Genomic DNA, 71,100 nt, shown 5'->3' on the forward strand with positions numbered 1-71,100 from the left:
GTGGAGCCAAGCTGGATAGTTGCGCTACAAGTTTTATGGCTTGTGGATTGAGAACCTTTTACTGCCATATTGACTGGTATGGGCTGATAAAGGTCTCGAGTTGGGAGTCCATGGACAGAGACAAAGGCATTGCTGATCATGTCTCTTCTAATCGCACCAGTATTGAATAAGACTCGAGCCTTCTTGTCATTGATTAAAATAGTACCTTCCAGGACAGTGTATGCTTTAAATGTAGCAGGAGGTCGGACACTGTTGCATTCCACATCGATATATCCGATATGGATTTCCTCATAATTCGCTGATTGGGGCATTATCATAATCAGTCTCAGTCTTGTGGGCCGATGCCTCTTACTTAATCACTTTTCCTTTTCCTTTCTTCGTAGGGCAGTTCTTTGCCATGTGTCACATTTTTCCACATTCAAAGCATTCTCCTTTCCTATCCTCTTAATTCTTTGCAGGATTTTGTTTTCTTCTGAGAGCCCGTGGGGTATCTTCTTCAGAGTTGTTGGAGGGCTTGTATCGTGGTTGCCTATTACTGCTAGAGGATGTCTGTATCTTGTATGCCTTGGTTGCATGGAGGATGGCGCCTTTTTGTTCTGCCCTTGCAATTATTGCTGGCATACTATTGTCATCTTCTTTGTATGGCTCTACCTCTCGCAGGAGAGTAGGATGCATGGCATCATAGAATCTCCACTTAAGAATGTAACTGGAGATACTTCCTTTCTTCATTCGGTCCTTGTACATTATCAGATCTGAGGCAATGTCTGTCATTCTTTTGACATGTGTTCCATTGACTTGCTGGAGCTGATTAAATTTGTTGTATAAGAGGTTGTTTGTAATAGAGGATTGGAATTAGCTTTTCAGGTAATCGAGAACAGTAGATCCTCTTAATCTTACATTTCAACCGTATTCCTTATAGCATTGGTGGTATGCATCTGTTGCTTCTCCTTCGCAGAATGATCCAATTTATTATCCGGTTGTAGGATCTTCCACATCTTTTTCTTGCAGGAGAAGGTAGTGTGTGAGTTCAGTCACCCATCAATTAAAAGCTTGAGGTTTGAGGTCCTTTCCTTCTCCTATAAACTTTGCTGGGAGGTGGAGTTTGAACTTAGGGGATTCAAATGCTTCGGATACTTCTTTTCTTCAGGCCAAGCCTGAGACTTTCTTCCTTCTGAAGGACCTCCTCCTGTACTAGCCATATCTGATTGACTACTGGAGTGGGGGTCGATTGGAGGTTCAAAGGAAGACTTCTTCACTGGAGTGGAACGGAATTCTCCTGAAGGTTGTGTGACTTCCGTGTTTGAGGGTTTTCCGGGCTCCTTAGCAGAGCACAAGGTTGTTTCTTTCTTGTAAGATCTTGCCATGGAATTTTCTTCCCACTGCTGGTCATCAATAACTCTGTGTTAGTTTTGAGATGAAGCCGAATATGTCATGATTCTGCCACTTCTCTCCACTAGAGATCTGAGATAGATGTCAATCGGTTGATCAGGCCTAAATCCGGAGCCAGGTTCTTAACCACTTGCTGAGGATAAAAAAAGGTATCTTGTTTGCAAGGTGCTAGTCACGTTATTGGTAAAGATACGATAGTTGGCAGGTAGCTTGCTCTACCAGAGAGGAGGTGAGAGCTGAGAACAAAAGGAGATTTCGAAAGTGTACTGAGAAACAAAAAAGTAACTGTTCAATGAAGTACATTGAAATACTATCTGTCGAAGTCTGCCTTTTCCATCATAGAATCAGGCAGTCTTTAAATATACAAATCTGTTCATGTTTAGCATGAACAGAACTAATCAAAGGTATTAATCAATACACTTCAGTAAAACTAATTAAGTATCAAGGCGATACTTAAAACAAAATATAAAACCAAACCAAGTATCAAACGATACTTAAAACAAAATATAAAACAAAACCAATAACAGAGTAACCATACCGGTTACACTACTTTATTGGAAGGGCTGTTGAAAGGTTGAAAGGAAAAGAAGAAGAAAAGATACTATGTGTACCTGGAGGTGAGAGAAGGAATTGCAGCTATTGTGCAAAGAGAGGGAAAACAAGCAACAACCACGCGATTGTAAAATGTCGAAGTCTACAAAGAGAAAACAAGAGAAAAGCAAAAGGAAAACAAACTCAAACAGTGATGATAATCGATGTGAACATTACAGTATTGATGCCTGGAAATATGCCATTAAATTCGAAGACAGTAGAGGGTAAAATCTCTATAAATTAGTTTTGTGACACAGGTTCTACAAATCACCTTTCACCAAACTCAGGTGATTTCCTCAATTCTACCCCTTCCTTTAAAACTATAGTAACCACCAACAGAAGAATTCATCAGGCAACTGCTACTGGAGCTGTAAGTATCAATGTGCTCCTGTTGAATAGACATCAACACACAGTCATCCTTAAACAGACACTGTATGTTTCCTCCTTTCGATACTCATTGGTATCAAAATCTCGTATGGATAATGTTGGAGTAAGAATAGTCAAAGAACAGGGGAAGAGATTGTTTGAAAAGGAAAAGAAAATATTTATAGTAGCGGATAAGAAAGAAGAACTATAGTATATAAGAATGAAAAAAGAAAGCATTATAATTTCCTCCTATAAAGAAAGGCATCAGGCTCTTAGATATCCGAAAGTGGTTAAGGATTGTTACATGGATACCTTCCACATCAACACTCCTCAATACTTCAATTGCAACACCTGCGATAAGTATAAATCAACTCATAGCATACCAAAGACTTTCGAAATAAGCACGAAATCCCAGTTTAAAAATGTGGATTCCGATTTGAATGGTCATATATCAGTACTTACTATTGGCAAGAACAAGTACTATATGATATTTGTTGACAATTACACTAAGTAATGTTAGGTATACTTACTGAAGTATAAGGATACGGTAGCTACAGCAATACAGATCTTTTTGGGAACAAATAAATACCCAATTCGGTAAAAGGATCAAGTAACTATACAGTGACTAAAGTACCAAATATGTCAACCAAAACCTTACCCAATTCTTCGAATCAAAAGGAGTCATTCATACAACCCTTCCCACTTATATCCCTGAATTAAATGGAGTTTGTAACCATCCCCCCTCGGATGGTTAGTTCTTGGCGATGGGGAATGATACTTCTCTTCTCTTTCTTCTTCTTCCTTCGTCTTACGATAGTGCTAGGCCTCTGCCTATGTTACCGATAGTACAAGACCTTTGTCTTCTATCGGAAATGCCTATCGTAAGTTTTCTCTAACTCTTCTTCGTAAAGAGCCCTCCTTGGCATAACAATAATATTGCAATAAAGATAAAGATCGTAAATTTGTTTCATATTTGTTAACGTAACAAGTAGGAAAAGTACTTAGAATTCAATCTAATTTTATTTATACTAGTACTGCCGACACTGGCATACGACCAGTCTCCCCCACTCCCCATAAAAACAAACTATCTAAAATACACTACCGCAGACCGTTCCGCCCCGCAACCACTCCTCCCAAACATAAATCCAAAAAATCACTACCTAAGTGGGCTCACGGGCGCTCGTAGCAACTAGTACTGCCCCAGATTAACACGTCTTCCCACCTCGCTACCCAGCCACCGTCTCATACCCTCACCCCTATCTGTTTCCAACACAATCTGTCCCACGTACTCTAGAAAGGAAACATACAGTCTATCCCAACATCCCTCCATTCTTTTATAATGTAGTCCCAGGTCCAAGTACCCTTCGGCCAGAACCACCCCACAAAAAGAACAACGCTCTTCTTTTAACAACCCCTTTGTCTTAGCCCACCGCAAAACCACCGACGTTCAAGTCGCGAGGTCTAGCTCATCCCATTGCTGGTGCTGAGAATGCCAAAATCGATCATAACACGTCTGTAAACAGTGGGGCTTTTTCTCAAAGTGTTCGGTGAAGGTGACTCGCTTCTGGGTGGCCATTGCTGAAATCGCGGTCCCACAACAGGGACAGTCACAACGTTGCTAGTTGGGCAAGAAAAACCATTTCTTCGGCATGGTAACCAATCCAGGTAGAACGCATCCACTGCCATCGTGTCTTTTCTCGCACCAGGTGCAGGTCGTGGGATCCCCCACCATCGCCAACCGACTACTTCTTTCCTCCATCAGTGTGCCGTTAAAGGGGTTACCTGCCACTACCAACTCCCCATCCACTGTTTCAACATGCCGGGGAATCCCTAGGCCTAACCACCTGTGACTCACCTCCTAGGACCTCTACGGCAATATCGCTGAATCCTTGTATAAGTCCTCGTCAGCGGGGCATCTCATAGCATAGCGGGGGCACTCAGTCCAGTAGTATCTGTCATCCCTTCCTTCACAGCTGTCATGCCCAACCAAGCCCATCCCGCTGCGAATTCTCAGTAAAACGTAGGAATCCATGCGGGTAAGACCACGAAGATGCCGAGGTGCCCTAGGTTCACGAGCATAATACTCATGTCCCTCCCTATCATGCCAGGAACCCCACTGTTCTTTACGCAACTCAGGGCCAAGGCCACATGCCCGATCCCAAAACTAACCCCTTCCCAATGTAGAGGGCACAATGGACGACCCACGTAGGCCTTAGATCTCTGGTCTACCATCTCGTTGCAGTTGATGCCCATGTGTCCCGGAACCCAGCTAATGCTGACATGGCTAAACGCATTAAGTAGTGGTGTCATAACTTCCCACAGTTCAGCTGAATCTCCTTCCGAAAACATACCGTCCACCAGGGTGAGGGCAGGAATGCTGTCCAGAAACACATGGACCCGGCGCCTCTTGGCCATCCCTTGGGTATACCAAAGTGTACAGACAACCGCAAACAGCTCGCACTCAACAATGCTCCAAGACAGGGGAACCGAGCACCCCTCGACACAGGTCAGGGCCCCTTTCTCAAATACTGCCCATGCCACACCAGCCCCTTCAGAGGACTTGGACCTGTCCGTGTATATGACCACGTCCGAGGACTTGCACAGATTTGTGTACAGTGAACGGTGGCGTGCAGCCATTACCCCCTTGCCTTTCCCGATCATAATCGTGGAATGGCAGGTGAGTTCCTTGTCTGAGTTCTGCCGATGTGCCACCATCCCCTCCTGCTTCCAACCAAGCCGTATCTCACTGAACCACGGGTGTCGATCACAGTATCAGTAGTTAATAAATCGGCTATAGCACCTCCTCTGCAGATACCTCCCTTGGATGGCAACAGGTGGTGTTCCAAACTCAGCTAGCAGTATATTGTTTGCCAGCTTCATAGGAGTCCGGAAGACTGATCGGAGGCAGTGGTTGACGTGGACCTGAATTTGTTTCACATATGATCCATGGTCAGTTACAAATTCAAGCCCCTAATACACAGTCGGAAGGTAGGCTGCCTGCACCAAACGGTAAGTCTCCCATGCCCCTAGCCCACCAATACTCCCAAACTTCCTCCCCAACGCCGAAATCCTTCTCCTAACACCTAACCCCCTTTCCAACCGGTATTTTACATGAGAAGAAAAGTTAAGAAATACATTAAACCTATACCCAAGAACCCGCAAATCCTCAGAAGGCAAAACCATTTCTCCCACAACTCAATTCCTTCCCACGCCCTGTCCCCAAATCCAATCCACTGGGTCATGAGGGCGCTGAACCCCATCTCCCTAGCCCTTGCTATACGATCGCAGTCTGCAAAAATCTCTCCTGCATGGTATTTGGCAGCGTTATAAGAATCTGCCGCCACCATGATGACCCCGTCATCGACATATGCGATCACCAACAGTCGGACCCCGGGGGAGTAAAGCATTCGCAGTGTGAATATATCCGCTACATAGGCCCCGAAGAGAAAAGGAGAGAGGGGCGAGCCTTGAGGCACCCCTTTGCTGACATAGTAGGCCTTAGAGACACATCCATTAAAACTGAAGCGAACCGACCAACAGGAAGTCCATCTTCGTACCCACTGACACAGGTTCGACAGACACCCATGGGCAACCAGGAAGTCTGGCAGGAGGTCAACATCAATGTTATCGAATCCTCCTTCAATGTCCATGGACAAAATCAGCCGTTTATAGCCCTCCTTATGCTATAGGAATTTAAAGACCACTGCCATGGCATTGTGAACCCCCCTCTTCCGGTGAGAGCCAAACTGTGTCTCCTCCAGGTCAAGACACATGGCCAGTCTCAGTAGGACCACGCATTCTGTAACCTTTGCAGGTGTTGGGAGGAGGTGTATCATTCTCTACGACTTGACGACATCGTATCTGGGTTTGTCAATCTTCGGTATGAGCACTACCTCTGCCCAATGCAAATCCGGAATATTGTGGCGTAACCCGTAGTCGACCAGACGTCTCAAAGTGGTTGTATCCCTCCGCTTCCAGAACCGTATGAAAGGATACCCGATATCATCCTTTCCTGGACCCGTGTTCGTAGGGGACCTAGCCAGGGCGATCTCCATTTCCTGAGCCCTGTCCATATCAATCATGGAGTCTTTCCAAGGAGCAGGATCACCAGGGGACAGCTGTTGCGCAATCAGGTCACTGATGTCTGAATGCATCATAGCATAGGACCCATCTGGTCGGGCCATGGAGGGAAGTATTCATTTGGTTTCCAACTTTCGTGCCAGCCAAAAAATGTCCGGGTCCTGACTTTCAGCTATCTTGGTCCTAATGTGTTCGAACCTGGCCCTTAACAGGCAAGCCCGGTAAACACTCCTGACCAGTTTGTGGTCCTCTGTCCACTCCACCTTGCGCTTAGAGTACCGTCGTAGTCGAGCTACATCTAACCTCATCGTTTCCAACTCTGATATCCACCACTTGCACTGACCTCTGCCAATAGAGGCCAACAGGAGCGCGTCCACTACACGCCTCACCCCTTCCCACAACTTCTCGTCTCCCACCTCTTTAAGGGCATCCAGCTGCTTCCCAACCTTTTCCCAGACTGCTTTTTTCCAGGCTGGCCTTCTTCGCATAATGTTGTCAGGAAGGTCCACCTTCAGCTTAAGGGCTTGAGCACTATGCTCACAGCCAGCAGCGTCCATGTATCGGTGTCGGACATAAGGCGCCTTGTGCAGGCGAAGATCAATTCTGGAAATATCTCGAAAGGTTGGCACTGTCGGCGGTACAATATTCATATCACGAGCTGGGGCCGTGAACCACTGTTTCAGCCACCGTCCTCCTGTATTGTTATGGTCTGCATTGGGGTCCCAGTCTTGATGTCTGGCGTTGAAGTCCCCAAATGCAATGTCAGGTTCCCCTATCTCATCCAACCATCGGATAAACTGGTCCTTGGTATAGCCAGGTCGAAAGTAAACTCCAGCGACTACCTTCTTTGCCCCTTTCTCGCAATACCCAATCCAAGCACTGCCTTCCCCATGCCCCACCACCTCAAACAGCCCACAAATGTGGGACCGAACAAATACCTCAACACCTGACCCTTTAACAAAAGAAAACAAATCCCACCCATCAACATCTACTGGTACATGTTGTCCCTCCCGATCCACAGGAGGTTCAATAATAAACAACAAATCAACAAAGGAAAACAAATCAAATGCGAGTGCCTGATTCCGACTACTGCTCCCTACGTTTAATGCCAAGGTCATAATAAGCATTAAAAGAGGGCCTCGACTGATCCACTCGGGCAGCAAGGGCCACAGGCATAGGCGGAGCCGGCATCCGGATCCCAGGCAACCCAACATATTTTCTCATCCCCGGGATTGGTGGCGGCGCTGGCCTTGATTTTCAAAATTCCCATGCCGGGGAGGGGGAAGGCCATTCTTGTTCCTTACCCTTGGCCTTTTCCAACTTACAGCGGGGAGCCTGCTCTTCCTCATCACTGCTGATCTCGACCAGCCTGGGTGTCGGGGACCTTCCACGGCTGCGGCTTCTTCTCCTCCTATTCCCTTCTACCCTCTTACCCTGTTGTTCCGGATTTTTGACATGTTCCTTCGCGGGTCTTGTTGGTGTGGCCATCTCTTGTCCAGCAGGCGAGGAAGGTGGAGTCGAAGACGACGATTTGATACCTGGGCATCGCTCATATCCTGTGAAGTGGTCCATCTGGTCGCACAACTAGCACTGTCTCCTGGTATGTCCACAGGCCTGACCCACCCCTCCAGGACAAGCCAGCTTGCTGCACATGTACTCTCAAGAGAAATGTTCTCCGAAGCAGAATCGGCACCGAGGGGGGCGACCACATGTCGCTTCGAAGTGGCCAGTTTCCAGGCACCTACCACATACCTTAACGGGGCGATGCTCTTCGAAAACTTTGACATTGCCGGCTCCTCCTCGCAACCAAATCTTTCCCTCTGCCAGTCTTTCCTTGATAGCCTCATTATTCTCCACCACGAAGCGGATGCCACAACTTGTAGCATTGGCCTGCCTCATGTTGTGTATGGACCGTATAATATCGGGCCGGGAAACAGTGACTACACCAGTATTGGATTGCTCCAGATCAGTGCAAAGGCCATCAAAAGCTGCACTTCCAGTCCATTCTTCCACTCTCCAAATCGATCCCCGTCCTGTATCAGCAAGCGGAACACCAGAAACGAAAATCTTCACCTTTTCCAGGTTCCTCTGGAATTCAAATTCTGGGAGTGACAATTCCCTAAGCAGATCGAGCCTGGCCTTGTCCAACCTGTTGCCTAGCTCTGTCATGGAGTGTGCTGCCAAAGTCAAGAAGATGCATCCAATTTCCGGCCAGACATGCCCTGCGCGAATATAAGGAGCATTTCCCCGAATCTTTCCATGATTGGAAAAGGTCATGTTAATCCGATTTCGGATTGCCTCAATATCGACACCCTCTGGCAGGGCAACCTTCTTCCAAGTGGCGAAGCGCATGGTGATGTGCCTCCCTCTAGCATTCGGGGTTGGCGATGAGCGCGGTGGTGGTGGTACCGAGTTCAGTGGGTCTGGGGGTCCCATTGGTACCGATCGGTATTCTGGTCGTGTCTGAGCCGCACCTATTTTGACGCTGGCCAGGGCTGCTGGCCCGGACTGAGCCACCGTAGTAACAGGAACCTTCAGAGCCGATTCCTGTTTATCTGCCTTCCCCTGAGTCTTGGCTGGGGTCACCGCCTCCCTTTCTTCACCAGATCCTCTGGCAGCCTTTCTCCTCCTTCTAGCATCACCACTCAGGCATTTGCCACACTTCCTTCATTCTTTCCTTTTTTCCTCTTCCTCCTCCTCCTCCTCCTCTTCCCAGTGAACAGACTTGCCTTCACCTCTACAGGCTACTCGCAAGACTGCCCCCCCTTCACTGGAGGATATGACACTGCTGCTAGACTGGTGGGATGAGGCCACAGATGTGGGCCGGGCAGGACGTACCTGTTCCTGTGGGCCAGCAGGAGGCTTGGACACGTATGCCATTCGTTTTACTACCTCTGTAAAAGAGGCTTTAGTAGTAGCAGCCTCCGTAGAGGCCCCCTTTCTCTTAGGGGTAGGGGATGGCAGGGTTGGCTCTGAAGAGACAGCAGAGGTGCTGTGAGGTACAGCAGGGGGGGGTGGCGGCGAGGGGACAACTTTATCTGAAGGGCTTCAATTTCCTCCCCTTGCCTGCCAACAATATCAGTCAGTGCCTTAACTGCCCATTCCAAGACATGAACTCGACTCCAGTAGTTTATCTCGTTCCTCGGACCTTCATTGTCAAAGGTGGGGCCATTGTTCATCCAAGTTCATACGTCCTGTACTGTGTCATCTTCAATCGACCCGGACTCTGAGGAGAGGAGAGGCTGAGTATTGCCAGACCGGATCTCTTCCAGGTCTTTCAACATGGACCCGATTACACTACCTGAGCGGGGTCCAGGAGAGGGAGTCCTACCAGCATCCAGCATCTCACAGACACCCACCATGATCGAGTCCGCCTGAGCTACCACAGCGTCAGCATCCTCTGGTTGGGTCTGTGGGAGCTGAACTTCCAATGGAGTTGAATCGCTACTGGGAGTTTCTGAGGGATCCTCCAGTTGGCCTCCAGGAGGTGACACCCATCGTCCAGTAATAGGCGAAGGTGATGAATCCATAGTTGGTGAAGGGGTGTGTAAGCTGTCACCCAAACCAGTCGCTTCTGAGTTACGCCCATCGCCTCGACCCATAGGGGTGTCTCTAGCCATCACCCCAGAGGTGGGCAGGACATCCTCAGTCATCAGTGGGGATGGAGAAGTGGATGTGGCCTCGATTGTCGATAGGAGCACCACAGGCGGAGGGATGGCTAGGCGCCCCTGGTGAACACTTAGGGGTAGGCCAGGAAGAGCGGGGACAATCTGTTTTTTCCATCCCTCATCAACGTTGATAGCCCTCAAAAATTGGGGAGCAAGGAGAGGAGCAGCAGATCGCTTAGTGGGAGACGCCGACCATGTCCGACGGCGTGTTCCAGAGGTAGGAGGGTTATAATCCTCATCATCAGGGTCGTCCAGTTTGAACTTCGGGGTTTTGTAAAGAGCCCTTTCTCTTGAAGACATTCCTGCCAGAAAGGAGGGAGTCGAGGAGCCAGTCCCGGCATTGTGGGACTGGCAGAGGAAGCTGGGCATCTTGCTTTGGACAGCCCTAGCGAGGGGAGGAGTAGCAGACCAAGAGCTGGCTTCAACCATGGTGGCAGTCGAGTTGTCCTTGGCAGGGGGAATGGAGGATTCAGGGACTACAGCCTGAGAATCTTTAGGAGGAGAAGGTGTGGGGGCTGGAGAGTATTCCGAGCCACGGTCTGAGTTGAACTGAACAAAGAGCCCTGTGGTAGTGTTTTTGTTCAAGCCACACGTGGCTGAACAGCCTCTTCCGATCAGGAAACCTCTCACCAAAACCTCCACTTCTTTCATCATGGCAACGGTTGCATCAGCGACCGTTTGCCGAACCAAGTCATCAAACTGCGGGTTAACCGCGTTCTGGCACCCGTGACAGTGGTGAAACTGGAGGAAACCAAAGTTTCCCTTAGGTGCAACATATGACTGTGCAGTTGTGGGGATGAGGCCACAGTCGGCCTCAGTAGCAGGTGCAAGAGACAAGGCCACATGGGCTGTCTCAAGCAAGGAGGAGGGGTTGGAGTCGAACTGAACAGGGGACGACATCCTCGAAGGGGGGGGAGAATCCATGGAGGAGGAGGCTGTCGAAGACGCCATCCTCGCCCAAACTATACTCAGTGATTACCGGGACTAGGCCACGAATATCTCACACTGACGTATCTTCTAAGCGAGAATAACTGCTTCTAACTGACCGCCCGAAACGAAAAACACAAACAAGTAACAGTAGATGAAGTATTTATCGCGAGCGAAATAAGGTAAAGTATTGGTTATACTCACTTCCGACACAGAGTGCAAGAAGTAGGAAAAGTACTTAGAACAAAGCGTGAAGAACCTATCTTCCTCGGCCGCATTGGCCTTCTTATAAAGTATTCTTCCCGCCTGTAGTCATGTGACCTAAAGTGGTCACATGTGTGAAACCAAATCATAACAAACTAGTTATGTGACCAAAGTGATCACATGCTTAAAACCCATGACCTCCTAGCAAGGTCATGTACAAAAACTCATAAACTAATCATAACGCAATAAACAAGACATATGACTCAACTGAGTCATGTGCAAAACATAAATCATATGCTAAGGCTTACCCGCAAGGCATCCTTACAAGACATACTTGCCAGGCACATGTCCCATGACTCATATTTGAGCCATGTGCGAAAGCATCACAAATCCCACACATAACAAATCATATGACCCTAATGAGTCATATGTGTGAAACAATAACATACCTGTGACTCATAACTAGGTGTCACGTGAAAACCTCTTTTATGCCAAGCCACGTTCGTGACAGAGTTACAGAAATAATAAACTAAGCTTTTGGGACAATAGTACGGTACATGATGCCAGGAGATCAAAAGTCGTTATGAGGGGAAGCCTACTCCACTGCTGCCTACCTGTAGAACAGACACTGGCATTCAAAAATAAAAAGAACAAATTTTGAGCAACTATATAGAATGAAACCTACAATTAGTCACTTATGTTCATAGTTCACGAATGTTTTGATATACATTCCAGCTGAGAAATACAGAAAATTTGACCAAATATCTGAAGATGGTTATCTGGTTAGATACACTTCCAATCCAATTATATACCAAATCTACATACCAAAAGGGCATACAGTAACTGAAGATTGATAAAATTTACCAAAATAAAAGGGGTATTATTCGAATATTACCAACTACTAGTGAATAAAACAACAGAATTAGAGAACCAAAACATACCTGAAAATACACCTCAAAACTCAGAATCTCCCTCACCAACTACAACCATGCCTGGCGAATTCCAACAATAGCCTGAACAAAAGAGACCATCCAAGATACTTCAATAATCATCAAAGTCAAGATGATCATCAAGAGTTCGCAAACCTATCCAGAAAGCCAAAGCCAATACACAGCAAAGAGTACATGAGTGTAACGATCCCTCTCTGGATAGTTAGTTCTTGGCGACGGGGAACGATACTTCTTGTTTCTGTCTCTTTCTTCCTTTGTCTTACGATAGCTCTAGGCCTCTGCCTACGTTACCGATAGTACAAGACCTTTGTCTTCTATCGGGAACGCCTATCGTAAGCTTTCTCTAACTCGTCTTCGTAAAGAACCTTCCTTGGTGTAACAATACCATCGCAGTAAAGATAAAGATCCTAAAGGTGTTTTATATTTGTTAAAGTAATAAGTAGGAAAAGTACTTAGAACAAAGCGTAAAGAACCTATCCTCCTCGGCTGCATCGGCCTCCTTATATAGTATTCTTCCGCCCATAGTCATGTGACCTAAAGTGGTCACATGTGCGAAACAAAATCATAACAAACTAATCATGTGACCAACATGGTCACATATTCCAACCCCATGACCTCATAGCGAGGTCATGTGCAAAAAACTCATAAACCAATCATAACGCAATAAACCAATCATATGACTCGACCGAGTCATATGTACGAAACATAAATCATATGCATAAGGCTTACCCGCAAGGCATACTCGCAAGGTACACTCGCAAGGCACACTCGCCCTATGTACGTCCCATGACTCATATTTGAGCCATGTGCGAAAGCATCACAAATCCCACACATAATAAATCATATGACCCGAATGAGTCATATATGTGAAACAATAACATACCTGTGACTCATAACTATGCGTCATGTGAAAACTCTTTCCTCGCTAAGCCACGTTCGTGACAATGAGCTAAGCAATAGAAATAAAAAGTTTAAGAAAGCAGTTCGAGAAATTGAAGAAGAACTTGAATTCAGCAACCTTGACGACGATGACCTCCAAGTTACTAAGATCAACATAAAAGACTAATAGAAGGATAGAAAAGTCATAAAAAAAAAATACAAGAAGCAGACAAGTTCGCAAGATTAATGTACCACATACCTAATCCTAATATATACAGAAGCATGGAAAAAAGCTATGGATGAGGAGATGGAAGTTCTGAAAAAACATGGAGTTGGGGAAGAAGTCGAGAAACCTAGTGGAAGACGAGTAATATCAGGACAATGGGTCTATAAGGCTAAGGTCAAGAAGGACAGAACTATTGAAAGATGGAAAGCGAGAGACTATGCAAGAGAATTTAACCAGGTACTGTGAGAAGACTTTGAAGAACTATATGCTTCAGTATCTCGCCTCGAATCACTCCAAATACTTCTAAGCATATCAGTACAATGTGGATATAAACTCTGTCAACTATATATAAAGAGTGCATTCCTTTATGGCGATATTGACTGTAAAATATACCTAGAGCTTTTCGAAGTATATTAAATACCAGGAAAAGTATGGAAACTGAAAAAGGCCATATACCGTTTGAAACAATCACATCACCTATGGTACCAATGCCTGACAAATGCCCTTGAATCCTTAAATCTCAAAGTTACTTATTTCGACCCCGGTATACTCAAATTGAAAGACTTATTCTGCTGTATATCTGTTAATGATATTCTGATCACCGGAAAACCTACACTAGTGAAAGAATGTGTTCACAAGCTCCAATCCCAATTCCAGTATACTGACTTGGGACAAGTATCACTATTACTTAGCATGTAAATTGAAACAACAACTGATCATATTAGGATCAACCAGGAATGATATATAAGCAAGTTACTAGAAAATTTCAACATGACCAAAGCTAAACCATATGCAACCCTAATTGAACCACATATAACACCAATGAATTCTACTGATAACAATGAATTGTGTGAACAGTAAACATACCAGTCCATAATAGGATTTTTGATTTACACTGCTGTTGCAAAAAGATAGGACATTGTACATGCCACTGCCTTCCTAAGTCAATTCTCCTCGAAACTTATAATCACTCCCTTAAAGCAGCCAAAAGAGTACTACAATATATTAAAGAAACTAAAACCAAAGGTCCACAATCTGTCCGCAATACGAGCAATACACTGGATTAATTGTTTAAACATAGGATCATACAGTAATCTGGTGTTCAAAGAAACAAACAACCATTGCTACCTGAACCAGGGAAGCCAAGTATGTTGCACTTGCCTTTGCAGCAAGACAAAGCATATGGTTAAAAAGAGAGATGTCACATATGGGAATCAAAGCTATACCAACTATCCATTGCAACAACACAGCCACTATAAAGTTAACTGAAAATGCTGGCATATCTGATCGAACAAAACATATTGATGTACAACATTACTATATAAGGGAGTTGAGGGAAAACAGAGAAGTTGAGGTAAAAAGAGTTGATATGGAGAACAACTTAGCGGATTTATGCACAAAGAGATTGGTTAGAGTATTATTTGAAAGTTTTTTGCGTTTGGTTAGGAATGGAACTGTAGGGGAAGTGTTGGAAATTAAGTTATTCCTTTCCTATCCAGTAATGGGGCTGTGTTGGTCATGTGACACAGCCACATGACTGAGTATATATGCTATTGTATTCTAGCATCTTCTAGAGATTTCCTTGGTATGGGGCAGTGCTTGTGTAATGATAAGGGGCATATAAAGGGCAGGTTCAGCCCTGTTCTTAGAGAGAGAGCGCAAGCTTGGATTATTCTTTAAGTCTTCAGATTTTATTGTAGTTATCATTGTTACTTCATTATCACAACAGTTAGTACAATAGATACAAATATTTTCAATCAGCCGCGCCGTCCCGCAGCGGGCGAGGGCACCGGGGAGACGGCACCGGATCTCACAGTTCGGCGCCTGCTCACAGACTTCTCGCCACACCGGTAGTTTTCTGCCTCTCGGAATTCCATCTGTAGGACTTCAATACCAACGGGAAGACAATCGAATAGCTTTGAAAATTACACATTCAAGCCAAACAGCGGATAAAGTATGGTCAATGCCAAAACCTTCATAACCGCCCGCTTACAAACAAATGCTTCCCCCACCCCCTCACAGAGCGGCCAGAGTGGTAACGGAAAGCCGAAGAGTAAGGGGAAAAAGTAACCTTCGTACCAAACTGGAAACAGTGCAATACCAGCGACGCAGTGGGTCAGGAATATAGAAAGCCAGTTGTCAAGGCTCGGGACCAGCAAAAATGTACATAAAAAAGAAGTGGTCCCGGTACGAAGACCGTTCCAGTTTTTACACTGAAAAGAATAGATACTACTCTTGATCTAACCCATTTGGCAAAGAGAGCTGGGGAAGGAAGGAGAGAAAAAAGTGCAGGCGTGGAAGAGGGATGGTATTTACACTCTCGAGGGGGGGAGATTTTTGGCCGGCAGTTTTGGCCGCTGGCCGATGGGAGTTGTGTGTAATTACAGTTGTAGGTTTCGTTGACCTGTATCAATACATCCCATGGCCCATGGGGAATATTGGGGACGTCAAGTGATAGTATGATACAAGTAACGAGCATGGGTGCAATATTGGTGGGTGGTAGGGATTTTGCTTACATCGTGTGACTCGGATTGTTGACTCAAAACTAGCCGCATTTCCATTGTTTCGATCATTGGTCGTGACAAGAGTGTGAATAACGGCCTCCGAACGTGCTGTACTACCGGTAGTGCCTTACAATCAAAATTATCTCGAAACCTTGTCAAGTTGGTTAGAGTAGGTTTCCAGGAATTTTGCGGTAACAAGTAAATTATGTACTGTACTCTGCTCTCATTCACTAACAGTAAGTCTACCAAGACACCCCACTACCAACCCGTTTTATCTATTTTGCTTACGGCCACTTTTCAGTCGATCAGAGCATGTAATAATTCCTAGAGATGATGCCCCCGTAATTGGTGAAAAGGGAATGCGGAGCTGGCCGTGGTGTGGACTATATAGCCTTAGCGGGCTTTAGTCTTTTCTCTTTCCGTTCACCTTACTTTCTGCCCCTATCGTACGAGTACAATCCCGCCCCTAGAACCAAAGGTGGATGCCCTCCCATGAGACATGGCCCTAGCCATGCAGTTATCTATGAAAATTGTCAAAGTATGAGTAGCAACGAAAATTATTTTTTCAATGGAGTGCTTCCCGCAGGAGTCTGGAAGGAATTCAGAAATGGCCTGGGCATATTTTTACCCGCAAATCTGGAAAATAAAATTTCCTAAAGCCCAAACTACCCACCAGCAGCGTAGATTGGGAAGGTTTAGGGATCTGGAACACTGGCCCTTGAACTGTTCACAGGTACTCGTACTGTGGTCTGCTGTTTCATTCAACCTCCTAAACTTAAAAGGTTGCAGAGATGGTTTATCTTCAACTTGGTGGGGTCCGAATCCGTTGACCAGCTGGGTCAACCATCTGTGAATGAGCCTATTTATTTGATAGGTTATATTCAAACTAGTTAGGGACACCACTTCCTACCACTGAGCTAAAAGTGTCGCAAGTTTGGTACAGACGGAGGGTTGGTCAGCCGGCATTAAATCTGCAGCTGTCAAAACTTTAGGCCTTCTTTTTCAGTGCGCAAAGTGGAGAATTGGCAAGTTATCCGTTGATGCGTTCCTAAAGAAAATAATTTCCTATTATGGTGTTGCTGCAATTATTAGGCCCCCCCCAGCGAACAGCCCCACCCCACCACAATAACCACAACCTGGAAATATTCTACCGAAAACCGCCCCCCCCTCCCACCGGAAGTGCTTGCACCACATTCGCGTCCTAAACTCCTGATACGACATTTGTAAATTCCTACGGGAAGTTTTTCAATGCGAGAGAGGTGACGGATTTTCTATCGCTACCTATTTTGCTTGACTAAAGTGGAATTTAAGAGAATTTTATATCACTCAAGGCTCCCCTCACTCTCAAAGGGGCGTGCGATCACCCAACTAAAAGTTGAGCCTTCTGACAAGTCCTGCATCACCGAACCCCCCCTCCCCGGGGTAGTCGGGGAAGCGCAGGCTAATAACAACCACATCACATCATTACATTTCCCATCCCCTGGCACAAAAGTCAAAGGAGTGATGAAAGAAGAAGAAAAAAATACTGGCCAGAAACCGATTGGCAGTATCACAAAAGTTGTTCATGCGATCGGCCGTAATATACCAGTAAGACATATACGAGTCCCATAGGGTTGCGCTTCTCAGGCAGGCAGGGTGTTGCTGGCACAACTTTGGGGGTGATTAATTGGATGGCCATGAGGTATCCACGAGGTTCTATCATACATAATACCCCACCTTCCTTCGATCCCCAGGAACCCCAACAGCCGACAGGCTCCATTTATTCATCATCCACAATATCGTACGTAGTAACAACAGAGAATGTCTCAATCATTCAACAATACCGGTGGCATCGGCTCTGTGGATACGAACTTTACGGATAGTTATATACCTGCAGATAGCCGACATGATATCCTCGACTGGCTATCCCCTCTAGACCCCAGGTTCCAGCACCAGGAAATCCAAAACCGCCGGGTTGGGGGCGTGGGGGAATGGCTCTTAGAAACCGAAGAATTTAGGAGCTGGTACAACAATAGTGGGCAAGGTGAATTGGATAACGCAGTTTTGTTTTTCTATGGAGATCCGGGTGTTGGAAAGACACATATTAGGTAACAAGAATGAATCTCGAGGAGTGGGAGAAAAGAAGATCAAGCGCTGACAGGCTGCGACGTTAGTTCATTGATTCTAGACAGCTTGTGTGATCAGGCGAGGGGACAAAATACCAACGTTGCATGTTTTTATGGCCGCTTCACTATGCAAAAGGAGCAGTCCTCTGCGAGCATACTGGGCGCCCTACTGAAACAGCTAGTTGCTGGACTAGAGGAGATCCCGAAGGAGATATTACAAGCATTCCGAGACCAAAAAAGTGCCCTCGGTGGACGGGGACCACGACATTCAGAGATTGTGAAGATGCTGCAGACCGTCTCTTCCAAAAAGCGCGCATTCATATGCATTGACGCTCTGGATGAATGTGTGGAAGGAGATCGAGCCAAGCTTCTGGATTCGCTAGATCAAATTCTCCAAAAATCTCCGGGGATTCGAATATTCGTGGCTGGAAGACCGCACATTCGACCTGAGATCGAAAGGCAATTTGGTGGAAGAATAGCGAGTTTATCTATAGGTCCTAAGAGAGATGACATTATCAGATATCTCCACACCAAGCTAGACTGGGATACAAACCCAGATGCGATGGACGGTAGTCTGAAGGCAGACATCTTAAGGAAAATTCCTGAAAAAAATTCCGAAATGTACGTAGAAGCAACACCGGCAAACTACCTCAAGTTATTCACTAACAGGTACACGTATAGATTCCTGCTCGTCTCACTGAATATCGATGCGATCCTTCAAGAAACTACAATCCACCGGAGGCGACAAAAACTCAGGGCAATTACTGATGGATCGTGGTTGGGGGATGCTTATGATGCAACGTTAGGTCGGGTAAAAGGACAGGGTGGCGAGAAAGCGAAGCTCGGTATGGCCGTATTGATGTGGATCTCTCATGTGGAGCGGCCCTTAAAGGCCGACGAGCTGTGTCACGCCCTAGCAGTCGAAATAGGGTCGCCAGATCTCAATACCGACAATGTTCCTTCAATAGGGACATTGTTAGCCTGTTGTCAAGGACTTGTTACCCTAGACGGAGAGGCTTCGACTCTCCGCTTAGCTCACTCTACCCTTCAAGAGTACCTCCGGGCTCATCCCGAGATTTCCGCCATAGCTCACTCAACAATAGCAGAAACCTGCTTAAGTTATCTGAATTCTCAGCAGGTCCAGGCTCTCTTGACTAGTCCCTCCCCCGATCTCCAAGATATGCCCTTCTTAGAGTATTCCTCTCTATATTGGGGAACCCATGCAAAAAGGGACCTTTCAGATTGTGCCAAATTGCTTGCCCTGGAGCTGTTCGAGGACCATAATAACCACATACCTGCCAGAATTTTGCTGGAGGCACAGGGGTGGAGTCCGCACGCAGTTAATTTCGATAACCCCCCCCTACTCAGTGGCCTACACTGCGCATCCATCTTCGGGATTGCTGAGATTGTAGTTGATCTGGTTGAGGTGGAAGGTTGTGATATCAACCAGAATGACTGCATGGGTAATACACCTCTCGCGTGGGCTGCTCACAACGGACACGAGGGAGTAGTGGAAATAATACTAGGACGGGACGACGTCAATCCCGATAAACCGAATGAGTACCACAAAACGCCACTCTGGTATGCTTCTCGGAACGGGCATGAGGGAGTGGTGAAACGGCTACTCGGACGAGACGATGTTAACCCCGACAAACCAGGTAAAGGTGGCCAAACACCACTCTTCAGCGCTGCGGGGAATGGGCACGAAGGAGTGGTGATATTACTACTCGGACGGGGCGATGTCAGCCCCGACAAACTAGACGATGATGGTCAAACACCACTATTTGGCGCTGCTCGGAACGGGCGCCTGGGAGTGGTGAAATTAATGCTCAGACGAGACGACGTCAACCCCAACCGACAAGATAACCGCGGCCAAACCCCACTCTGGTGGGCTACTCAGAGTGGCCATGCGGAAGTGATAGCGTTGTTGCAGCCCCCATCATCTATCATCCCCAGCACGACCTAACGCCGAGCGGGTATGGCCCTCCTTGCATCTTTGGAATGGAATATGGATAACCTATATTCCATTTCCGCAGGGACAGCGATAACTCCATACACATGTCTGTGGCCGCCATTGCCTCCCTCCTCCATCGCAGCCTAAAATCCTTCTGCTTGTCAAAACGCTGTTTTCTGGTAACCGCCATCTTCTCTCTACTCCCTTGGTAAGCCTGCTATGAGACTCTGCCAAAACATCTTCTTCCGATCGAAGGGGATAATATGCCATGGGAATGGACATGGGAATGGACCTATGTATCATAATACTATACCTACCCCGACCTCTACACGCACTTTCCTATGTAACCGAGTCAGGGTTTGTGAGTTTCTATTCATAATATAAAGTTTGGTGTTGACGGGGGGCTATTCCTATTGTGATGAGATAAGCAGGAGTAGCTTCAAATTTTTGTCATATCATTTACCTCAACTACTTCTGGTTGCAAACCCTTTTCGGACATTTGCTTATGATAAGTTATTACTTATTTTCTACAATTTCCCTTCCACCCTCTGAGATGTAGATATGAGGGTTTTTAAATACGGGTATAGAGGAAAAAGCAGTACGAGGTGCTGGCATTTCTGACACTCTTGAAAAGCGACACAAACCCTAGCCGTTCGCTAAGGGACGTCAATTGGGTAGAGCTTGAGAACCTGGATACTTGGCTGACAATGACGCTTGAGAAAATATGTGGTGTGCAGAACCACATGGGGACACGGGGAAAAGAGGGAAGGGGCGAGTTGTAGGAGGTGCGAATGGACTCGCAATGGTAGACGAAGATATTCGCGGGCATGGTGGAATATTTATTTGTTATGAATTCCACGATGTTCTGGAACGACTTGTATTTAAGGGGCGGCTCAGGGACGTGTCGTGAGCAGTGCTCCCAGTCGGACGACAACTGGACGGGGTGACAAAAACGACTGGAAGCACTGGAACTTGTGAGAGAGAGGAGGACAAAGACGGGAAGTGAGGACTAAGTGAATTGATTTCTCACTCCAGGTTTCCGGCTTTGATTGTCCTCATTCGCCCGCACTTCTCCTACCGGGGAAGATCACGAAGGTCCAACACATCTTTCCCTCAGGTTTTGACTCCATCAATCTACTCATCGACAATCACGAGAGAAACCGTAGTTACCACCCAAAGTACTGTACAGAGGGTCTGACGGTATCCACGAAGATCAGATTTAACTATCGCTATTTCCTACAAAGGAACGCCGACCCGGTGGAATGCTCAGACAGTACAGTACTCGTACTCTACCCGCATTCACTAATAGTATTTGAGTTCTGCCAAGACTCTCCCATTATCAGCCCGCCTCATCCACTTTACTTGCAGCCACTTTTCAGTCGATTCGGATAGAATAACAAGTTCTAGAGATGGCCCCGTGCGAGTAATTATTCGAAATGAGAATACAAGTAGGATGCGGAGGAACTGACCAAGACGTGAACTATGCAGCCTAAACAAGCCTTGGTCCCCCCTTTTTCCGTTCACCTTACTCTTCGTTTCTACGATCCCGCATATGTCCGGAACCAAAGAACGCGGATGTCCCTCCCATGCGACATTGCCCTAGCCATATATCCGAGCAGTAACCTGTGAGAACTGCCGAAGTGTGAGTATTAATAGCAATGGAAATCAGTTTACAATTGAGTGCTTCCCTCAGTAGTCTATAAGCGATTCAGAAACGGTCTAGGCATATTTTTACCCGCAAAACTACACCCCCCAATAGATTTGGAAAGTTAGGACCCCAGGAGGTTGCGGGGGTGGCTCATCCTTAACTTGCCGAAGCCCGAATTCAGTAATCAGCTGGGTCAACCATCTGCGAATGAACCTATTCGTTTAGACTAACAAGCGACATTCGAACTAACTAGCCGGACGGCCTTTCTTACTGCCGCGCTAAAAGCGCCCCAAGCCGGTACAGTACAGTACTCGTACTTGTACAGTACAGTGCAGGCCAAGGGTTGGTCAACCGGCATTGAATCAGCATCCCGGACCCCCTTTTTCAATGCGCAAAAATGGTGAATTGACGAGCTACGAGTACTCGATAATGCATTCCTATGGAAGATCATTTCCTATTTCCGGTATATCATACCTGAAATTATTAGGCCCCAAGATAGACACAGGCAGGGCGTTGCTGGCACAACTTTGAGGGTGATTAATTGGACGGCCATGAGGTATCCATGAGGTTCTACATAAGACCCCGCTTTCCTTCAATCCCCAGGAACCCCAACGGTCGACAGGTTCCATTATCCACCATCTACAATACCCTACGCAGTAAAAACAGAAAATGTCTACATGGTTCAGCAATACCGGTAGTATCGGTTCCGCGAACGCGGGCACCACGGACAGCTACATATCTGCAGACAGCCGATATGATATCCTCGGCTGGCTATCCCCACTAGATCCCAAGTTCCGGCACCAGGATATCCAAAACCGCCGGGTCGGGGGTGTGGGGGAATGGGTCCTAGAAACCGAAGAATTTAGGAGTTGGTGCAACAATGGTGGGCGAAGTGAATCGGATAATGCAGTTTTGTTTTGCCACGGAGGTCCTGGTGTTGGAAAGACATATATTAGGTAATAAAAATAACGAACCTCGAGGAATGGGAGAAGAAAGAACAAGAACTGACGCCCTGCAATGCTAGCTCATTGGCTACGGACAGCTTGTGCGATCGTATTTGGGAACAAAATACCAACGTTGCATGCTTTTATTGTCGCTTCGCTATGCAAAAGGAGCAGTCCTCTGCGAGCATACTGGGCGCCCTACTGAAACAGCTAGTTGCTGGACTACCGGTAGAGGAGATCCCGAAGGAGATATTGCAAGCATTCCGAGACCAAAAAAGTGCCCTCGGTGGACGGGGACCGCGACACTCCGAGATTGTGAAGATGCTGCAGACTGTCACTTCCAAAAAGCACACGTTCATATGCATCGACGCCCTGGATGAATGTGTGGGAGGAGATCGAGTCAAGCTTCTGGATTCGCTAGATCAAATCCTCCAAAAGTCTCCTGGTACGCGGGTATTCATGACCGGAAGACCGCACATTCGGCCTGAACTCGGAAGGCGCCTTGGTGGAAAAATAGCTAGCGTATCTATAGGTCCTAAGATAGGTGACATTACCAGATATCTTGACGCCAGGCTAAACTGGGATACAAACCCAGGTGCGATGGACAGTAGTTTGAAGGCAGACATCCTGAAGGAAATTCCTGAAAATATTTCTGAAATGTACGTCAAAGCAACAACACTAGGAAACCTGCCTCAAATTATCCACTAACCGATACATATTTAGATTCCTACTCGCCTCGCTGAATATCGATGCGATCCTGCAGGAAACTACAATTCATCGCAGGCGACGAAAGCTCAGCACAATAGCCAATGGCTCGGGATTGGGAGATGCTTACGATGCAATGCTGGATCGGATAAGGGGACAGGGTGGTGAGAAAGCGAGACTTGGCATGACCACTTTGATGTGGATATCTCACGCAGAGCGGCCCTTGAAGGCGGATGAACTATGCCACGCCCTTGCGGTCGAAATAGGGTCACCGGATCTTAATACCGATAATGTCCCTTCAACAGAGACGTTGCTTGTCTGTTGTCAAGGACTTGTTACCATAGACGGAGAGGCTTCGACTGTCCGCTTAATCCACTTTACTCTGCAAGAGTACCTCCGGGCTCATCCCGAGATTTCCGCCATAGCTCACTCAACAATGGCAGAAACCTGCTTAAGTTATCTGAATTCTCAGAAAGTCATGACTCTCTCGACTAGTCCCTCCTCCCCCTCCCTCCAAGACATGCCCTTCTTAGAGTATTCTTCTCTATATTGGGGAACTCACGCAAAACGAGACCTTTCGGGTTGTGCCAAATTGCTTGCCCTGGAGCTGTTTGAGGACTACAATAACCACATATCTACTAAGATCCTCTTGAAAGCACAGAAATGTAATCTGGACGCAGTTGATTTCAATAAACCCTCCTTGTTCAGCGGCCTACACTCTGCGTCCATCTTCGGGATCGTAGAGATTGTAGTCGATTTGGTTGAGGTGGAAGGTTATGATATCAACCAGAAAGATTGCACGGGTAATACACCTCTCGCGTGGGCTGCTCACAACGGACACGAGGGAGTAGTGGAAATACTACTCGGACGGGACGACGTCAATCCCGACAAACCAAACATGTGCCACCAAACGCCACTCTGGTGTGCTGCTCAGAATGGACACGAGGGAGTTGTGAAAAGACTGCTCGGCCGGGACGACGTCAACCCAGACAGACTAGCGAAGTACCGCCAAACACCACTCTGGTGTGCTTCTCGGAATGGGCACGCGGGAGTGGTGAAATGGCTGCTGGAACAGAGCGACCTCGACCCCGACAGACCAGATAGTTGCGGCCAAACACCGCTCTGCTGTGCTTCTCGGAACGGGCATGAGGAAGTGGTGGAAATACTGCTAGGACGGGGCGAGGTCAACCCCGACAAACCAGATGAGGACGGCCGAACGCCCCTCTCGCATGCTGCTCGGAATGGACACGGAGGAACCGTGAAAATACTGTTAGGACGGGACGACGTTAACCCCGACAAACCGGATGAGCACTGTCAAACACCCCTTTCGCATACTGCTCAGAGTGGGCACGAGGGAGTGGTGAAAATACTACTCGGACGGGATGACGTTAACCCCGACACACCAGATGAGAACGGCCAAACGCCACTCTCGCATGCTGTTTGGAATGGGCACGAGGGAGTGGTGAAATTACTACTCGGATTAACCTCGAAAAACTAGATGAGGACAGTCGGTTCACCATCTCTGGTGCTGCCAAGAATGGGCGCGAGGGAATGGTGAAAATACTGCTCGGACGAGACGACGCCAACCCCAACCGACCAGATAACTACGGCCAAACCCCACTCCGGTGAGCTTCTACGGGTGGACATGCGCGAGTGATAGCGTTACTACCAACACAGCACCCAGAATCTATCATCCCCACACAACCTAATACCGAGAGGTATCGCCCTCCTTACATCTTTGGAATACGGATCACCTACGTTCTATTTACGCAAGGACCGCAACGGCTCCATACATACGTCTAAGGCCGCCATTGCCTCCCTCCTCTCGTCCCTATCCCTCCTCCTCCCACAGTTCAAAATGCTGTAATTGCCGTCTTCCCTTTGCTTCCAGGGCAAACCCTCTAAACATCCTCTTTTGGTCGAAGGAAATAATATGCAATGGAAATGCACACATCCATCACAATACTCTACCCACCCCGACCTTTAATCGGATTTTCCTGCCGAGTATTTGCGAGTTTCCGCTTATGATCTGGGGTTTAGTGTTCGCGTAGGGCTTGTTTCCATTGTAATAAGATAAGCCGGCGCGGCCCGAAATTTCCATCATTTACCTTGTTTTTCTCCGGTTGTAGATCTTCTTTTCACATTTACCGTTCGTCTATATGTTGATTCCTTTCCCCCGGACTGAAGCGTAGATGTGGGGATTGTTTAGATACAAATTTAGAGAAAAGAAAATATGAAGACTTAGTGCAAGTGTTTCTAACACGTGAAAAGTAACGTAGAAAGGCTGGCTGCTACCTCCGGTTACTGTATTAGCGAGTGGCTTCCACGCCGGAGAGGGCTTAATAGAAATCATGTTTACCTGCCATTGCCCTCCAAGCCTGAGCTTAGAGGTGAAGTTGCGAGGCCCTACACTTTCTAGGCTTGCTCATCGAGGCAGGCCAACACAACAAGGGATATCTTGACCATGAAATCAAGTCCCGTTCCACGGGTACCATAACAGATATAGTACTGTACGGCAGCAGTGGCATTGAACAGTCCCAAAATCGTGGATGAAGCATAAATTATCACTCGTTTAATGTAGCCTTACCTACCTATCATCAGTCCGTATACTTTACTTACCCGTAGTGCGTGTGCTCTTCCACTGCCGGCTGAATTAGAGCCCCGTACCCATTGGCGCCACGGCGCTCACTCCTGCTGATTCGTGCTTCTTTAGATTTTCAGAATCGCTTTCTTTGTCGCGAGAAGCGCTCTGTTCCGAACGGTATGCTGCCCCAGATATGCTGTTTTTTCCGTTTCCCAAGTATGTAGTGTTATGCACTACGGCACATGGGAGTGCCTCTTTCGCGCTCTTCAGAGTCCTCCAGCAACGGGGGGTATCGACAGGTATTAATTGACTCTAGTTAACCAGCTAGCGCCCCGAATGGACCGGATTGCTGTTATAAATTCAGTGGTAGTAGTTTCGTCATAACCTATTTATCATCTGGTATAATATATTAGGTTGGTTGGTGGGCTGCCATACTTCTTTTTCTTTTCCATCTTGCGCTATACTTAGCAAAGACGGCAGACAACTACCGAAGAAAAACCTTGATGGTGTTCGGGAAGCCGTGGACCACTTTCCAAAACCCTACTATCTTTACCTTTATTTTTTTTTAGAAAAAGAAAAGAAAGAAAGAAGGAAAAAGATATAGTTTTGTAACTATTGCCACGGCGGGAGGCGGAGCAACCGTACGTGTACATGGCGAACCTTCTAGCCCCCAGAAGGTATTCTAGCACTGATTTCCGTTAGAATTCCTCATATACCTGAGTTATGAACAGCGAAGAAGAATCGGAGAGATCGGGTTGATAATGAAAAAACAAGGAAGGGCCGGGCAGCCAAAAGTATAAACATCATTTCTTTGTCAGATCCGTCGGTTTTTGGGGGGTGTCGGGGATGCGGGAGATATAATATCGTTGGGGGAGAGGGGTGTGGTGTTGAGCATCGGAAATGCCAACCACCGGATCCTATCAAAACCGCTTCGTAAAAGGCTGAACGGCATTGGACAGTGCTCTAGGAGTGGTTGTAGCCCTGTGAGACGTAACAGCCGGTTCCCCTTAGTACTCGTACCTTATTCGTCATACAAAACCCCCTGACGGTTCGTGACATCCCGACAATCTTGGTTCGAATTCTCGACCGGATCGTAGTGCTGCAGGAACTCGAATAAATGGACCTCGTGCTAAGGCGTTAGAGTTGCCTCTTAGCAAAGCCTGCGGCCTTCTTTTCCTTTCTTTATCTATCTCGGAAAGCAGCTTCCCTTGTGCGTTTTTCGCTCCCTGTCCAGGGGAGAAGAAAATCTCGGACCACCTAGCACATGATCCATTCATTCGAGTTCCCGCTATAGACCTCGAGGCTTCCCACAGTACTCGTATGTCCTCTCCCGTTACTCGCGTGCCGGGGTAGAAATTATCCTGGCAACTCAGCCCGGTGTGAATGTCAGCCCTCCAGCAACAGGTGAAGGTCCGTTGGTTCATCCCGCTCTGCTGAATCGGGACTGAGGTTAGCTCGGTTGGGTGCATCTTTGCCACTCATCCCTGCACGGCAGAACCTCTAGGGCGCGGGATGGGCACGCTTCGTTCTATTCTCGTCCGGGTCGATCCCTCCATATCGTCACCGGCCCCCGGCGATCGGGTCTGCCGCCCTGGGCGGGCGTCAAAGATTGTAAAACCTAAAGGGAGGTATTTGGCCACCTTGATGGTTTTCAATTTCCTTGGCTAGTTGGTGGGATAAGATATGCGTGCGGTTTCCTCGCCCCCCCCCCCGGAAGGGATTTGGCAGAATGTTCAGGGCGGTCCAGTCCGCCCGTCTCGAGGCGGGACCGCAAGAACCGCCAGCTGTAGTCCGTCTTCCATCGTATACGAGGGTGCCCTGGGGTAGCATTGCAACGATAGGAAAGATCAAGCGCTCCAAGGTCTAATATGGGTGATCACTAGTGATCACTCGCAAATCTCCATCTCATACCTCACCGTCCCCTAGTGTCGTACATAACCCCTCCAGTCCAGTACCATCCCTTATCGTCATTCACTCCCCTATAGTCCTATGATATACCCCAGAGTCCGCTCTACCGAGTCAGTTGTTCTCTCTGCGGGCAGTCTTCCACCACCTTCTGACCCACATAGCCGCTGCCGCTACAACGTTCCTAGGCAGGCCCCCGGACGGTTCGGAACATTGATTTGGCATGGAAGTGGAGAAAATCTTGGGATGGAGTTTCAGGTAAGACTGCACTATAATGCTTGAATAAATCGATCTCAACCAACTAACTTGTAAGACAGATATCATACTTGTGTACACAATCTCAAGGGATCGAGTGATAAAGGGGGACAATCAAGGAAGCGAAAAAGGGGCATAAGAATTGTTCTCAGGAGAAGGAAAAGAAAAATAATAATTGGAAAGTGATATGTTCGTGAGCCTCATGATATATATATATAAACCTCCTCCCCTTACAAAAAAAAAAGCCGTAACTCGATCCCAAGGCTAAGCTGGGAGCAACCCACCCCACTCATCAGAAGACCAATAGAATACCGGATGCTCCACTTCCATATGCAACACCAAATCCCGCAACTCTTGGCGGGAGACCAATTCTCCGTCGGGGTGCTCATACCAGCAATGATACAAGGTCGGCCTATCATCAAACGGAAGGTTTTCGTAGATATCGATAATCCTCTCCACATGCCAAGAAAATGCAAGCCTGCGATACCCGTCCTCGGCAGAATACCGATCCTTCAGCCCTTCTAGTAATTCCCGGGCAACAGAGTCGTACCACACCTGGTCCTTATCGGCGAAAGTAGCCTTGCTGCGGATGGTCTTGAGGTAGCGGTCAAGGGTCCCGGTGATGTTGGCATTCTGCGGCTCATCGTCTTCCTGTCGCAGGAACAGCCAGGCAAGGAGCTGCTCCTTCGTCACGTCCTTGGCCCAGCGCTCGCGGGGGTACCTGTACTCCTCCCCGTTCCAGATGGTCCACGCGGCCTCGGCGAGACTAGACTTGGCTTGATTGCGGAGCTTCCGAAGTGGGCTCGGGTTTGCCTTTTTGTAGGCTGCCTTGGCTAGCTTTTCCTCCTCCTTCCGTCGTTTCAGGTGCTCCAGGCCCACTCCGAACTGGGCGATGCAGAGCGATTCGATGTCGAATCTCCAGTAGTAGGTCATGAGGATCTTGCGCCCGAGCCTTGGGTAGTAGATTTCTGTGACGCTGGATCTGGGCGGGTTAGTGGTGATGTCTAGGCCTAGGCCTTGGAATCTGGTTATGGCTGTTGGAGTTTTCGTTAGTATGGTTCGATCAAAGTTGGGGAGGAGGAGGCGAGAATGTCTTACTGGTATTGTGCTTCTTTAAGCACCCCATGCAGATTTTGAGTCCATGCACTCGGCACGCACGCCAGTCCCCGTTTGATGAACTGCTGGAGGACACCATAGATTTTAAACAAAACTGACACCCGTTCGACTTCAAGACCCGCAAAATACAGGATTTGTAATCCTGGGTAGGATCATACTCCGGTTGTGAACTACCGGTTGGATACGGGCGAGGTAAATATGTATGCGCCACCTCACTGTTGGCGAGCATTGTGTACCAGAACCTGTTGTTATGTTGCGTGCTCAGATGCTGATTGAAATAACGGCAGGTCATGGACAGGTTCAGCGCATCGACGGGATGGGGAAGATAAGTCGTTACTGAGTCTAGCGTTTCCGCCGGGAGTGAGAGCAAATGGAGAGTCATTTTGTGGTAATCGCGAGTTCCTAATCACTGAACCCGATGTCGAAGGTACCGCAAAGAGAGCGCGGGGAGGAAGTCATTATAACCATCGCGCCAAAGATCAAGCTTGAAAATAGAATTGAGGCGGAGCAACGCGTTGTTCACACGATCACGCGAAAAGCACTTTTCAAGAACTCGACTTCGTGGCATTGTCGAATTAAGGGGTTGCGATGATTATGAGTCACGCCTGCGCCAAGACATAAACACTGCCACGCAGCTGAGGAAAAAAGCATCTCCATCCTTGACAAGTTCTCGCTAGAAAAGAAGCTTGTTTGAGCTTCCATCTCGTGATAGACTATGGTGCTCGGCTTCGATTATTACAGTATATTGCTCGTGCTCAGTCTTTGGAGTTTCGTGCCGGGTGAGTGGAGCGCTAGCAAATACTAACGAATTTCGTCTTCCGATGTGTGATGGCATTGCGACAATAGCGAGATCATGACTAATTACAGAACCAAGTTCATTTTTACCCTTGTAGATCTTTACAGTACTCGTACAGTGGAGCTCTACAAGAACTTGCACCGCTCGCTATCAGTTTTATATTAAGGACAAAGTTCATAATTATGCTAGAGTCCTCATCAAGATATCCAGCAAATCACCGATTGGCGGTGGCCCTCCTGGCAAGGACGATGTGCGGGTACTGTACGGTACAAGCACACTAGCTGCTGGTCTTTCAAACTGTACTAGTACTGTGTTAAATAATCACCGCATTGCGGGGTTCTGATTGTTTAACAACCGCATCTGCACGATTTCTAGACTGCAGTAGAATAACTGGTTGGATTTTCGGTACTGGTGGATGACGAGCGCTTCCCAGAACACTGGTTTTGGTACTAGTACAGTACCGTATGATACGATGCTTGCTCCTTCGTTCGCTATCCAGACAGTCCATAATTTAACAACAATGATATCACAAACAACACAACGCCCAATCAAGATGAAGAACCGTTATCGGATTTAAGGCTGTGAAAATAGTTTTGGGACCGAATTAAAGCTGTTGAGCGCTAGGGTTCGTATATGAATTATAAAAGATAGAAGAAAAAGAAATCAAACACCTTGTTTCAAAGCGCGAGAAAAACATAGATTGGCCATGGGGGTTGTTGCACCTCGGACGTTAAGATAATAGCACTATGATAGTCTAGCGCCTGTAGGGAGCCATTGTACTGTACTTGTACCCGCTTGTCTGTTTCCTCTGTCCAAGTATGGTGACATGCAACTGTTCTATCACCTATTATTTTGCTAAAGGTTGTTTATTTCCCAAAGCATGATTGATATAGAGGGGGGAGTACAATTCGTAGCTAAACGAAGAGGAAGAATGGCTTTTAATTGTCTACAAGGGGAGCTTTTACGAAGATGTCCAAACGCCATTTCTAAGGAGTCGGCCGCGTAGTTTTTCTCGTTGCACGCTAGGTTTAGGGTACTGTAATTGTACTCGAACAGTACGACTACGGGTATTGCACCCAGGAAGGATTCGTGACTGGGAATCATAGACACCCAAATACAATTCATGTTTGAAACAAAACTTCTAAGCATACCCAATCTCAAGCCAATGAAACCAGCTTTCAAATTGTATTCCTCGCTGTGATACCGTACTGTACCTTGGCTTGGCAACACTGAGACTTTCCTGTATTAGTCTATTTACCGTGTAGTGCCCGTCTCGAGCAGAGAGCGAGTAAGAAATAAGAACCAAAACCTCTCACAGTATCCTTAGTCGTCTCATAGATTCTTCCTATTGAATGATGGGACCAATGAACGCCGATCAAAGTCCAAATTTCCGGATACTTTTTGAAAATGGTAAGTGCTCAAGCACTCGACATGTTCGCTTGCCTAACTTGCGGGTCTTGTGCCTTTCAACAATAGGTTTCACGCAGAATGATACCGGTGTGTTTGTGTGATACCGGTACTATGCAAGTAGGATGTGGGCCGGCGTTTTACCCCACGAGGGACAGCCTAGCACACTTAATCTATAAAACTCCAAGTTTAGTGTGCCGAGTAGGATCGTGAGATTTTTGTGTTTATGGTGTTGAAGCCGATTCCGACCTTCCACTGAGTCAGGTAATCATATTGTCCGTGATCGGCAGCTGATATTAGAGTATCGTATTGCATTGTCGATACCTAAGACTTATGACGTCAACCAGGCATGGTTCTTACCATTGTCAAAGTTTATCTCGACTTCTGCTGCGGTCCGCTGGCTCATCTCCCCTCTTGTCCGGCAACGGAACTTATTGGAACCCCGAGGTCGATGCCGGAGGTTACCAACGTAAATCCATTAATCGGTTTTCGAGTTGTAGAAACTATTTGTAGTACGGTGGGTAAGAAGGGACAAACTTACTATCCTCAGTTCCATCGTAGATTTGCGCCTCCGATAAACCGCGACGGACCATCGAGCACCGCCGCGACAAGAGCATCCATACCCGAATGAGTTGTTGAGGATTTGCGTAACAAAAAGGGGGGACTAGATCTCCGATTGATACTGTAGATATTGGCTGTGGCCTTGTCATATCTAGAGGTAAATTAGTGCAATGGAGCATCAACAGCGTGGCAAAAATTTCCAATACACCGGCTCAGAATACTACTCCAACCGTCTACAGGAGGCCAATTGATATAGTTGTCAATTATTTGAGGACTCGGGATGAAAGTTGAGATGGGGGAACTACCCCATATGTTTACCTCCCCTCCCCAGCACTGGCTTCGGTACTGCACTATACTATACTCCCAGCGGCGGGTCTGAAGGGCTCAGAACCTATTTTTGAGCTCAGATTAGCAAACTGAAGGTAGAAAGGGCACTCGAGGTTAAGCATAGCTTGACCGGTCAAACTAGCCAAACTTCAGAACTCGGAGGTTCTTAGAGTTCTCTGGCTAGCGAAATACACCCAAGCTATTTCTCATCCTGGAGATCTTTATCATGTTGGATGAGCAAACGTTCCCAGGGGCTTTGGGAGAGTTGGCGATGATGGGGAGCGACGACGATTCCAATGGTGAGGGAAGGGTAGGGTGGGTTCTAGACGGCAAAGGTTTCGTTAGCCTCCCTATCCCATACTTGTTGTTGGTTTTCCCACCCCCTCCCTCATTGGAAGAACCAGCTGTCTCTTCTTTCTTTAGTTATATCTTTTTGGTCAGCTCTGGGGGTCTCAACTGGGCTCAAATCGACAACCGGCATTCGTCGGTCAAGCTCGGTGGGCGAAACCAAGCTCTGGCCAAACTCCCCAGGCCGTGGTCTCGAGAAACCCCAGCACGAATGAAAGGACTGACTTCAGAGTCTCAATATACCCTTAACCGGGTATAGCCGCAGCCATGGAGGTATTTGCTACTGTACTAGTACAGGTATCTAGATCGAAAAACCAGGACCGCAGGCAACACGGCAGGAGCAGGCCCCCGATCCCACTTGTAATGATATGCCCGCATACAGGATTGAGAGTTCCAATGCATCACTACCGCACTGTACCGGCATTATGACGTTTATCGCCGCAGTAGGCCGAGCCTCTGTATAACAGTACTAGTACATCACCGTAAGCTACGAGTAGCTCACATTGGTCACAACCCTCAACTTCCACCAACCATTGACCCAGTTGCTCAGTTCAACTCTCCTTTTTCATCTAACTGGTAGCACAAAACCCTATTCATGCTTTGATCCGTTATGAGTCCTGAGCGATTTGCCTGCGTTCTTCAAATACGGTAGTTCTGCCAAATGGGAAAAGGAAAAGGCTGAATGGCGCGTTAGGGATAGCTGTTTTTGTGCCATCTTGTGATCTAGAGTACCGGTAGGCAAGCGGAGGCAATCGGCAGAGTATCGGAATACCCTACATGCCATCCTTGCCACCTACTGTGCGGTACTCGCTACTATTAGAGTATAGATGTCGGTTGCGATTTTTAATGGTGTGGCAATGCGGGTGGAGACTGCCTAGCATCTTCGGTTTAGTGCATTTGTCCACTATAAGCGAGTAGGGATCGGAGTTGGGAATGCACACTGGGTAAGATCTTGTCCGAGAGTTCCATCTTCGATTAAATTTCGGATAAGGACGGATTCATGGGGGGGGGGATCCAGCGAGTCTTTCCAGATAGCTCCTAACATTTGCTTTGAGATAGGACTCCTCCCCCGCGGGGCAACTCTAAGCCAAGGCCCTGAACCGTGGGCACTTCTGCTTCTTCCCGTGTGGACATTTTGAGTGAAAAGTTTTCAATGACTGATTGAATTGGGAAAATGAGCTAAGGAAAATGCGTTTAAGCAGTACCTGCTGGTTGTCTGTCTGTAACAAGAAGGGTAACCCAAAACATCTCTACATCAAGGTGGGCCAAGTGCTAATGGGTGGAAAGCTGCGGTTGTGGGAATTCAGGATCGCCGATTTGCAGATCCAGATATTCATTTTAGTGGGATGGGAAGGCAGAGATTTTAGATTCCCCATCTCGGAAATTTAAGGTAAACAGACTCCACATTTGCATCTGCTGTTTTGGGTTATTTTCATACCGTCTCTCGTGCTGAATTTCGTGTATGCACTCCTCTATCTCTAGGTGAGGATATCACCCCGGTGAGGAAGTAGGGTCCTAGAAATATGGACTTTGCGACCCCGCACCCGGAGCCAAATCCTATTATAGGAATCTGGTTGGTCAAGAACCACATTTGCCTCACATCCAGAGTCTCTGCGCAACGCTCCCAATACTGTACGCAGACAATGTTCGGTCATTCGAACCTTCCTAGCCAAAATATCCGATTGGTCAATTCGCAAAGGTAACAACTGGCCCAAAGCTTCCAGACCCCCATTATTGACCGTATCCGTGATAGGCCGAGAAAACCTTGGAAAAGTTGGGGGGTAAGAACCTAAGTTACTATCCCAACCTCCAATCGCCATCCTGCCCCTCCTCCTCCCATAGATCCCTTTCATCATCGAACACCGCACTGATCTCACATGTTACAGCCCCACAATGATCCCCTCAGCATGTGTCTGCACTGCCGCCCTCCCCCCCTCCCTCCCGAAAGGAAAAAGAAAGAAAGAAAGCAAAAGAGCACTGCAACAATGCCTTGTTTGGATCAAGTCCTACAAGACTGGTATCTAGTCACGAGATGTATTCGAAAACCTTTTCCTGCTATTGAGCGCATTGGCGATACCTTATCTCATTCATCCCTGTCCTTGTGGACGGCAGATCAACTCCAGGATTCCCCTCCTTCCCTCCTTCTCACACCCCCATTTTTTATTTATACTGATATTTATTTAGACCCTGTTCGGTAGTGTATAAAAAAGACTGCCGTTCTTCTTGAAAATTATGTTTCATTTTTCTCCCGCAACATTTAAACGCCTTGACTCAAAGAGTGGGAAACAAGCCATACTCGGATAGTGCACAATACTTGTATCAAATGTCTTATCTGCAGCAGAAGTGCCCCGGAAGATTGAAAAACGCCCGTTTTTTTGTGGGGTGCCGAACGGAGCCTACTCGAGTACTGTGCCCGAGTATACACTGTTTTCTTTTCCCCTCCAGTGCGCAAGAAGGACACCCTCCTTATTCAAGTATAACAAACAGGGATGTGGGAAATCTATGTACTCGTACTGACTACGGTACTTGTACGGTAGGTTGCACAAGATTTACGATCTTGTAATCAGAGAAGATTAACTAACCACCCCTCCATTGGATGGCACTGCACATTAAAGTGCCGTGCGCATAATGTATCAAGGAACATGGTTGATTGTAATCTACCACGTCATGATTCGCCCGTTGGTCGTTATTCTCCCTGAACCCGGCCAGATTAAACATTTACCCGCCCAGGACTGGAGTGGGTTCTGCACCCTGTGCTAAAGCAGCGTACCCCATCGTCATAGTTTGTTCTGCTGCCATGGGATTGCGGGATGTCTCAGAGATGGGGTGCTCGAGTAGCATAGTAGAGAGGACAAGGGGTGAGCGGATGTTGGGGGGGTAGCGAACATCCTTACCAAATTTGACGTCTCATACCGCTAATATTTTTTTGGCACACTACTCTACCGTCTCTCGTCCACTGCACGGACTCAAGTGCCGATCGGTGGATATGGTTGTGGCCGCGCGGGAGGGGGGATGTATGTATGCATCTATGGATGGATGTACCCGTGTATGGGTCCTGTGCCGTACAGGTAGTAGTCGAGAACTAGCCCAACATAAGGGTTGGAAAGACATACGGTTAATTGCTTGGGCGTGTCGGGGTGGCTGTGCTAATCCCGGAGTCTAAGTTTTGGGTATGGTACTTTGCTCCTTTGCTGGTTACCTGTGGGATGCCTACGGACACGGAATTAAATACCATCCTTCCGTGTGGGTGCATGGTTTTCCTGGTGTTTTTGGTGATATGTGCTTGGGGTTGGTTAATTACCATAGGTGGTCACTGGGGAGTCTCGGGTTTTGAAGGTCAATCGCTTGAGGGGATGAATGAAGAGAAATAGATTTAATTGCTATAGCGAGTGATTGTTTGTGATCTCTTGTTTCAACAAATCATCATCCTACGGCTAATAAACGAAGTGATGAAATTAAATCCTCCCCACATCCATCCCTGCCCCCCGCCCACTCCCCGCCAAAAACTTGCCCAAGTTAGACGGCGGCACTATTCCCGCTCCCATTCAATAACGGCTCCGTTTCGTGCACATCCGCAATATGCCACTTCTTCCCGACAAGCTCATTCTGCCAGGTCCGCCAGCTACTCTCCTTCTTGCGGGAGGCTGGTTGTCCGGGACTGATGGCGGACCTGTAGTTGGTGTTCTTGGGACGGTAGTTTGGGTCCTCAAGTTCACGCACGTGCGCGGTGGGGTGTATCAGCGCGCCGGAGGGCAGGTCCCTCGGCTCGCCGCCGTTGGGTGGGACGCGGCGAGAGACCCACTTGTCGTCTTCGAGTTCGCGGCGGGAGAAAATGGGTATCCATTCTATTTATCGCACACAAGTTAATATGGTAACACTGTATGACCGGGGTGGGGGGGAGGGGAGGGGCACCTATAAGCCACCAGCCAAAAACATTGCCAAGGCTAAACCCCTTTGCGAACCCCAGCGCGTCGTGTATCTTCCCCAATACGGCTGTTCGCGCGACGTGCGGACTCTGCACCGGATCGTGGTGGGGGATGTTCCCTGCCCCTTCCAGCCAGACGAGGGGCTTTTCCACGTCCGGAAGGTTCTTCATCTCGTTTATCATCCAGGCGAGGGGTATGTCGCTGAGCAGGTGTCCGTCGCTGCCCGGCACCCACCCGCCGCCGACATCGCCGTGGTTCCCTGGGAACCAGACCTCCTTGATGTCGTGCCCGCGCCTATCATCGAAGAGCGCCGGTTTAAACTTTGCCCGCCGCTCGTCGATGGAGACGGCGTGCCGTACGTGAATCGCCGGCGGGATGGAGATGTTGTCGAAGCTGCGACGCATTCCGGGAATCTCGAAGCTGCCGACTGAGTTCACGGAGTCGAAGAGTCCCAAGAAGCGGATGGTCACATCTTTCCGGCAGAATGTGTCACGGAATATCTCCATGAAGGCTTCCGCTTTGTGATCCGTGTCCGTTCCCCGCTGCTCGTATTTTGCGTATGTATCCCAAGCAAAGTTAATCATTTCTTCGTTACCCCTGGACAGGAGGCCAATGGTTTGCACCATCTGGGCCAGGAAGCGCGCTGTGTAGGCGCCCCGCGAGAAGCCGAGGATGTAGATATCGTCGCCCGGGGTGTAGTAGCGCATTATGAACTTGTAGCCTGAGACTACATGGTCCGCGAAGGAGGTTCCTAGAGCTTCGTCCAGTGTTTGCGTGATGTAGTTTGTAAACCTGCTCCACAGTTTCGGGGTAAAGCTGCTTGTTCCCGTAACATAGGTTCCGATACCAGCTTTTGATGGGTTAGATGGGTTTTGCTCTTCGAAGGGTTACTTTTCGTGGGCGGGGAGGGGAGGAACTTACGTTGGTAGTAGTGGAATTGCCCTTTTGTACCTCTGTCGAGTAGCTGATATATCTTCACAATATTGGTGTCTGAAGTATCACCCGTGAACTTGTTTCCCGTACCATCGAAGCAGAGAACAAGACGCGAAACTTTTGGCTTCTTGGGTGCAGCATCCTTAGTGGAGGATCTCCCCTTAGAGGAGCTGGGGATTTCTGCTTCAGCAGCAGCAGGGACACTGGCGCTGCCGTTCGCGGTCTGTTGTTCGGTTGCCATGGTTCGAAGTTATGATTTGAGGCTAGGATATGGTTCTAAAAGGTCGAAGTAATTTTTCCCCCCGAAAAAACCAGAATATCAAAAGTTCGGAAAAGGCTATGGAGGAGGAGGTAGAAGTGCTAAAGATCCGGCGAGGATGCTAATAAAAGAATTCACATTACGGGTTCCCAATTGGAAGAACCCCCCTCACTGGAAAAGTTCATGGAATGTCAAAAAACCAGCCAGTCAATCCTCGGAAGGATAGACTTCCGAACAGAGGAGTTCTCTATCAGCTTGCCATACCATCGTTTGTTGCCCGTGACCGACTGGCATACCCGAGTTGCAAATGCCAAAAAGCAAAGAAGAAGAAAAAACCTTTTTCAGGTCAAAAGACAATCTTTCAGCTCTTCATGTACGGTACAATTACCAGCATATCCTACATTGTGTAGAGAGAGCGCTGCAGGATCCCAAAAAGCGGAAAGATAATTAACCCTTAGTGGGTGCCCCGGAACCGTTCCATTATTGCCGGCCAATTGGTCAATATTGGGGCTTTTCTTTTTCCCTTCTTCCCCCCCCCCTCCTTTCAGCTCCCCCACTTGTCAGTTCCCGCGAGCGGCTCAATTGGTGTAGTACAGTAGCGGTGTATACTCGAGTACGAGTACTCGATATCTCTCTCTCGTGGCGCATGAAGCTTCCTGCCCCTCCAATTGAGAGCCGAATGAATAATGATCCGGGCCAAGATTCAGAGGATACGATAGACTACCGGTCTTCAACTCCACAGGAAGGAGTAGCGTAGGAGTGGTGTAACCAACCGGCGATTTGATATGTAACCGGTGTCATGGAATTTTTGCTAACGGTGCTAGTACAAAGACGGCGATGGTTTCCCCATAAGTTCTGACGTGCAGGGTCAGGTCACCTGCGGAACCTCTCCAGATATGACTTACCGGTAGCCAAGTTGTTGTACTTGTAGATCCAGCTTTCCACGCTAGGCCTACTTGGGTCAGATATCACAAGACTAGTAAGTTCTGTGAATTGAATTTACTTGTGCCCTTCTCTCTTATCGATGCAACCGAAGGTCCCTTTTGGGATAAAGCGTGCGGGTCGGCGCGCGCGCGGGGGTGGTCTTAGCCGTAGCAGGGCTACAGTACAGTACGAGATACTACCAGTATCACTGAACGGTCCACCATTTCTTGATTGAGAAAGGAGAAGGGCTATCTTATTGTTGAGAGCTTAGCCTTCGTAAATCTTCGACATCTCAGCCAAGCTGACAAAGACCTTGGCAGCTTGCTGCGCTCTTGTAATAGGCGGCGGCATAGAAAGGTTCTTGGAGGTAGAGGTTCCCTGTTTTGAATGGGCTTTCTGAGGACACCTAAGGCTTGAAGAAGTCGAGTTGCATCGCTTCAACTCCTATCGTGGGTGGCTCGCGCACATGGCCGGGAGAGCGCTCAATGCCGGTATCTTCACAAAGTCGAATTACTTGGCAAGTGGCGGTTAAGATATTAGCTGGCCATTGGCCTTCCTCGCATTTCCAGTTGCGTCTGGGTTCTGGGAAGTGCATTAGAGTTTTGCTTTGCGGGTGTAGCCCTGCCAGAGTTTCCATATCCTACGAGTATGATATGCCACTGATGGCGATCTGGACTAACTTACATTTGCTAAAGAAAACCTGCAGCTCAGCCCGGGGAGTCCAGAACCGGGAGCCCACTTATGGCCAATCATTTGTCACCAATTTCCAACCGGGACATCCTCCGTCCGAGGCCGCTGGTGACTACCCAACTCTGGTTTCGTGAGCACAAGAAGTAACCGCTCTGAGGTACGGGTACTCATTGCTGCGTCGTGTATTTCTCTACAAAGCTCAGAGGGAGTAAAACTCCCGATGAAAAGGATCTCCCTACAGGAACACTCACATTCGAGTTTGAAATTGACCTCGGAAGAAGGAGGCATGGTGGCAATCGCCAAAGTGCCGCAAGGGAGTGCGCTCTACTGTGGGGAAAAAAAGCTTTGGGTCTTCCTGCTTGAATAGCTCCGGCTCAATTGCCGCTTGTTGTTGGATCTCCACTGCATTGAGAGTAGTTAGGATATAGCCATGTAATTTACCGGCAAGAAAGAGATTCCGAGCCCTCGTGAAACAATCCGGTCACGACTATCTTCTCGTACTGCCTTGCAGCTGCATGAGATGCCTATACCAGCAATAGTTCAGCTCTAGCCATCTCTCGTCTAACTGGATAGGAAAATGTTATCCCTGGCGACTTATCTTCCCCTGTGTGGTTACCTGTGACTACAGAGGTGGCAGAGCCATCGATGGCAAGTGAGGGGTCACTATTACCTATCGTGTCATGATTAATCTTTGATGCAAGTTGGCCGTAGCGCTAAATTGTATGTTGTACGGCGTACTGTACTCCTGCTAGTTTCCTATTTGAAAAAGAAAAAATGGTCAAAAAAAGAGGAGAAAGGAAATAAAGAATAAGCAAGCTCATCGAGCTGAAAACGGTCTACTGACTGACGGCTGATCTCATGGTTGAACTGGCCAAAGACCTTTTTTGGTAAGATTGTTGTTACCCAGGATCCAAGCAGGAGAGGTTGGGAGTACATATTAGGGTCGAGATATCCTCCGGAAAACAGTCAAATTGTGTTCTTTCACACACGGTCTTCCCAAAATACCGAAGCACCTCTGCCATAACTTTATTTCCTTTGGAGCAGTTCAAAATGAGTTTTCTCGGCCTTTTCGGGGGTGGTTCCTCTGCAAACCCCAATTCTGAATATGGAGACGAGAGTGCGGCTACCAAGGAAATCACTTATACCGGTATTGCGGAGGATATCAAAGCCTCTGGTGGAAAAATACCGGAAGACCTGAAACTGTTGCTCGAGACGGGTGCTCAGAAGGTGTCAAAAGGGCCAGTTGATGATAAGCAGCTAGTAGTTAGTATACCCCTCCTCCCAAAACCATGGGTGTTTCTGAGATGGTCCGAATATTTTTGAAGTGTTGACGTGATGCATTGCTTATTGGTAGATGGAACGGCTTATCGGGCTTGTGGCATCATTACCTCAAAATTCGGCCAACCGAAAGAAGCTCACAAGCACAATTATCGATACCTTATGGGATTCCCTCCAGCACCCCCCTCTTTCTTATGTCGGTGATAAGTATCAGTACCGACAAGCAGATGGCTCTTACAACGTTAGTTGTCCTGAGAAACCATATGAATGGATTAGTATACTGAGCATCCACAGAACATCTTGTATCCCGATCTCGGGAAGGCAGGCACGGAATATGCACGAACAATTCGCCAGGACAAGAAACTCTATGGAGCCAAACCAGATGCTGGGTTGCTCTTCGACTGTATGTACATCTATCCAGGACGGCAATTACTCTTATTGACTCCTTCAACAGTGCTCATGGCTCGTGGGGACAATTTCAAACAAAATCAAGCCGGAATCTCAAGTGTACTCTTCTACCATGCTTCGATCATTATCCATGGTATACAGCGGTTCCCGGGAGTCCGTGAACTTTTCTTTTACTGACAGAGATCAGATATTTTCCATACGAACCGCAAAGATTTCTCCAAGAGCGACGCATCCTCATATCTTGATCTTGCACCCCTTTATGGTAGCAACCAAGAAGAGCAAAACCTAATCCGAACAATGCAGGATGGTTTGATCAAGCCAGACACCTTCTCAGACAAAAGACTTCTCGGTCTTCCCCCGGGAATTTGCGTCCTCTTGGTCATGTACTCCCGTTTCCACAATTACGCAGCAAAAACAATAAAGGCGATTAATGAAAATGGTCGTTTTTCATTACCCGCATCGCATGCTACTGCCAGTCCTGAGGATCAGGCCAAGAACTTGGCGAAGCTGGATAATAACCTTTTCCAAACTGCACGATTGTAAGCAGACTTCTGCCAAGGCTTGGCTACATTTTTTCGATAGATCTGCGACGCTGACTTAAAAACTCTATTAGGATCACCAATGGTCTCTACGTAAATATCAGTTTGCATGAGTACCGTAACCCCCAACTAGAGGGCAGAAGTTTCATTGCTGATAGTACCCCCATTGTTTAGTTATATTCGCGGGATTGCAAATCTCAATCATTCCGAATCTACGTGGACTCTTGACCCTCGAGTGGAGATTGACAAGTCTTTCGATGGCGAGGGTACCCCGAGAGGTGTTGGGAATCAAGTCTCTTGCGAATTCAATCTTCTCTACCGTTTCCATTCCGCCGTTTCCAAGCGTGATGATGCCTGGACTAAGGACTTCTTCGGAAAAATATTCCCAGGGCAAGACCCTGCTAGCATCGGAATCTCCCAGTTGTTGCAAGGGCTCATAGTCTTCGAGAAAAGCATCTCAGAGGATCCGGCAAAGCGGACTTTTGGCGGCCTAAAGAGAACTGGTGCTGATGGAAGCGGTGCTTTCAACGATGACGAGCTTGTCAAGATACTCAAGGAAAGTATTGAGGATCCAGCTGGTAAGTGTGTTTATGCGATCACGAGGAGATGTTGGGTGGCACGGAAGGGATTGACGTGAAAAAAAAAATAGGTGCCTTTGGAGCAAACACTGTTCCCGAAATCCTTAAGCCGGTCGAGGTTCTGGGAATCCTTCAGGCCCGGAAATGGCAGGTTGCCTCGTTAAATGAATTCCGTGCATTCTTCAATTTGAAGAAGCACAAAACCTTCGAGGACATCAACCCCGACCCTTATGTTGCAAATACACTGAGGAAGCTCTACGACCACCCTGATATGGTGGAAATGTATCCAGGAATGTTTTTGGAAGACACAAAACCCAGAATGGACCCTGGAATGGGGCTTTGTAAGGGACCTGATATCTACTTTTCGAAGATCACCCGCTGACCGAATGGTAGGCGCCCCATATACTGTTACCCGTGCGGTCTTTTCCGACGCTGTCACGTTGGTCCGTAGCGATCGACACTTAACCTTAGTAAGTCATTGAAAGAAGGAACGAATTGTTCTTTATAGAGGCTTACAAAAATTAGGACTATACTCCGGCCAATCTGACAAACTGGGGCATCACAGAGGTAGCACAAGATTATGATACCCTTGGGGGGGCCAAGATGTTTCACTTGATCCTGAATGCCTTCCCATCGTACTTCAAGTACAACTCTGTATACGCCATGCAGCCATTCTACACACCAACAGAGAGCCGCAAGATATTCGATAAGTTCGGGAAATCCTACTTGTACTCGTTTGACCCGCCGGCAAAAACAGCGTCACCGATCCCCATTCTTACCCATGCCGGTCTAAAGCGCGTTTTGAACGATCAAAAGAACTTCAAAGTTCCATGGGGAGAAGCGATGGAAGCATTGAATAACGAGCACGACTTTATGCTTGCTGGTGATTTGAGCTCACATACCCAGCAAAGGAACCTGGTAGGAGATGCGATTTACGACGTCACTGGGTCAAGGAAGCAATTCAAAGATTATACGGAGGAGATCACTTTGAAACTTTTGAAACGGGAGGTTTACCAGCTTGGAAAAGACCCATTTAACCAGGTTGACATTGTTAGAGAGTACTAGCACCCCTCCTGTCACCGGTTTGAAAAAGAAAGAAAGCTAAATTCTTCTAGTATTGGAAACTTGGCTGCCTTGCACTTCGCTGCATCACTACTCTACCTACCATTGAAATCCGATGAGAACCCAAATGGCCAGTACTCCGAGCAGGAACTGTACAAGACGTTGACAGATCTAACTTGGTTTGTCTTCTCTGATTCGGATCCCACAAAGTCTTGGGAGCACCGCCGCGAGGCGAAGAAGAGTATCGATAAACTCGGAGAAATCATGGTTGAAGAAGTCAAGAAGTTCAAGACCCCAATTGGCATTTGGGACAAGCTCACAGGAGGTACCGGTGTCAGGCCACCCCCACCATCTCTCAAGGATTATGGTTCCAACCTTGTAAAAAGGCTTTTGGGCTCTGGAAAGAGCGCAGAAGACGTTGCATGGATGCTATTGTGGAGTGGGTGCGCTTTTGTTGCCAACTCTGCTTGCGCTGTAAGTATCGCCCATTCCGTTTGCTCCGAGGAGCCTACGCTAACACCAGGATAGTTCGCCCAATTGATCGATTTCTACCTCCAAGACGACAATAGAAAGCACTGGGCTGAAATCCAACGTCTATCGTCCCTCAACACTCCGGAAGCTGACAAGCTTCTAACAAAGTACACCCTGGAGGGAACCCGTCTATCCAATTCTCTCGGAATCTTCCGCACAGTCGACCCCGTTGACACCCAAACGATAACCATAAAGCAGCTAGGGCAAGACGTCGTCCTCAAGAAGGGCGACAAGGTATTTGTCAGCTTCGTCTACGCGTCGAAGGATGCTAGTGTCTTCCCCGATCCACTAGATATCAAACTTGACCGACCGGCGGAGCTGTACGTCACGCACGGAGAGGGTCAGCACCAATGCCTCGGCAAGGATATCAATATCATTCAGAATACGTACATGCTGAAGACCTTGGCGAAGCTGAGGAACTTTAGGAGGGCTCCCGGGGATGAGGGGAAGCTGAAGTTTATCTCAAAGCCAGGCGGTATCAAGCTTTACATGAACGCCGATTGGAGCAAGTTTACTCCCTATCCGACAAGTACGTTTCAATTTTGTATTTTCCCACGAGCTTTTACGATACTGACTGGTCTGTAGCTATGCGGGTACAATTCGACGGACCGATCGTCGCTTAGATGCGGTAGGGCTAGAAAAGGGCGTCTTTAGGGGCAAGGATTGGATATTAGGATTAAGATGGGAATATGATACGATGTTTTTTTGTTTTTTTTTTTCGTCAATTTCTCCTTGCTACTCGTACCGTCACCTTTTCATTCTTCACTGTTTTCCTTTACATTGGAAATTTATGTCACCAAATTGTTCAAGTTAAAGCATTGACTACGCTATCACTCGGTATGAATACGATTGAATCCCCCCCATGAGTCCAGTGCAATGGATTATATACCATCTTCATCAAGAACCATGCTCACACGCCCACAACAAAAGTGCATCTCAAAAAGCAATTCAAAAAGTACAATTGCTCGAGTACCTAAGGGCAAAAAAAAAACAAAAAACACAACCCCCAAAAAAACCCCCCTCCGGATCCTCACTCCGGTCGTCCAAAGGAATATCGAAGCCAAGCACGCCCCCCAACCCACCCACAGCACCAGAAATGTACTGTACCCGCCCTCAACACCCCAGGACCTCTACTCGTACAGTACTCCTACGGGAAAAAGAACAGACAAACGGATATGATACGGTAGATAGATAACCCTCCACTCAGCCCACCCCGGAGAACACCATTCCAGTTAGTTTCAACTGAAAAAAACCCAACAAAGTAACCGGAGAGAGTACTCGAGTACTCGTAAATCGAGTCCGGGAAGAAGGGGGGGGGGGAACGACCCCCTTCTGGTATTTATTATTTATGACAATTCGCCGTACCCTCCTATTCTTGTGCTAGCACCGTACTCGTACAGTATGCAACTTACTCTTCGCATCCGGTGGCTGCGGAACGCCAACTTTGTCATGGTTCGGGTTTCAATTGATCCAATTCTATCCCGCACATTAGTTCTGCTTTCCAAGCCCCCAACTCCACCAGGCACTCCTTCGAATCGTGTCGCATTCATTGGTTATTTATTTTTTCATTTATTCATTTATTTATTTATTCAGTGGCTACGGCATGTTCTCGCATAAAGCTAGGTAAAGCTAGGATACATTTCTTTCTTTCTTTCTTTCTTTTCTGCCCTTTAGGTTTTAAGGCGCAACAACGGTGCATTAAGGGGGCTGAAGACTGCCAGAAAAACAGGTTTTCTTATTCTGAGCTCATTATTGTTCTCTTTATTTATTTAAATATGTGTTCGGCCATTTTACGGTAGGCCTTTCCCCTCTATTTTGCTCCGAGGGTTATTGGAGTTGTTCGAGTTGGGGTCATCGAAATATGATATGATACTAGACTACCGGTATGGTTCTCTCTCGGTGTAGGGTGGGTCCGGTGGGATGGATGAGTGATGACTCGTGAAGTTGCGGGGGTTGGTGGGGTGCTGTGCAGTGTGTACGGTACAGTGCTGGATAATGGTTTTTCCGGAGTGGGGTGTTTGCGTATTGTGCGGTTGGAAGGGAGTGGTTGTTTGTGATGATGGTGATGATGTGGCGCCGACGTTTTGGCGGCGTGTTTACAAGGGGTGCAGCACGGTGCAGCGATAGGTTACATCTCGAAGAGTAAAAAATAATAAAATGTCCCATTTATTTTTCGGCGTGTGTCGGTGGCGAGCAATTACTGAAACTACAAGTAAAGAAGGGAATATTTAAACAAAGCGAGCGTTACGAAACCGGCGAAATAAGGGGAAGAAAAAACCCAAAGGCTATGCAGTCCTATGCAATCCCATCAAACAAAAGAAAAATAAAATAAAAGAAGGGAAATCTTCTTCAAAAGGGGGCGTGAGTAATACAATACAATGGTGGTGGACAAGTTAGTTAGTGCTCCCGATGTATTTTAGCAAGCAACAATCATGTCCTCTCTCCTCCTTCTCTCCTCCTGACTAATCGGGTATGGCGGGTCTGTAGCTGTAGAACTGCTGCTGCTGCTACCAGCGCTTGAATGGTTCGATGCGCCGCTAACTTTCCGGTGCGCAGGGTGAATGCCTAGTTGAGCGGGGTGGTTTCCCAACTCCGCTGTCCGCGGGGCAAGTGATGTGGTAGCAGCAGCTTTACCGTCAAGGACGCCGCCAACGACGGGGTGTGCCTGTGTGGGGACTTCTTCGAGGTTTAGCGTCCAGATCCGTAGGTCCTCCTCCGCGTCATAGAGGATCTGTCTAGCTTGCCTTTCCTCGTTGAAGGGTTCGTGGGTGTCTCCCGGGACAACGGGGGTGTCGTTCAGTAGATTTAGCATCCGTCGGCCGTGCTTAGCTAGGATTGCTTGCTTTTCTGCGCGTTCTACTACTGCTGCGAAGTGTTGGGCGTAGGCTTCCTTTAGCTTTGCTCGAGTGACGTTGGTGAGTTGTGCTTCGGCGACAAGATTCTCGGCCTCCGCACGGACGAGCTCTTGCTCTAGGGCGACCAACTTCGAACTTGTGGGTTCTTTATATTTTAGTCGAGCAATCTCGTCTTGGACCTTCGTCTTGTGATCCCGACTCGGCTGCACACCGCTCTCGGTGTTGCGGATCTGCTTGAGGATGCTCCGGTAGTCTTCCAAGTTTTGGGCAAAAATATCCTCCTGGGCGCCAATCTCTGTGAGTATCACACCGAGCTTATCGCTCAATTCCGACACCGCATCGTCGCCGGTTTGCTCCCCCCATTCAGACAATTGGGTGGCTACCGATTGACGCTCATGCCCAGCTGATTCGTAAGCGTTGATCACGTAGTTCTCGCTCTTGATCAGGCGGAAGAGACGTTTCGACAGCTCGGGTTGGTAGTTGCCGCGTAAGCTTGCGAATGTGAAGCGGTGCCTCTTGGATGGGGCGGGGGTGTCCGAGCGAGATTTGGAGGAGCGGACCGAGAGACTGCGGGTTCTGCTTCCATCAGGTGAGCGCTTTGGACTCGGGGAGGATTTTCGGGGGGTGTAAGGGGGCGGTAGAATGGCCATTTCGTTTGCAATTTGAGGGTGTGAGGGGAGGGGGAGTATATTATAAATGAATGAGATCTCGGATCTTGTGGCGGTGATGGGTATGATAGTATGTGAGAGTAAAAAGGAGGGAAGAAAGAGGAAGGCCGGCTTACATTTGAGGCATCTGTGGTGGTTGGGTGGATTGCTTCTTATATGATTTTTTCTTTCCTTCCCTCTCTGTCGCTCTCTGCAGTGTTAGAGATATCCTGTCGTCCCTGCAAAACTATGATATCTGCCTGGCCGGCTACCGGTGTCTGATGTGTTGCTTCTGATAGCGACCCGATAGGTTGGTCCGAGACAACCCAAAAAAAAGAAGCGCGCGCGCAGGATATTGACCTAACCGATTATCGTTCGCTCGTTCGTTCATTCAAGGGGTAAAATGAGCTCAAAGGGTCAGGAATCTGCGAATACCGGCACTAAACCGTGCACAGGGGCAATTGGGTGGGGGAATGGGGGGCGGACGATGGGAACGGCGGGGGAGGGGGAAGGGGGAAGGGGGAAGGGGAAGGAGAAAGGAGAAAGGATACCGGTAAGTGGTTAAGGGTCCTCGAGTACGAGTACTGTACCGGTATCAAGTCTCCTCCCAACTCGGGTAAAAAGCAGGAATACTACCCCCAACGTCATACTTGCCACAGCTAACGTTTCGCACTGCACTCGCACAGGAATAGGTTTACCAGTACAGTACGAGTACAGTACGAGTACTCCAGTATTAGCATGTGAGCAAGCATTGTGTGGTTCGCTTGGGTGAACCCTTGCTGCGGCAAGCAGAGATCGCCTGGCCGACCGCTTTTTTTAAGCTCTTCTGCTTGGTGAAACTGCGCGCTTAAGGAGTTTTGCCCGATGAGGACTATTTTCGATTGGGACTCTCCAGTGTGATATGATATACCCCCTACTCGTGTAAATTAAGGCACCGATACTGTCAGAACGTTTCTTAATTCTTGGTGCTCCGATTCACTGCGTTCGTTGGCCGGGCGATCACCCGAGTTGTGAACTGTTTTCGCCTAACCGCTATGTATGGCCACGACTAGATATTCCGATGAAACCGTTTTCCAACTCCAGAATGAGATGAGGGTTTCACTCCCCCGGATTGACTTGCTAATGATGAGGTGGATGAGGTTTGGGTTTTAGTATCTTGCTGCGTCGGATGCCGCCATTTGTTTTGTGGCAGGTGGCTTCTTTATCGCTCTGCTTGGATTGGTTGGGTGGGCTGGTGCGGTTACGTTTTTCTTGATACAACCTTCGTTGCGCCTCGAGGGGTGAAGTGAAGTTGAGTGAAGTGAAGTGAGGTGTCGGCGAGATATCACGAAGACTTTGTCGACCCTTTATTTTTGTGATGTCCTTTGATTTGAAGGATGGGTGAATGTAAAACACGTCTCAGCCCTGGATACTTAGACCTCTATCCAATGCATTCATTATTGCGGTATCTGCTACGGTTTTCGACTGCCACTGGAGCCTCCATCCACAATGCCATTCAGTCAGCCTCACGTTGTCACGGCAAACAATCCCCCTCCAGTGACCCGGTGACTTAAACACCCATATCTTTAGCCTCCCATAAAACCCGATTCCAATAAACAAAGGTAGAGAATCTAGCCCCCCTCACAGAGGCCCGCTATATAATTCACCCTCTCCCCTATTGGGGGGTCCGTACCCGCGAGCTTCGCGCCTCGCTTCACGAGATATCACTCCCGAACCCAACTCCGCAGCCCAGCCGTCAACACCACAAACTCCAAACGGGATATTTCGGAAGAGAAAAAGAGGGAGAAAAAAATCAGCGGCGAATCCTCAGAGAAGTGCGAGAAAAGACGCGGAGATAACAAGAAAAGCCGGATGTAATCCAATCGAGATACGGCTGAGCCCCCGGTATGATAATATTCAATCTTGTCAGCGGAGGGTATCCTCACAGCGGGCTAGGGGGGGCGGGAGTTACGCATGGGGTTCCCCCTCGCTGTGCGTAGACTTCTGGGCCGGCCGCCCCGGGGTGGTGGGATGGGGGGGAGACCTTCGGTGTGATATGGGCTTAACCCCACCACACTATCCCACTTCTATCAAGACACTATCCGATACATAGATCTTGCCCGCCCGGGAGAATGCGGGGTGGCACCACGAGGTACAATACACCATCAATAACCGACCCTCCCCACTGGAAAGTATCCACTGAACGTGTCATAGACGAGAGCTGGCGGTCTTATCTGGGGCTGCGGACTACTAGATATGCACTTCGACCCGGGAGGGCTGGAAAACTGGCACAAGAGGGAGTTCGGGGGGGGGAGAAGGCAAATTCTGGTGGTTTTCTTGATGGGTTTGGCCGGGTGATTTGGCGTGTGTCAGGGGAGCTTCCGGGGGGGCTGTATGCGGGGAGGGTGCTTGTGTGTTGATTTACTTGGATTTGTGGAGTGGTGGGTTCACACTATGAGGGTGTGATACCACGGGCGGATAGAGGGGGGGATGAAAAGCGTAGGGAGGTGTAATTGGGGGAGGGAGAGAGCGGAGAGGGGGGTTTGAAGGCGGGCTATTGAATATACTTTGGATATGTCACTGCTACAGAACGAGAGCCACACTTTTGACCTCGCTGGGAGCTTCCTACCCTCCGGCTATAGGCATCACAACCAATTTATCAAAACTCTTATATTCCCTAACAAAGCGACCCACAGCCCGATACTATAGATAGAGGCAGCCACTAGTACCATTCACTCCACAGGCATGAGGTTCCCGAGAACCCTAGCAACAATTCTAGCAATAAGCTCACCGCCAGCGTACCGCTCCCCGCCAATATTCCGCCCGAAATCTCTCGCTATGAGCCGGGCCGAACTTGCAAATACCGACCATGGGTTGCGAGCGAATCCCAGACCCGGCGACCCTATTCATACCTAGATTGCACCGTTCCGGGAAAGGTAGCGGAGGCACACCCTTCCCTCGTGCTTAGGCAGTCGTCGCAACTACCATGGTGCTGGCGCAGGTTGCACTTGTATTCGCGGTGTTACATCGGACGCCTACCCAAGCGAACGAGGGGTAGGAGAATAGGAGGGGTCCAGGGATGTGTTTTTCTACGAGAGCTTTGGCGCCAGCTATGGCTGCAACGGCATCTTGCGGGAGGGCTTCGAGCGAATGCTAGAGGTGGGTGGAGGGTATCTTGCATTTGTCGGTGAGGGTGGTAGGGGGTGGGTGGAGCGGCCCTAGAAGCACCATCAGCGAACCCGTCCATAAAGTTATTATATCAAAAGGGATTATGCAAATAATTTGGTCGATGGAAGAGACATTGAAAGGGAATAACTGCTGCATATGTAAGTGGGGGCGGGTGATAGCTGGATAGGAACATGAATACGTCAAGGAAATTACTCCGCCTTTAAGAAGAATCGGACAGGAAATGTTTGTGAACAGCACGAGGACTGATGTGCAGGGAGCACAGATGATCGACGGTCTACCGTTTTCTGCCGTGGAGAGCATGGAAGTGTCTTGTTGAACATGGAGAATACTAACTTCCGAGTGATAACCAATGATCGCATTCCTCCTCCTCGCCCCAGTACTAACTCTCCTCCAACAACCGGCTAGTGGGTCACCCCGCACCGAAACCCACTCATCCGTTTACTATTTGTCATACGTGATCGGTCTGCGATTCTTCGTCCTTGTGGGATTGGGAAGGTAAACAGCCACCCTGCGCCCTTTCGAAAATACGCCGAGCATAGAAAATCCTGCTTGTTGGTTTTAAGAAGTGTTCTGGCCAGTCTAGAGCGGACGGAATAATACTTGTCAATAGTAGTTCTGTAGAATTGGGAATACTGAGGGCTTCCGGATGAGGTTTCTGGAGGTCACCAGTGGAGTACCGTGCTCTTATAACCTGGAGGAATATTTTTAGGTATTGTAGTACTTAGGGCTGTCGGGATACGAACTTGTTTGAAGGTTGTGCCCAGGTATTGTTATTCTGCAATGGTAGGCGGTGCGGACATCATGTGCTAAAGTAGAGAGAGAAACGGGCGAGTGATAATTTGGGCTCTATGCTGACCTAACTTTATTATTCAAACGGTAATATCATTCTATCATTCTAGAGGAGGAAGCAAAGAAGGAAGTAATCGAGAATATATAGCAAATGGAAAGAACATGTACATGGAAGGGAGCGTCTGTAATGTGAAACCGAGACGGGGAGCAGCGGAACAAAGCAATGGCTGTATGGACAAAGATGAATTGGGAAAACTTTCTCCCACGACTAGATAGACTCCAACCGTGCAGAATAGAAATTCAAAATCCCTCACTTCATCACAACGCCGTTAAATATCTGGAAGGCTTCTGATAATTATGGATATGCCCGAGGTCCCGGAGACACGGGAGAATTTGCGAGTTTAGGGATAAGGACTAACTCGGGAGGAGGGCAATCGCAGGGAGAGGAAGAAATGATTGTGTATAGTATAGTACGCTCTAGAAGTCCGGGGAAGGGGTGGGGGGTGAAAAACGGAGTATGGGGTACATAGGTGGGCGCGAGGCGGGAGTTGCAGGCTTCCGGATTTGTTGTAGTAGGTTCGGCGGCTGTTCTGTATCGGCACTGAGATACATAGAAAAGTATAAATTGGCCGTCAATTGCAGCCAGGAGAGGGGTGTATTGCCTTGATTGTCTGGTTCATCGAGGTTGACAACTCCCAGGTCCAAAAGCTGCTTAGCCACTGAGTAGCGCTCTTCGATTAAAGCCCATGAGAGGGGTAAAATGCCCTCATTGTCTGGCCTGTTGGGGTTGACGTCTTCCCGGTCCAAAAGTAGCTTCACCACCGACTCGTGCCTATTTATTGCGGCCCAAGAAAGGGGTGCATTGCCCCCATCGTCCGGTAGGTCAGGGTTGACGTCTTCCCGGTCCAGAAGTAACTTCACCACCGACTCGTGCCTATTTATTGCGGCCCAAGAAAGGGGTGTATTGCCCTCATCGTCCGGTAGGTCAGGGTTGACGTCTTCCCGGTCCAGAAGTAACTTCACCACCGACTCGTGCCTATTTATTGCGGCCCAAGAAAGGGGTGCATTGCCCCCATCGTCCGGTAGGTCAGGGTTGACGTCTTCTCGGTCTAGAAGTAGCTTCACCACCGCCTCATATCCCCTCCTTACGGCAGAGCAAAGGGGTGTATTGCCCTCATTGTCTTGCTCATTCGGGTTGACATCTTCTCGGCCCAAAAGTAGCTTTACCACTGACATGCGCCCATCATACGCGGCCCAGGAGAGGGGCGTAACCCCCGCATCGTCTGGTTTGTCGGGGTTGACATCTCCCCGCTCCAAAAGCTGCTTAACCACCGCCTCGTGCCCTTCACCTGCAGCCCAGGAAAGGGGCGTATAGCCATAATTGTCTGACCTGTCGGGGTTGACGTCTCCCAGACCCAAAAGTTGCTTAACCACTGACTCATGCCCTCCCATTGCAGCCCAGGAAAGTGGTGTTTTGCCATTGCTGTTTGGCCTCTCGGGGTCAACCTCTTCTTGACCGAGCAATAATTCCACTGCCTCCTCATGTCCGCTCCTTGCTGCCCATGCGAGTGCCGTCATACCCGCAGAGTCTTTTTGGTTGGTATCACAGCCTTTCGTTCCTAAAAGAGTAGTCATAACCTCAACAATCCCGAAGAAAGATGCGCAATGTAATCCACTAAACCGGGAAGGAGCATCGTCTTTAGTAGAGTCTTCGGGACCCAGTATTTGCTCAAAAAGTGATTTAGAAGCTATGTGATTCTCGTACTGGTCCAAGAGTTTCATTGCGAGTAATATTGCGTGATCAGAAAGTTCTCGATTTGTGTGGGTGCCCCAATATCGAGAATAATACTCGAGGAAGGGCATGATAGTGAGGTCAAGTTGTGTCTTAGCCGAAAGAGCCTTGGCCTGATCTAAATTTAGATAGGTCAAGCAGGTTTCGGCCATTGCTGAGTGAGCTCGGGCGGGAAGGTTGGGGTGAGAGACAAGGTACTCGCGGAGCGTGTGGTGGATTAACCGGACTGTCGATGCTTCCTTATCCACAGTGACTAGTCCTTGACAGCAGGTGAGCAATGTCCCTGTTGCGGGAACTTTGTCGGGATTGAAATTTGTAGATCCAATCTCAACAGCGAGCGCATGACACAGTTCTTTCACCTGCAGTGGCCGCTCCGAATGGCATATCCACATCAAGGCAGTCATAGCAAGTTTGACCTTCTCCTCGTCTTGTTCTCTTATCCGGTCGAGAGTTGCCTCGTATGCTTCTCCCAATCCTAACCCATCCCCCATCGCATTGAGCCTCACACGCCTCCGATGGATTGTTGTTTCTCTTAGGATTGCCTCGACCTTGAGCGAAACTAGAAGGAATCTGGATTTGCATCCATCAGTATGAGTTACAAAGGTCTACTGGATCTCCCGCTGGTACGTACGTTTCCGAGGTCTCTTCGGGAATGCTCTTCATAATATCACTCTCCAACCCACTGTCCATCACCTCAGGAGTTGTATCCTTCCTCAGTCTCGCACGCAGATATGTGACTATATCATCGTCTCTGGACTCTATCGATACATTTGCTACCCTCAGACCCAGTTACTTTTCAACCACCCCTCGGATGTGTGACCTCCTAGTCATGAACATCCGCGTGTTTGGCGACCTCTGGAGAGTTTGTCCTGATGCGTCAAGAACTTCCAGTCGGTACTTTGGAACACATTCATCCAGAGCATCAACACATATGAATGTACGCTGCAAAGATAGGATATTCGGGAACATATTCCCAATATCTTGGAGTTGTAGTCCTCGCCCACCGATAACCCTTTTCTGGTCCCGAAATTTCCGCTTGATTTCCACCGGAATGGCTTCTAACCCGCTCAAAAGCTGCTTAAGTAGGGAGCCGAGCATATTTGTAGGGGACTGCTCCTCCCGGGAGGCGAAGTCGTAATAAAAACAGGCCACGGCCATATCTTGTTCTATAGCCTGGTCGCACAAGTAGTCTACCACTACGGAACTACCATCATGACTTGTCAGCGATCATGACCCTTGCTTCTTGCTGGTGGTGCCATACCTGATGTAACTCTTTCCGACACCGGGGTCGCCATAGCAGAACAAAGCCGCTCGATCAGATTCGTCTTTCTCACTACCCTTACACCAACTTTTGAACTCTTGGGTTTCCAGTAGCCAGTTTCCTACACCGTCTACCCGCTCATTGCGAATGTCTTGGTGTCGCACCTGGGGCTCTAGGGGAGAGAGCCAGGCTAGGATTCGGGACTCATTATCCGCAGTAGTAGAGGTAATGTTATTTGTAACTATATTGAAAGAGTTGAAGTTGTCGGTAGGCTCGCGACATTCTTCGCTTTTTTCGCTGCTTGGAATGCTATAGTTGAAGAGTTCCAAATTCGTGTATGAGGTTCGGGCAGTTCTAGGAAAAGCGGGGTTCACTGCACAGCCTTATAACTACACAACTTAATGGCAACCTAATCAATGGGCTAAGAATTTGTGAAACCATATCTCGTGTGCTCGTGTCCCCATAGCCTGGGGCGGGGTTCCTGAATGAACAACAAATCCACATCTCGCCCCCAGTGTCCATGTGCATTACTGCACTTGCACAGCGGTGCAGGGTCTCGGGGAAACTCAGGCCGTTGACTATTTTACATACGAGATCGCCATTTGCAGGGACACAACTCAAAATATCTGGATAGGAAATTCTAGAAGTCGCAAGGATCGCGGGAGCAACTATTTCTCTCAACAGTGAGGGTATAAAGCATGTAAAACGGAAACTTGAGAAGTTTTATGCCCCCGCGTGGTAAGCTCCGAAAGTGACTTGATATTTTGTGTCGGAGTGGCATACAAAAAATACATAACCACTTCCTGGTGATCACCATTCTCTCAGCCCCATAAACCCCTTTCCGAATACCCTCTCTCGAAGGCTGCTCCCTACCTGTTTGCTTGTTTGGTTGGTCCTAAAGTGGGACCCCGAGTTGGGGGCGAGACAATGATTTTTAAGGTGTAAAACCGCCATCAGCTCGAGTCTTTTGTTCTAGATCTTCATCTCTCACAAGTCGCAGACCAAGTTACAACACCATCAAGATTGAGGAGTGGGAAGTTTCCCAAACTTTCTCTTGTATAATTTCATGTACCGGGGGAAGGTAAATGGTTTAGTGTCGCTACATTTCGGGAATCTACGTTTGCGTCATCTATGGGCACCGTTCGGAGCTCCAACAGCAGAGTAAGTGTAAATCCTTCAACAAGACTCTAAAATTACTATCAAGTTGCGACCTGCTACACTATAATACGCCAGTATGATATCACAATAACCCCTCACACATCAGCAAATACTCAAACACCTTTTCCTATTACCCAATACCAGGTTTTTGTAGTGCTAACTGTGCGATCCTTCCGGTCATCCCGGGCATCGCTGAGTTCTGAGTTTCCTCCTCTTGGAGAGGTAAATGCGTGACATTGGATATGTATCTGACAGGGGGAGTAATTTACATGCATCGGGGAGTCTTGTTGGGGGTGAGCTGGGGGTGCCTAGCGGTGCTGTATTGTATATGTTATGGATTTTCTGATCAAACAAAGCGAGAGAGCAGGTTTTATTCAGTTGTTGTTTCTTCAAAGAGCAAAGAAAAACAAATAAAGCAAAAAAAGGGAAGGAAGGGAAGCGAGGCAATTCTTAGGGAAGTAAACATGAGAAAATCATTGGGATGTATGACTACACAAGATAGCACAAAATGGGTATAGAGAGAAGGCAAGGTTGGGTCCACTTTCTAACAGTATATGTACCGGGGGTAGGAAAAAGTATGGCGAAGGCTTAACTATTAAGCATATAGATATTCTGTTAGCCACATTCTCGATACTTTCTCATACCCCCTGGGTGCGATACGCTGCGTCAATACCCTCCCCCAGTTGATTGGGAATTTTAGGAGGAATGAAAACTGCTAAAATGTAATAGCGTTGTCTGGTGTTGCCGTTCGCTGGATGTGGCGGAACATCAGAGGGGCCGGTGGACCAGAAAATATGTATTAGAAACCGAGGTTCTGTTTGTAACTTCACGCAGCTCGATTCTGTTGAAGAGCTACGCGGAATACTATAGGCTAAGTATTTCTAAGATACCGGGTGTGGTTAACCTAGGATACCATGCCAACCGCCATACCCGGCGATGCGATACCAGGGCCATACTCTGTTAATTGGTCTTCACATCCGGAATCCCCTTGCTTTTGGCGGAGGGTGGTATGTCTGCAGAGTGCATGTGCGTTGGCTAAACGGTGGTATTTACCCCCAATCAATGAGTCCGAGCGGCCAGTGCGTCCGGGTTCGGGTGCGGGCCGGGCTAACCCAGGTTTTTCAGGGATTGCCGGGCCGGGCTGAGAAAAAGCGGCTTTTTAGGACCAAAGCAGGGCCCGGCCTGGGTCACCTTCGGGCCAGCTCTTCGGCCGACAGCTTGTTTTTCATCGGTCAGGAGGAGTTTGTTCGACAGGACCAATTGTTTGTAGCGCACGATTCTTGTTTCGAGCCTTGCCTCGACTCGACATAATTCCACTGTACCTAGAAGAATTGCTTGTCCCCATGAGTTTATGTATTATGCTGCCTCAATTACATTACAGCTATCCTAATAAGTTAATATTGAAGTCACTAAGACGGTTTTTGTTTTGATCAGGAATTAGCATCCGAGAACTATTACAGCCATTGAAGCCAGTGTTGTTGGCAGCTTCATCTGCGCATCTGGCGCCGTCCCTCGAGCATATCAGAGGGTTGACTTGTATTGCTCCAGGATCCTGCCCGGCGGTTGCCAGGGCACCGCTGGACTTTTCTGGCCACTGATTTTGACCAGACTGACCCAGACTTTTCGAAACTACGGCCTGACTGGCCCGACTGTTGGACCATGGTCTGGGCCATGACCAGGACTGGCCGCTTTGGATCACTGCCCCCAATCTGGATACCTCGTCTGAGCCCACACTTAGGCTCTCCTCTGTCTTGGGCCAGAAACCCTAGAATCCTACCAGCCCCACACCCTGCCCCCCGCCTATAGTCAGACCAAACTCAATCGACCTGTGACCACTGTTCACATTTTTCCTGGAATATCATAGACTGTGGTCACAAGATGAGATACTGAGATACCAATTGGTAGCTAACCCAGTAATAAATACAAGATTTAAAGTATTAGGAAACTCTAAAAAATCCCAACTTCAAGACATCCAAACGTACCCAGAGTATCTAGTGGTTACCATGCCGTAGAACTCGAACTCGAACAGGAGAAAGCTCTCTAGGATGTTGGAATTCTACTTCTCGACTCCGCGAGAGAGGGCACCGCAAAACTCGGCTTTCAGTTGAGACAAAATGAGTATGCACAGTGTCGTAGAAGGAGAGGCAATGCCCTAGAAAATTGTTTCTTCTATTTGAGTTTCTACGGTTCTGAGGAGGTCAGAACGAGAGAGATATCAAGTCCCCAAATTCCAGTGTTCTTGCGGAGCCCCCGCGGCGCTACCCAACCCCACAAAAACCCCAAACCAACAAAAAAAACAACTGCCATGAACACCAGCCACTCGCCCCTAGCATTTGATCAAAACCCACTCTCAAAGCAAGCCTTTTCATGGCCCAGTACATAAGTCGCATAACTTTGTGCTGCGGGATAAGCAGAGGTTCAGCCCTAACACTCACCCCAAAACTGGCATTCGTGAAGGCGATAGAGTTTGTTTGGTAACTAACCAGATGCCAAAAAAACACCAAAACTGCCGATTCTCAAGCAGTTATATCTCCGCAGATATATCTGGTACCCAGAATTGAATGAAAAATTAGGGGGATTTTCTGCATGTCGAGTATATTATATATTTAAATATCTCGGGCTTTTGTCAGGAGTTCGTAGCCGTGGGCACTCGAACTATGTAAGGTCGGTTGCGATGTATGATATCTTTCCCGAGCAATGGCTCTGGCCCTGGCCAGTGCCCAGAAATTCCACACCTCACTCCTTTAAGAAAATGGAAGCAAAATATGCCACATTTTTTTATGCAGATGCCGTGGTGAAGGGTGGACGAGTGATATTCCGTGACTCCAAATACCGTAAATACTCTAACAGAAGAAAAATTCGCTGTCGCCGCAGCGCTACCCTAAGCACAATTTACCAAATTACATCTATAACGGGAAGGCAATTTCAGCTAATATTCTGATAGTGGATTTCAAGAGTTTTGAGGGTATTGCTAAACAAGGACTTAACCGTTACCCTTGCCGGCGACATCATACTGCCCACCCGTCTAAGCATCACGGCAAATCCACCACCCCAATGATCAACCCACCGAAAGCTCCGCATTTTCCAACACAGCAGACCCGCAATCAATCTTCTTGAACTGAGACAACCACTACCACACTCCACTCCACCCCCACGTGATACACCTCTCTCTACTTCCCGGAAAACCCAACGCTCCGGGAAACAAGCTCACCCTCACCACTAGCATATTAGCTCCCACTGATCTCCTGTGAGCAATCCGAGCCAAACTAACAAATGCCAACCCTGGGCTGTGGATCCAGGGCCCGGTCAGCTGATACATAAATATATCACTCCCATCCTGGGCGAAGTAGCGGAGGCAGATACCGTAGGGGTCGTACGGCCTGCTCTCATGCTTGAAGCAAGTTAATGACAAAACCATACTATAGCGTTGACGCAGTCTGGGTTTGTGCTTGTTGCGGTGTATGGGACACAAAAGTAGACTAGGAAAATATGGCAGGGTAAAAGGGTGCCCTTTCATGAAAGCTTTTTGCTGTTCGGTTCACAGGTGAGGGTCGCAGGAATGGAGGTTCAGAGGGGAGGGGAGAGACCCCAGAAATACAGTCGCTGAATTCGTCAGTACTAGAAAAGTGTCATACCTGAAGGCTTTATGCCAAATAATTCAGCCAATAGAAGAAATGTCAAGAGAAAACTGGTGCTGTATACAAGGTTGGAAGAGGAGGTAACGCTCAAGGGATGACTGGCGAGGAACAGGAATCCCTGAAGAAAAATAACGTCCGCCACGACCACGAATCGGACAAGAAATGCCTATATGCCACACTTAATCCTAGTTCCGGTTGCGCGAGCTGATAGACTGAGAACATAAATCACCGATAGCCAGCCGCTCTCTCGGAACGAGGATACAAGTATTTTGCTGAACCTTGCAGGCCATCGGAATACCTAGTTTAAGGGAATGTTCCGAATTGACCAGCCGATTGATAAGAAATGAACTCGTCCGCCACATGTGCCCCCCCGTGTGTGCTGTTTCCCAGGCACCATATCTATTTTCAAGCCCTCGAGGGGGGGGGGCCCTTAGAGTCCTTAGAGCCCCTCTAGCCGCCGCCATCAGGTAGGCACGGTGGGTTACTCCATAATAAATTTTTCTTTCCCGATTTACTTAATTAGCTATTCCTAGCTCTAAAAGGTTTGGACAGATATACTGTCACACCACGCCCTCCCCACAGCACCCCAGAGTAAGTCCTCCTCGATAATTTAAGAGAGAGCTGGTAGTGGCCTAGCTAGTCTAGGGGTATGGAAGGCAGGGCACCTATTATCGGCGGTTTTGAGAAATGGATAATACCGAAGAATTCCGGTTGACTTTTTTGAGTGACGGGGATGGCAACGTGCACTTATAAGTTAGAAGTATAAACTTGGATCTGTCATACTGTGATACCTGGGGACAGTCAGGGTACGGGCTTGATCGAAGGTTGTCTTTGAGTGTTGTTATGTTACGAAGAAGGGGTTGGTGGTGCGGTGAGTATCATAGGTCTAGACAAATACCTGTCTCAGAGGCAGATGGGGAAATGGAGTAGTGATAGTTTGGATTCTAAACAGAACTAACTTTGTTAACTAAACAGTAATATCAACCGACTGTCGGGGTTAACATCTGCCCGGTCCAAAAGTAGCTTAACCACTGCCTCGTGCCCTTTCGTTGCAGCCCAGGAGAAGGGTGTAATGCCCTGGTTGTCTGGAATGTCGGGGTTGACGTCTTCCCGGTCCAAAAGGAGTTTCACCAATGGCCCGTGCCCATTATATGCGGCCCAGGAGAGGGGTGTAATGCCATCATCGTTTGGCCTATTGGGGTCGACGGATTCATGGTCCAAAAGCAGCTTCACAACTGATTTGTGCCCTCTAGTTGCGGTTTGAGAAAGGGGTGTATTACCCTTGTTGTCTGGTCTGTCGGGGTTGACGTCTTCTCGGTCCAGAAGTAGTTTCACCACCGCCTCATATCCGTTATATGCAGCGCAGGAGAGGGGTGTAATACCATCGCTGCTTGGCCTGTCAGGGTCGACATCTCCCTGGTCCAAGAGTGGCCTCACCACTGACTCGTGCCCATTTATTGCAGCCCAAGAAAGGGGTGTATTGCCCTCATTGTCTGGCCGGTTAGGGTTGACATCTTCTAGGTCCAAAAGTAGTTTCATCACCGCCTCATATCCCCTCCTTACAGCAGAGCCAAGGGGTGTATCGCCCTCATTGTCTTGATCATTCGGGTTGACATCTTCTCGGTCCAAAAGTAGCTTCACCGCTGACTCGTGCCCTCTCCTTGCAGCCCAGGAGAGGGGTGTAATGCCCAGGTTGTCCGGAATGTCGGGGTTAACGTCTTCTCGGTCCAAAAGTAGCTTCACCACTGACTCGTGCCCTTGGGTTGCAGTGCAGGAGAGGGGTGTAGTGCCCCGGCTGTCCGGAATGTCGGGGTTAACGTCTTCCCGGTCCAAGAGTAGCTTCACCACTGACTCGTGCCCTTGGTTTGCAGCGCAGGAGAGGGGTGTAATGCCCCGGCTGTCCGGAATGTCGGGGTTAACGTCTTCCCGGTCCAAGAGTAGCTTCACCACTGACTCGTGCCCTTGGTTTGCAGCGCAGGAGAGGGGTGTAATGCCATGGTTGCCTGGCATGTTGGGGTTGACCTCTTCCCGGTCCAAGAGTTGCTTAACTATAGATTTATTCCCTGTAATTGCAGCCCACAAGAGTAGTGTCATGCCATTGTCGTCTTGCTTTTCGGGGTCCACTGCTCCCTGTCCAAGTAATACCTTCACCGCCTCCTCATGTCCACCCCTTACTGCCCACGTGAGTGCTGTCATACCCGCGGGATCTCTTTGGTTGGGATCACAATCTCTCGCCCCCTTCCTTATCCACAGTGACTAGTCCTTGACAGCAGGTGAGCAATGTCTCCGTTGCAGGAACATTGTCGCTATCGAATTCTGTAGATCCAAATGACCAAGTTCATCCACCTGTAATGGCCGCTCAGAATGGCATATCCACATCAAGGCGGTCATAGCAAGTTTTGCTTTCTCAGCACCTTGAGACCTTATCCGCTCTAATGTTGCCTCATACGCATCTCCTAACGCTAACCCATCCTCTATCGCGCTAAGCCTCTTTCGCCTCTTATGGATTGTTGGTTCTCTCAGGATTGCATCGACCTTGAGCGAAGCTAGTAGGAATCTGGATTTGCATCTATTAGTGTGACTTACAAAAATTTCCTGGACCCTCCGCTACTACATACGTTTCCGAGATCTCTTCGGGAATGCTCTTCATCATATCATTCTCCAACCCACTATCCATCACCTCGGGAGTTGGGTCTTTCCTTAGCCTCGCCCGCAGATATGCGATTTTGTCATTGTCCTTAATCTTTATCTGTACACTTGCTACTCTCCCACCCAGCTCTCTTTCAACTACTCCCTGGATGTGTGACCTTCCGGTCATGAACATTCGAGTGTTTTGCGAGGTCTGGGCAATTTGTCCCAATGCGTCAAGAACTTCGCGTTGGTGTTTTAGAACACATTCGTCCAGAGCATCAACGCATATGAATGTGCATTGTGAAGACGAGACATCCGGGAACATATTGACAATATCGGAGAGCTGTAGCCCTCGGCCACCAATCGCTTTCTTCTGGCCACGGAATTTCCGCTTGATTTCCCCCGGAATTTCTTCTAATTCACTCAGAGGCTGCTTGAGTAGGGAGCCGAGCATATTTGTTGGAGACTGCTCCTCCCGCGAAGCGAAGTCATAGTAAAAACAGGCCACTGTCATATCTTTTTCCATAGCCTGGTTGCATAAATAGTCTACCACCACGGAGCTACCATCATGACTTGTCAGTGATCATGGCCTTTGCTTCTCGCTGATGGTATCATACGTGATGTAGCTCTTGCCGACCCCCGGGCTGCCATAGCAGAACAAGGCAGCATGACCGGATTCGCATTCCCCGCTGCCATTATACCAGCTTCTAAATTCTTCGGTTTCCAGTAGCCAGTCCCCTACACCGCCTATCCGCTGATTTCGAATATCCTGATGTCGCTCCTGGGGCTCTAAGGGAGATAGCCATGCCAGGATTCGGGACTCATGATCAGCAGCATTAAAAGGAATGTTATTTGACACATTGAAAGAGTTGATGTTGGCAAAGGCTCGAGACATTCTTCCACTTTTCACTGCTTGGAATATCTGTAGAGAACAGGTTGTCCAAGAGTTCTGAGTGAACCCACAGAGTTCACTGAGTTTGGCAAAAGCGGGGTTCAGTGCCCAGCCACGTAACTGCAAGCAGCAGAACAGGGCGTTTCGTCAAATGATCTTTTTACACCCAAAGAATCCACTCCACTACCCTCTCCGGAGACATTGAACAGCTTCAATCGTATCCGCACCAAGTGAATGCCATGAATCACTGATCGTACGCTTGGTTCCTGAGAATATTCTCTCCAGTTCAGATGACATTGCCGGTATACTATGTATATTGATTGCCCACTTAGATAATACTGGATATTCTCTTTGCCATCCTCTGTCAAACCACCATCTAGGTAGTTTGTATGTTAGCAAAATTGTGTAGGGTAGTCAATTGATTGAATCATACTTAAGTGGGTTTTGAACTGAGATATCCAGCTCCGCATTACTGCAATATCTGTAATACTCATCCTGCCCCTCGCTAGCCTGTGGCATCATATTCATCCATTCCTCAAAGTCATCATTGACTTCTCTATGTCCCGCCTCGATTCCTACTTGCTCTGGACAATGATCTCCATTCCCTCTCTCCCGAGCTAACGTATTTGACCTAGTAATGGGACATTCACTTGTTATGAGACACTTTTTAAAATCTGACACGTGAAATTGAAATTGAAATAGCATAGCCAGTTGGAGATCAAAGGACCTAATACTCAAGTATAATGTAGAATACCATCTCTAGTTTCAGCCTATGAAAAAATAATCTCTTCTTTCTCTAGATGAATATTGGTAATTGACCTAAAGATTTAATGGTAATATATGAAGAATTTGCAACACCAACATTGATGAGTAATTTGACAGACTAAAACAAGTAAATTTGGAAGTATTTTTCTATGTGGACTATTCTTACGGTCTGTTTTATAATACCCTAAAGAATTGTGGCAGTTCCTCTCTTATTTAACTAGAGTCGTTAATTTTAAGTTGTGGTTATTTTTGTCCTCTTCTGATTACACCTCTCTCATACTACATACAATGCAACTAACTTCTCAAAATACTACCTCAAACACTCAACAAATATGAATGCCTTCCCTCAAGGATACCAGAGAGATATGTCTCCAAGAAGCCCTCAAGGCCCATGTAGCTGACGCAACCCTTTCTGTCCACAAACTGGCTCTCCAGTTGGAAGTACCAAAGTCCACCCTCCAGAATTGAATCTCACAGAAGATAACACCGGTAAAGACTGCACATGAATCACAACAGCTCCTGCCTAATACAGAGAAGGAGGCATTAATTTCCTGGATCAAGAAGTGGGACAACTATGGATTTCCAACTCACCACAGATATGTCTATCAAATGGTTCTGAGTCTCCTTCATGCATGGAATTCAAGTGACCAAGTTGGAGAGCATAGGTTGAGATGCTTTTTGGGTCACCATCCTGACATGGATTTCAAAGTAGGACGATGTCTGGATAGAGAAAGGGCTCTGGCCACTGACCTGGATTTCTTTCAAAAGTATCTTGATCGCTTCTATCACATTTGGTGCAAGTTTCACATCAAGGATGAAGAGACTTGGAATACAGAGGAGAGAAGGGATTCGCTATTGTATTAGGAGAAGCAGAAAGCATGATCTGCCATGCCTCATACCAAAATCCCAGCCTCATTCAAGATGGTTGTTATGATTGGGTCACTATTGTTGAAGCAATATCAAGTGGAGTGCAAGTCTTGCCTCTCCTCCCATTGGACTCATATTCTCCAGCCTCTTGATGTCAGCATCTTTGGCTAGCTTACCACCTATTACCAGTAAGAGTTTGAAGATCATGTATGTCAACAAGACCCCTATAGTAGTATTAAGAAGGGAGATATCTTTCCCATGCTTCAGAGAGTAAGGACCAAGACCTTTAAGCTTAAAACCATTAGATCAGCCTGGTGTGCCTCCGGACTTATCCCATTCCACAGATATCGCATTTTGAGTAATTTTATCTTGCAGGCAAAGATGGCTCCAAAGACTCCTGTGGCAACCAGATACCCAGGTCTTCAACCCTCAACAGAGAGAGTTGTTAGAGCATCCAAGCTTGATCATTTCGAGCTAAGTAGTCTGCAAATTGAAGAAACTCCAGCCAATACAGCCCTCAAAGATCTTTCGACTTAGTGTATGAAAAAAGCGCGCATTATCGATGCTGTAAGAATTATCACAGAGAAAGAGGTTGATAAAGTACGCCAACTAGCAAAGCCAGCCAAGGTGGGTAGATGACAGCTACGCAGTGGATATCTACTTAGTTCCAAGCACTTGGCTAAGCTGTATCACAAGTGTATAGAACTTAATAAGAAAAAGGTTGAATCAGCAGTAAAGCATAAGGAGACCAAAGCTCTAGTTCAGAGAAAAGCACAATCCAAGACCAACAAAAAGAAGGTTATTCACCAGGATGATGCCAAGGAGGGTAACACATCTACCACTGTTGACGAGGAGTCTGAGAGTAGTAGTGATGAAGAAATGGTTGATTCTCAACCATATCAAGCAACTCATAAGGTAAGTCTTCTATTTGATTATTTTTTACTTTTAGCAAAACTAACAACTTGCCTCCAAAAGAGCTCTAATCCACATACTACTACCTGCCAGATGAGGCCCAGAACTACCTCTACCTGTTCCAAGAAGTATAATATATTTACAATTTTTTCTCTTTTCAAAAATCTTGACCATGTAAGTCAATTATAAATTCTCACCTGAAGTATATATTTACTTACAGATATAGCTATATTGCTTCAATAGAGATGGTATTAAAGGAGGTTATTTCTATGAGTACTGGCTATTTGTATACAAAGCTGTAGCTCATATGATACAATACTGTAACCGGTATGAGTACCCAGTTATTAGTTCGTTTTTTAAGTATTGTTTTGATACTGGGTTTGTTTAAGTATCCTTTGATAGTTAGTTTTGTTTTATGTTTAGTTTTAAGTATCGTTTTGATACATGGTTTATTGTAAGTATCGTTTTGATACTTGGTTTATTGTAAGTATCGTTTTGATACTTGGTTTGTTTTAAGTATCGTTTGATACTTAGTTTTGTTTTATGTTTTGTTTTAAGTATTGTTTTAATACTTAGTTTGTTTTAAGTATCGTTTGATACTTAGTTTTGTTTTATCTTTTGTTTTAAGTATCATTTTGATACTTGTTTTGTTTTACCAAAGAGTATTGCTTGATACCTTTAATTAGTTTTGTTCATGCTAGACATGAAAAGATTTGTGTATTTAAAAGACGACCTGATTCCACGATGGAAAAGGCAGACTTTGACAGAGAGTATTTCAATATTGTAATAGGTATGGATACTTGGTTATTGGTTTTGTTTTACGTTTTGTTTTAAGTATTGCTTTGATACTTAGTTTGTTTTAAGTATCATTTGATACTTGGTTTTGTTTTAGGTTTTGTTTTAAGTATCACTTTGATACTTAAATGAGTTTTACCAAAGTGTATCAATTGATGCCTTTGATTGGTTTCGTTCATGCTAGACATGAACAGATTTGTGCATTTAAAGACCGCCTGATTCCGCGATGGAAATGGCAGACTTTGACAGAGAGTATTTCAATATACTTAGTTGAACGGTTACTTCTTTGTTCCCTAGTACACCTTCGAAATCTCCTTTAGTTCTCAGCTCTCACCTCCTCTCTGGTATAGCAGGCCACCTAACAACTATTGTATCTTTACCGATAACGTTACTAGTACCTTGCGAATGCATTACAAATATACTTAGTTGAACAGTTACTTCTTTGTTCCTCAGTACACCCTCAAAGCCTTCTTTAGTTCTCAGCTCCTGCCTCCTCTCTAGAAAAGCACGCCACCTGCCAACTATTGTATCTATTACCGAAAATGTAACTAGCACCTTGTGAACATGTTAGATTTTGTTAACCTCAGCAAGTGGTTAAGAACCTGTCCCTCGATTTAGGCCTGATTAACCTATCGATATCGAGCTCAGAACGATAGCGGAGAGAAGCAGCAGAATCACAGCACATTCAGCTTCGTCTTAAAACTAATATTGAGTCATTGACAACGAGAAGCGGGAAGCAAATCCCACAGCAAGATCTTACAAAAAAGAACCAACCTCGGCGCTCAGCTAAGGAGCCAGGAGAACCTGCAAACAGGGAAGAAACACAACCTCCAGGAGAATTTCCTTCTACCCCAGCCAAGAAGCCTTCCTTTGAACCTCCGATTAACTCCGAATCCAGTAGTGAATCAGATATGGCTAGCACCGGAGGAGGGCCTTCAGGAGGAGGACAATCTCAGGTGCGGCCTGAAGAAGAGGAAGTATCCAGGGCATTTGAACCCCCTAAGTTCAAACTCCACCTCCCAGGAAACTTTACAGGAGAAGGAATGGACCTCAAATGTGAAGCTTTTGATTGATGGGTGACTGAACTCACATACCACCTTCTCCTACAAGGGAATGATGTGGAAGACAATACAACCAGACTATATATTGGATCATTCTGGGAAGGAATGGCAACCGACACATACTACCAATGCTATAAGGAATACGGCTGTAACGATCCCTCCTCGGATGGTTAGTTCTTAGTGACAGGAAAAGATACTTCTCTTCTCCTTCTTCTTCTTTCTTCGTCTTACCATAGCACTAGGCCTCTGCCTATCTTACCGATTGTACATGACCTCTGTCTTCTATCAGGAACACCTATAATAAGCTTTCTCTAACTCTTCTCTGTGAAGAGCTTTCCTCTGCGTAACGATAAATATTGCAATAAAGATAAAGATTGTAAAGGTGTTTTATATTTATTAAAGTAATAAATAGGAAAAGTAGTTAGAACAAAGTATGAAGAACCTATCCTCCTCGACTGCGTTGGCCCCTGTATATAGTGTTCTTCCCGCCCGTAGTCATGTGACCCAAAGTAGTCACATGTGCGAAACCAAATCATAACCAAGTAGTCATATGACCAAAGTGGTCACATGCTCAAAACCCATGACCTCATAGCGAGGTCATGTGCAAAAACTCATAAACCAATCATTACACAATAAACAAGTCATTGGACTCGAATGAGTCATATGTGCGAGATCCATGACCTCATAATGTGGTCATGTGCTAAACATAAATCATATGCGCAGGGTATACCTACAAGGTACACGTACAAGGCAGACTCGTCAAGTGCACGTCCCATGACTCATAATCTCGTCATGTGCGAAATATGATAAATTATAACATAATAAATCATATGACCGAAGTGAGTCATATGCGTGAAACAATAATATACCTATGACTCATAATCATGTGTCATGTGAAAACCCTTTCTGTGCCAAGCCACATTCGTGATATTAGCTCCTCTCCCCCTGAGCCTGAGTCCTATCAGGCTTTATCTCCAAGTTTCAATAGTTTCCATCCTACGGAATGCATCTACCTCCAGAACCTATTGAGCTTGTCGTCTGCTTCCCACCATCTTACCCTCACCATTTTGAAGGTGAGGTTTGCCATCTTGATCGTGCACTGAGGGGCATCGTTCAGCTGCCTCAGCTCTGCGATCATTTTATTGTTTGCTGAAATTGTGACCTCAGCTTGGCCCAGCTGTTCACGGAGTCCTCAGATTTGCCTATAGAGGTTTCTGGTATTCAGTTCCATTTCCGTGGATGAATTTTGGGTTCCCCCCTCCCTGGGCCTCATTCTCGTGGCCCTAGCCCTCTGCCATATTGTGGCATCCATTCTGTCCAACTCTTTCTTTATTCTATCCTCCTGTGGGTAGTATCCTGCAGAGATTTTCTTCATCCTGTGCATCTTGCCTGTATTGTGGAAGCACTGTTTCCAGTGCGTTAGGGCATGGTCCGGGTGCGGACCATGCTTTTTATATTCTCTCAGAAACCCTCCCAAGCCTTCCTTGTCCCCATAGTATGTGGGACATCTATCATTGTAGCATACCATCCATGACATGGTGTTATGCTACCCTTGTTTTTCCCTTTCCTTGAGTTCTTCGTCGGTTGGCCCCATGAATGAGTATTCGGGGCTGGTTGGTGTGGTTTGGCAGGGGCTATCGCCCCAGCCCTCGTGTGGCTGCAGTGGTGCAGGAGGCTTTCCCTCGCTTTTGTCTTGGTTGAATGTGATCGTCACCTAGGCTGGGCTTGCCTGGGTATCGCTGTTGGAAGATTGAGATGGCATCTTGTATGTTTCAAAGTTGTGTATGGAGTACCAAGTTTTATTGTGTTCTGGTGAATAACCAGTCCACTTGGCTCGGTATTGAAGATTTCCGTAGAAGAAGTGAGAATCAACTATCTCGTCGAGTTCATATTCTGGTTCTTTGTTGAGTTCGATCGGAGGAGGAGGAATAATTGTTTGTGAGGGAAACTTGTTATTGTTATGTAATTTGAGGAGTGAGATGTGGAATGTGTTATGTATTCGCATTGAGGGGGAAAGGTCGAGTTTATAAGCTCGGTTGCCCACTCATTCCAGTATCTTGAACGGCCCGATTTTCTTGTAGTCCAATTTCTTTGATGGTTGCCCTGTATGGATATTGCGTGGTATTAGCCATACCATAACTCCTGATTGTATGTTTGGATCTGGTCTTCTGTGTTTATTGTATTGTTCTTTTTACCGTAGTTGTGCTTGACCTATTTCATATTGTAAGGTCTCGTGCAATTTTCCCTTGTCTGTTTTATCAGGTATTATACCATTAATTGCATGATATATGGTCTGACTTTTATAGATGTTGTCCGTAATTTGCGAAGAAGGATGTCGTGCTAATTATTTCTTGTTTGCCATTGTTGTATGTGAATTCGGCCATTAATAGCAGTTCATGCCAATCATCTTGTTGGTAATTGATGTAGGCCCATAAATATTAATCGAGTATTGCGTTTACCTGTTCTGTTTGTCCATCTGTTTGTGGGTGAAATCCTGTGCTCAGCCTGTTTTGTATCCTCAATTCTCCAGTTATTTCTTTCCACAGTCCTGATGTGAACAATGTTCCTCAACCAGTAATGATATTCCTTGGGAGGCCGTGAAGTCGGAAGACTTCATGGAAAATTATTTGTATAAAGTCCCTCGTGGCCATATCTTTTCTGACACGAATGAAATGACTCATTTTGGTCAGATGATTCACCATGACCAGGATGCTATCGCATTTCTCCGATAACGGTAGGTCCATGATGAAATCCATAGTAATTGTTTCCCATGGTCGTTCAGGAACTTCGTTCAATTTCAGTAATCCGTATGCTGCAAGTTTATCTGTTGTCATCCTTTAGCATATGTCGCAATGCTTGACATATCTTTTGACATCTTCGTACTGTCCTGGCCAATAGAATGACCTTGTGATGAATTCTGTGGTTTTCACTGTTCCTCCGTGTCCTGCCGTTCAGATATTATGGTATTGTTATATGATGTCTGTTCTTATCTTTTCTTCTTCTGGAATCTATTGTTTTCCATCGTACCATATATTTCCACCCTCCTATTGACATAAACCCAGAGCGATTCCTTTCATCTTATTTTTTCCTTCCTTCAATGCTTCTCTTATTGCCTGGATTGTTTTGTCACCTTCGTTTGCCTTCTGGATTTTGTAACGTGTTCACAAGGTGCTAATCATGGTATCGGTAATAGATATGATAGTTGGCAGGTGGCCTGCTCTTCCAGAGAGGAGGCGAGAGCTGAGAACTAAAGGAGGCTTCGAGGGTGTACTGAGGAACAAAGAGTAACCGTTCAACCAAGTATATTGAAATGCTGTCTGTCGAAGTCTGCCTCTTCTATCGTAGAAACAGGCGGTCTGTAAATACACAAATCTGTTCATGTCTAGCATGAACGAAACTAATCAAAGGTATCCATCGATACACTTTGGTAAAACTTCGTAAGTATCAAAGCAATACTTAAAACAAAACATAAAACAAAACCAAGTATCAAACCATACTTGAAACAAACCAAGTATCAAAGCGATACTTAAAACAAAACATAAAACAAACCAAGTATCAAAGCGATACTTAAAACAAAATATAAAACAAAACCAAGTATTAAAGCGATACTTAAAACCAAACATAAAACCAAACCAAGTATCAAACGATACTTAAAACAAACCAAGTATCAAAGGGATACTTAAAACAAAACATAAAACAAAACCAATAACCGAGTACCCATACCGGTTACATTCCCCAAAACAAAACAACTGTTTAAACAAACAAAACCTAATAATCATCAAAGGCGGAGTCTGAGAAACTCATGGCTTCAGTTTCTGCTAAAAACTCTTCATCATAAGTATCACACCAGGGACAAGAAGAAATCCTAAGAAAACATTTAAACTGAAAGAAATGTAAATCACAGTAGTCATGAATACCAGCTTCACGCTGTACATCAACTCAAGCGTGATCACAATCAGGACAGTAGTCTATCCCGAGGATTTCGAAGTAGTCTTCAAGTTGGATAGCATCGCGGTTCAACAACAGTCCAACAATCTGTTGTCGCAGCCTCACATTGAGTTCCACATAGTTTGACATCGTTATGGTATTTGGATGATGATTGGGGATCAGATAAGTTTGTCGAGAGCCTGCTCTATAGCTTGATTTTGATCTTCACTGCTTTCGAATTCTGACTCAAAGTATGGTATCCAAAACCCATCTCTTGCTTTGAGTTCCATCTGTCATCGCTCCATCTCAGGCATCGTTGGTGTCCAGCACATAGTGATGTAATTGATCGTTGAAGGGAGGGATTCGTTTGGCATA

General features: G+C 47.2%; 5 protein-coding genes; 1 reads left to right on the plus strand and 4 right to left on the minus strand.

The window, feature by feature from the left end:
- Window positions 1-25,323: 25,323 nt before the first annotated feature.
- On the minus strand, window positions 25,324-26,377 carry GSTUM_00006888001 (uncharacterized protein; the record flags this gene model as incomplete). XM_002839024.2 has 2 exons in its annotated part: window positions 25,324-25,428; window positions 25,500-26,377. The coding sequence occupies one exon, from the start codon at window positions 26,375-26,377 to the stop codon at window positions 26,189-26,191; it is 189 nt and encodes a 62-aa protein (XP_002839070.1). The 3' UTR covers window positions 25,324-25,428; window positions 25,500-26,188.
- A 1,542-nt stretch (window positions 26,378-27,919) lies between these two features.
- GSTUM_00006889001 (uncharacterized protein) lies at window positions 27,920-29,410 on the minus strand. XM_002839025.2 has 2 exons: window positions 28,983-29,410; window positions 27,920-28,918 (listed from the first exon to the last, which is right to left on the minus strand). The coding sequence occupies exons 1-2, from the start codon at window positions 29,008-29,010 to the stop codon at window positions 28,149-28,151; spliced, it is 798 nt and encodes a 265-aa protein (XP_002839071.1). The 5' UTR covers window positions 29,011-29,410; the 3' UTR covers window positions 27,920-28,148.
- Window positions 29,411-35,797: 6,387 nt separating this feature from the next.
- On the minus strand, window positions 35,798-37,949 carry GSTUM_00006890001 (uncharacterized protein). XM_002839026.2 has 3 exons: window positions 37,287-37,949; window positions 36,352-37,215; window positions 35,798-36,284 (listed from the first exon to the last, which is right to left on the minus strand). Exons 1-3 carry the CDS (start codon window positions 37,537-37,539, stop codon window positions 35,956-35,958), a joined length of 1,446 nt encoding a protein of 481 aa, XP_002839072.1. The 5' UTR covers window positions 37,540-37,949; the 3' UTR covers window positions 35,798-35,955.
- Window positions 37,950-40,160: 2,211 nt separating this feature from the next.
- On the plus strand, window positions 40,161-44,426 carry GSTUM_00006891001 (uncharacterized protein). XM_002839027.2 has 13 exons: window positions 40,161-40,434; window positions 40,526-40,690; window positions 40,744-40,852; window positions 40,904-40,990; window positions 41,045-41,396; window positions 41,471-41,509; window positions 41,571-41,974; window positions 42,046-42,315; window positions 42,368-42,444; window positions 42,500-43,032; window positions 43,090-43,510; window positions 43,565-44,096; window positions 44,153-44,426. The coding sequence occupies exons 1-13, from the start codon at window positions 40,222-40,224 to the stop codon at window positions 44,188-44,190; spliced, it is 3,240 nt and encodes a 1,079-aa protein (XP_002839073.1). The 5' UTR covers window positions 40,161-40,221; the 3' UTR covers window positions 44,191-44,426.
- A 1,450-nt stretch (window positions 44,427-45,876) lies between these two features.
- On the minus strand, window positions 45,877-47,255 carry GSTUM_00006892001 (uncharacterized protein). XM_002839028.2 has 1 exon: window positions 45,877-47,255. The coding sequence occupies exon 1, from the start codon at window positions 47,070-47,072 to the stop codon at window positions 45,984-45,986; it is 1,089 nt and encodes a 362-aa protein (XP_002839074.1). The 5' UTR covers window positions 47,073-47,255; the 3' UTR covers window positions 45,877-45,983.
- Between the last annotated feature and the right edge of the window lie 23,845 nt (window positions 47,256-71,100).

This window comes from Tuber melanosporum (assembly GCF_000151645.1).
Source record: "Tuber melanosporum whole genome shotgun sequence assembly, scaffold_3, strain Mel28".
Taxonomy (NCBI): domain Eukaryota; kingdom Fungi; phylum Ascomycota; class Pezizomycetes; order Pezizales; family Tuberaceae; genus Tuber; species Tuber melanosporum.

Coding starts and splice junctions, on each gene's coding strand:
- GSTUM_00006889001 (XM_002839025.2), bottom strand. CDS start 29,010: ATGGGGTGCTTAAAGAAGCACAATACCA. Junction 28,919..28,982: donor CTTAAAGAAGCACAATACCA/GTAAGACATTCT, acceptor AAACTCCAACAG/CCATAACCAGATTCCAAGGC.
- GSTUM_00006890001 (XM_002839026.2), bottom strand. CDS start 37,539: ATGGCAACCGAACAACAGACCGCGAACGGCAGCGCCAGTGTCCCTGCT. Junction 37,216..37,286: donor GCAATTCCACTACTACCAAC/GTAAGTTCCTCC, acceptor ACCCATCAAAAG/CTGGTATCGGAACCTATGTT. Junction 36,285..36,351: donor TTTTGGCTGGTGGCTTATAG/GTGCCCCTCCCC, acceptor TGCGATAAATAG/AATGGATACCCATTTTCTCC.
- GSTUM_00006891001 (XM_002839027.2), top strand. CDS start 40,222: ATGAGTTTTCTCGGCCTTTTCGGGGGTGGTTCCTCTGCAAACCCCAAT. Junction 40,691..40,743: donor AAGCAGATGGCTCTTACAAC/GTTAGTTGTCCT, acceptor GAGCATCCACAG/AACATCTTGTATCCCGATCT. Junction 41,397..41,470: donor CTTTTCCAAACTGCACGATT/GTAAGCAGACTT, acceptor AAACTCTATTAG/GATCACCAATGGTCTCTACG.
- GSTUM_00006892001 (XM_002839028.2), bottom strand. CDS start 47,072: ATGGCCATTCTACCGCCCCCTTACACCCCCCGAAAATCCTCCCCGAGT.